This window comes from Molossus molossus, unplaced genomic scaffold (assembly GCF_014108415.1).
Source record: "Molossus molossus isolate mMolMol1 unplaced genomic scaffold, mMolMol1.p scaffold_m16_p_4, whole genome shotgun sequence".
NCBI classification, from domain to species: Eukaryota; Metazoa; Chordata; class Mammalia; order Chiroptera; family Molossidae; genus Molossus; species Molossus molossus.
This window is the reverse complement of record NW_023425377.1, coordinates 49,423,332-49,477,097: the sequence shown is the minus strand read 5'-3', so window position 1 is coordinate 49,477,097 and position 53,766 is coordinate 49,423,332. Positions and strand designations below refer to the sequence as shown.

General features: G+C 40.9%; 1 non-coding gene and 2 pseudogenes across 1 annotated transcript; 2 read left to right on the top strand and 1 right to left on the bottom strand.

Moving 5' to 3' along the window:
* Positions 1–7,826: 7,826 nt before the first annotated feature.
* On the top strand, positions 7,827–8,017 carry LOC118616732. Its single transcript, XR_004956699.1, has one exon. It is a non-coding gene; the product is annotated as a U2 spliceosomal RNA (small nuclear RNA).
* Positions 8,018–24,470: 16,453 nt separating this feature from the next.
* LOC118643767 lies at positions 24,471–41,743 on the bottom strand (annotated as a pseudogene).
* Positions 41,744–49,540: 7,797 nt separating this feature from the next.
* On the top strand, positions 49,541–50,493 carry LOC118643766 (annotated as a pseudogene).
* Positions 50,494–53,766: the final 3,273 nt, after the last annotated feature.

Sequence of the window (53,766 nt, the reverse complement as noted above, 5' to 3'; positions counted from 1 at the left end):
TTTGGAAAAGATTTTTTAGATAAAGGTCCAGAACCATGTCATTGTATCTGTAACTGCTGCTGCCCCTCTGAGATAGTCTCCAAACCTCACTTGGAGGGTGAACTTGGAGAAGAGCTAATCAGTGAGACCTGGGAGCCCCCCTAAAACTGGGAAACAGAGAAGCAACAGGTGAGCTGAGCAGCATGGGGGGTGAGGGTGGGGGCTAGTTGGAGTCCTCATTGGGCCTGAAGCTAGTTTCAGAAGGGTGAAGCCAAACAAGTTGGGACCCAGCTCTCATCTGCCTTCTGCTAAGCTGGGAGCTCACCTCATTGTAAGGCCAGGTATTTTTTAGAGTTTGTCGGGTGACACTGGCTTGTGAAAGAATTCACAAATAAGAGAAGAGAGATAGCAAGGAAATTTATTTTACTTTCCAAGGGAGGAAAGAACCAGTGTATTGATAGGCAATACAGGGCCGGGAAGAAAGAGCAGCTTGCATTTTTAAAGAGCAAGCAGTTGCCCTGGCCGGTTTTGCTCAGTGGTTAGAGCATCAGCCCACAAACCAAAGAGTCACGGGTTTGATTCCGGCCAAGGGCACATACCTCGGTTGTGGTTTGTCCCTGGTAGGGGTCTTGCGGGAGGCAACCAATTGATGTGTCTCTCTCACATTGATGTCTCTCTCTCTCACCTTTTCCTTCCTTCCACTCTATCTAAGCATAGGTAGAAAAAATATCCTCGGGGAGAATTAAAATAAAATAAAGAGCAAGCAAATGCTGTTGCTAAGCAACAAAGAAAGAAAGGGATTTGTGTTAAGATGGTCAGATACTGGGAATACACTTGAAAAGTAACATTTTGTTTGTTTTTCAGGAGACAGCCAGACATAGGTACTGAACATGTGTCTTAGCAGTATTTTTCCCATGTCTACAAAACAAGCTTAGAACAAAATTTATAAAGAGTTCAAAAGGTAGAGCCCTGTTTGAAGGGGCAGGGGATGGGGAGGAATTCTTGGTAACCAGCCTGAAGCTGTTAATACAGTGGGGGAGGGGAGTTCAGCCTTGAGTGCAGCCTAATCTTGTCTCACTATTTGTTTTTTTAAATCCTCACCTGAGGACAACTTTGCATTTATCTTCAGATAGAGCTGGAGGGAGAGAAGGAGAAAGAGAAAGAGAAACATTGTTGTGAGAGAGACACATCGACTGGTTGCCACCCGCACAACCCCAACCGAGTCAGGGACAAACCGCAACTGAGGTACATGCTGCAACTGAGGTACCCAATAGCAGGAACTGAACCAGGGACTCTCTGGTCTGTGGGTCAACGCTCTAAATGCTGAGCCAAACTGGCCGGGGCTTGGCCCACTATTTAAACTGAGGTGCTGTTTGAATCAGAAGAACCGACAATCTCGAGGTTTAATTACCAGGTTCTTTTCATAAATTGTGAAAAAGAGACCCGGGTTCGGTTCCCGCTAAGGGCACGTACATCGGTTGCAGTTTGTCCCCGGCCCTGGTCGGTTGTGCGGGTGGCAGCCACTCGATGTGTTCCTTTCGTGTCGATGTTTCTCTCTCTCTCTCTGTTCCTCTCTCTCCCCCCCACTCTACCTGAACAAAAAAAAAATGGAAAAATGTCCTCTGGTGAGGATAAAAAAAAAAAAAAAGCAATAACAAGGAAAAGGAAATGTCCGAGAGCCTGGGAACTGGCACCAGGCAAACTGCTCAGCCGTTACCTCGCTTACCCAACCTAAACTCCCTCCCTGTTTCAGGAACTGTTTGCCCCAAACTCATAGATCAACTCCTGTCCCATTCTCCTGTCCTAGTCCAGGAACTGTTCGCTCCGGGACAATAGACTCACATTCCAGGGGCCCCCATGCGTAGCCCCTCAGGACCTAACCTAACAACAAGTTCCCGCTGCCACAGGCGCAGATATAAAAATCACAAACCCCAGTATCGGGCGCGGCTTCTCGGACTCGACCCCCCGAGTCTGTGAACCCGCCCGGGGTGTACCCAATAAAGCCTGATTTCTGCTTATTCGGCTGTTTGGCTCTCTGGTTTCTTCCCACCTCCCACCGGCGGCACCTGACTACCTTACAGGAAAGGCCTGTATTCTGTCATTAGAGTACTTATCTGTCTTTTTTAAAAAATATGTTTTTATTGATTTTTACAGAGAGAGGGAAAGAGTGATAGAAACATCGATGTGAGAGAGAAACATTGATTAGCCACCTCCTGAACACCCTCTACTGGGAATCAAGCCCACAGCCCAGGCATGTGCCCTGACCAGAAATTGAACCAGGGCCTCTCATTCCTGGGAGGACACTCAATCCACTGAGCCACACTGGCCAGGCATGTCTTTTTAAACTGTCACCTTCTTGCGGAACAAATTGCTATTAGTAAGTCTCAGAAGCAAGAGAAGAAACCAATAGAATTAAAACTTAGCAAGGTTGGTGCAAGAAAATGGGTTGTTTAAGTGGAATTAAATCCCTTTGTCGGCATTTCTGGGAGTGAACCTGAGATGCAGTAAAAAAAGAGCTGACACTTCAGGTTTCTGCTCTGCAATGTAAAGAGCTAGGAAGTATCACTCTCATCCTTACAACAAGAAAACAACTGAGTAAACTAAAAAACAATGACTTTTCTTAGATGTATCAGAGAATTAAAGTCACAGGGCAAACTGTTGCCTTAAAAAATGAAGACAGAGATGGATACAGAGAATCAACTTACCAGGATCAGAAGCCCAGGAGGAGAAGCCTGCTGGTGGAGCCAGTACCTGTAAGAACATAAACTGGAATTAACCAACTGCTGGAGACAGAGTATCAACTAGCTTGAGAGTTCAAAACTCCAGGGGGACCAGTTTTAGTGTGTCCCCACACTTTCTTGAGTTTTACCTACAAGAGCCCAGTAAGGCTCTTCCTGTGAAGATAGGAAGAAAATCCTCTCATGCTTCCAGTAGGGGCATAGGGAAAACAACCACTTTGAAATACATCACAGCACCATGTCCTTCCTCTAGCTCCCTGGAACAAAGGCCAGCACTCAAGGAAAACTACTTGATCTAACCTGGAAAGGGCACTTAGCCATCTCCAGCCCCCTTAACCTTTATTTCAAATATAAAGGGGAGGGGACTGAGAAACACCTGTGAAGGGCACAGGTCCAAAGGAGATTGAGACCTCATCATAGTACCATTGAATGTTCCCCTTCCTTAACACCTACCACCACAGCAACAGAAACCCTGTACCATAACAGAGGATTGTAGTTTTTTTTAAAAAAAGAACTTCAAGGCTCAGACTCTGTTTAAGAAGGACTTTCTATGACTTTGGAGATGGTGGTGGAGTGAATGGAAGGTACACAGACCATCTCCCAGGACCACACTGGAATTACAACCAAAACAAAGACAAAACATCAGGAAAATCCAACTAAAGAGCAGCTGAAAGAGAGCCACTACAAGCAGGGATAGAGAGGATGCCAAATTGAGCCTGGTAGGAACTGGGGAAGACACGTAAGAGTGAGCTGGGAGCCCACAGACAAGAACGAGGGTGGTATTAGCAGTGTGTGCTTCATACTAAGAAAGTGGGGGTTTTAAAAAGCACCAAATCAGCTACAGCCACTCACTTTGGACTCCAGCAGAGAGAGGGAAGAGTGGACTGGAAGTGAGTGGAAAAAATCTGGGGCTCCTGGCTCAAGAGAGAACTGAGAGCTGAACAGGAGGGCACTGGGAGTCTTGTACTGAATCACTCCCTCACAGGACAGTAATCGTGTTACTCAAAGAGCCCCATCCCAGAGCCCCAGTAAGAAGCAATAGCCCCTCCTGCAGAAAGTCAACACCACCAGTCCAAGCCAAAAAAATGCAAATTGAGGTGCATTCACATTTAAAGTCTGATAATGAGCAAGTGCCCTACCCTCTGGAAATCCTTTTTTTAAATTTAGCTGCAGGGCTACTAATCAAGGCTCATCAAGTCACTGAGTCCAATAGCCTCCATGTAGAAAGCTAGAGAAAAACTGAGCCTTTCCTTGGCTTGCAAATCTACCCAGGTAAGTAAGAATTGACAGTGGTGTTTAATGTGGGTCCTCCCACACTCCTCCCAGTAGAAGGAGTCACAACCAGCAGAACACCAACACCCACAGGGAAAATTTGGCAGGCTCCAAAACCCACTGAGCCAAAATGGTAAAACAAAAAAACAAAGTTCAAATAAAAAATAAAAAAAAAGATAATTCAAACCAAAAAGCAAAAATAATTTAAAAAAAAGAAGACAGACTAAGAGAACTGTGGGGCAATATGAAGTGCAACAACATCTGCATCATAAGAGTGCCAGAAAAAGAAGAAACTGAGCAAGGATTAGAGTATATATTTGAAGAAATAGTGACAGAAAACTTTCCTAACTTGGTGAAGAAAAAAAGTTCAAGAAGCATAGAGAGCACCAAGCAAGAAGATCCCAAAGAGGCACATAATAATTAAAATGCCAAAAATCAAAGACAAAGAGTGATTCCTAAAGGTAGCAAGATATAAGCAACAGGTTACCTACAAAGCAATTCCCATTAGGCTGTCAGCCAACTTCTCAAAGAAACACTGCAAGCCAGAAGGGAATGGCATGAAGTAATCCAGGTAATGAAAAACAAGGATCTGGATCCAAGACTACTCTATCCAGCAAGGCTATCATTTAAAGTAGAAGGGGACTGAACAGAAGATGGCAGCATAGGTAAACGCCGTACTTGCCTCCTCTCACAGCCACATCAAAATTACAACTAAACTACATACAACCATCATTCAGAACTGCCTGACACCGTGTTAAATGGAAGTTCTACAGCTACAAAATTAAAGAAGCAGAAGCAATCAGACTGAGTCTGGTAGGAGAGGCGGAGGTGCAGACAGTCTGGTCCTTCACCCACGTGTGGTGGATAAAAATCAGGATACCTCAGTTGGGAAGGTCCTCACTGAAAAGTGAGGGGTCCCCATCCCACACCAGGCACTCAGCTCAGGGTTTTAGTGCCCAGAAGAGAAATCCCCATAACTTAGGGCTGGAAAACCCAACGGGAACTGAGGCAGAGGGAGGCTGAGGCTGCTGGAGCCCCAGGCAGTTCCTCTAAAAGAACTGCACATGGACTTACTCAGACATGCTCCCTGTAAGCTTGGAGGGGAGGCAGCTTGAGGAGCACCAGAGGCATACAGGGAAGAGCTGAGCTGTTTGGCCTCGGGACAAGGGCTGGAGAAGTGGCTCTCTCCTGGACAGAAGTGCTGGCAGAGGCTGATGTTCCTTTGGTGACTTCCCTGGAGCGGCAGACAGCTGCTATATCTGAACTCCAGAAACCTGTTTGCGCCACCCTGGTGATTCCCTAAGGCCCTACCCCAACCAACTTTTGGGCCCACCCAAGCTATTTCCAAAGGCTTTACCATAGGATTGGCCTGTCTTGAATCCTGCTTCAGAGTTTCCTAAAATCTCCCAAACAAGCAGCATCTGGTCTCAGGGAGCCCCATACTTCTTTCTCATAAGGTGGCCCCAGGCCTGGCACTAGAAGCAGCAAGCCTTGGATCACAGCTCAGCTTTACCTGGGTACTTCCAAGCCCAGCACAAGAAGCAGCCATCAGCAGATCACTTTGTAGCTTAAGCCTGGTAGCCCCAGATAGAACACAGGCAGTAGCTGATGTTGCCCTAGAGCCAGCACATCCAATGAACAGCTCCAGACCACATCAAAACACCACCACCTAACCACCTTTACTAGTGACACGCCCAATGAGTAGACTCAGTGGGTACCAGAGCCCTGATGAAGTAAATCTTGCTCTATGTGGTGGGCCCCTACACAGCTGACCTTCCAAGGTAGACAGAGGCCAGTGGTCAGTGGGCACAGCCAGTCCTTGCAGCTGATCACCCTGAGTAAGTCCCTTCCATTGATGTGCCAACAGCAATCAAGACTCAATTACAACAGAAAGGTGAACAATCCACACTAGGGGTGCACCTCAAGGACCCAGCTGTGGTGATCAGGGAGGCTGTGCCACTGGATCCTACAGGACACATACAACAATAGGCCACCCTATGAAGCCTAGAAAACATAACAATTCTACCTAATACATAGAAACAATCACAAGGAAGCAGCCAAAATAAGGGAACAAAGAAACATGTTCCAAATGAAAGAAAAGAACAAAAATCCAGGAAGAGAATTAAACAAAATGGAGATAAGCAATTAATCAGATGCAGAGTTCAGAAAACAGGTTATAAGTTTGCTCAAGAAACTTGGTGAGACATTTAAGGAACTTAGTGTCAAGGAAATTAAGCAGACCTCCAAGGAACTTAGTGAGAATATCAACAACATAAAAAAGGACCAAACATGAAAAATTCACTAACTAAAATAAAGAATAATTTACAGGGAATCAATAGTAGAGTAGGTAAAGCCAAGAAGCAAACCATTGATTTGGAATATAAGGAAGCAAAAAACACCCAATCAGAACAGCAAAAAGAAAAAAGAATTTAAAAAAAAGGGGGGGGGGTAGTGTAAGGAGTCTCTGGGACAACTTCAGGTGTGCCAACATTTGCATCATAAGAGTGCCAGAAGGAGAAGAGATAGAACAAGAAATTGAAAACCAATTTGAAACAATAATGACAGAAAACTTTCCTAACTAGGTGAAGAAAACAGACATACAAGTCCAGGAAGCACAGAGAGTCCCAAACAAGATTAACCCAAACACGACTACACCAAGACACATCATCATCAAAATTCCAAAGGTTAAATACAAAGAGAGAATCTTAAAAGCAGTGAGAGAAAAGCAGTCTGTAACCTACAATGGAGCTCCCATAAGACTGTAAGCCAATTGCCCAAAAGAAACTTTGCAGGACAGAAAGGAGTGGCAAGAGATATTCAAGGTGATGGAAAGCAACGACCTACAACCAAGACTACTGTATCCTGGAAAGCTATCATTTAGAATTGATGGACATATCAATAGTTTCCCAAACAAGAAAAAGCTAATGGAGTTCATCACCACTAAACCAGTATTATATGAAATGTTGAAGGGTATTCTTGAAGGAGAACAAAAAAATGGCAAATAATACATATCTATCAAGAATTGAATCTAAAAAAAAAAAAAAAAAAAAAAAAAATGAGCAAGCAGAACAGAAACAGACTCATAGATACTGAGAACTTTTTGTTGTTTGCCAGATGGGTGGGGGGTGAAAAAGATGAAGGAATTAAGAAGTAAAAATTGGTTGTTAGACTGATGAACCTCAAAGGGAAGGAGGGATGGAGGATGGGATGAGATAAACCAAAGAACTTCTATGCATATATGTATAAGCAATGGACACCGACAATAGTGTGGGGAAGGCTGGGGGCGGGGGGACTAGGAAGGAGGGGGGTAAAGGGGGAAGAAAAGGGAACATCTGTAATACATTCAACAATAAAGATGGGGAAAATAAAGAGCTTCCCAGACAAAGAAAAAGGGCTAAAAGAGTATATTAGCACCAAACCAGCACTGCAAGAAATGTTAAAAGGACTGCTGCAATAAGCAGAAGAAATAGGAAGAGAAACATAACCAGAATAAACAAAAATTGCAATCAATAACTACAGATCAATAAAAACCTTAAATGTAAATTGATTAAATGCTTTGATCAAAGGACTTAGAGTAGGTGAATGGATAAAAAAGCATGACTCATATATATGTTGTTTACAAGTGACCCACTTCACAACAAAAGACTCACATAGGTTGAAAGTGAAGGGATAAAAAAAATTTTTCAAGCAAATGGAAATGAAAAAAAAGCTGGGGTAGCAATACTCATATCTGATAAAAATAAACCTAAAAATGAAGGCTATACCTAGAGACAAAGGCATAATATTGATAGGATCTATCCAACAGAAGGATATAACCTTGGTAAAAATATATGCGCTATCACTTCTCAGCCTTTTGGCTAAGATCAAGTGTAGTATCTGTTCTTATCAGTTTAATATCTGATACGTCCTCTATCCGAGGACAATATATTAAATGGATTTTTGGAGCAGGGAGATGGAATAGGAGCTTGCTCCATCCACTCCACCCATCGACCCGGTATTGTAGTACCTCCGGGAACGGTACACCAAAAAAAAAAAAATATATATATATATATATATATATATGTATATGTATATGTATATGTATATGTATATGTATATGTATATATATATGCACTAAACATAGGAGCACCAAAACACATTAAAAGACTTCTGGAGGATTTCATAGGAGAAATCAACAGCATTATAATCATAGGAGGGGGACTTCAACACCCCTCTGACATCACTAATGGATTTTCTAGACAAAAATTAACAAGAAAACAGAGTATATAAATGATGCACAATATCAAATTGATTTAATAGATATATAAAGAGAATCACACCCCAAAACTGCAGAATTCACATTCTTCTCAAGTGCACGAGACATTCTCAAAGATTGACCACATGTTATGACACAAACTAAGTCTCTACAAGTTCAAGAAGATTGAAATCATATCAAACGTCTTCTCAGATCACAATGGCATGAAACTAGAAATGAATTACAACAAAAACATTCAAACACATGGAGGCTAAATAGCATGTTATTAAAATGAATGGGTTACCAAGAATATCAAGGCATAAATTAAAAACTATCTGGAAACCAATGAAAGTGAACACATAAGAACACAAAATCTATGAGATGCTGTGAAAGCAGTCCTGAGAGGGAAGTTCATAGCACTACAGGCCTACCTCAAGAAACAAGAAAAATTCCTAATTGACTTTCTAACCCTACAACTTAAAGAACTAGAAAGTAAACAAACAAACAAAAACCAGAGCAAGTAGAAGGAAAGAAATAGTAAGGGTCACAGCAGAAATAAACTAAAAACCCCATTAAAAGATCAATGAAACAAAGAGGTGGTACTTTGAAAAGATAAACAAGATTGATGGACACTTACCCAGACTCACCAAGAAACAAAGAGAGAGTATCCACATAAACAATATCAGAAACAAAAGAGGAGAAGTAACAACTGACACCACAGAAATACAAAGGATCATTAAATACTATTATGAAAAATTATATGCTAACAAGTTGGACAATCTAGGTGAAAAGAACAAATTTTTTTTTTTATGTCTTTTTTTTTTTTTTATGAATTTTTATTTATTTTTTTGTTACAGATATTTTACCTTTTTACCCCATTGGCACCCCCCACCCCACCCCCTCCACCCTGTCCCCGGCTTAGTTGTCCATGTCCATTGGTCATGCATACATGCATATAAGTTCTGTGGTTTATCTCTTCCCACCCCCCCACCCCCCATCCCCTCTTCTGAGGGATGTCAGTCTGTGCCCTACTTCCATGTGTCTGGGTCTACTGTATTCCTCAGACTGTTATGTTCATTATATTCCGTATATAAGTGAGATCATGTGGTATTTGTCTTTTTCTGCTTGGCTTCTTTCACTTAGGATAATACTTTCCAGGTCCCTCCATGTCGTCTCAAAGGATAAGAGATCTTTCTTTCTTACCGCTGCATAGTACTCCATTGTGTATATGTACCACAGCTTTTTGATCCATTCGTCTACTGGTGGACACTTGGGCTGTTTCCAGATCTTAGCTATTGTAAATAGTGCTGCTATGAACATGGGGGTACATATATTCTTCCTGATTGGTGTTTCAGGCTTCTTAGGGTATATTCCCAGCAGTGGGATCACTGGGTCAAATGGAAGTTCAATTTTTAATTTTTGAGGTAGCACCATATTGTTTTCCATAGTGGCTGCACCAGTCTGCATTCCCACCAGCAGTGTATTAGAGTTCCCTTTTCTCCACACCCTCGCCAACACTTGTTGTTTGATGATTTGTTGATGGCGGCCATTCTGACAGGTGTGAGGTGATACCTCATTGTTGTTTTAATTTGCATCTCTCGGATGATTAGTGATGTTGAGCATTTCTTCATATGTCTCTTGGCCATTTGTATGTCCTGTTTGGAGAGGTGTCTATTCAGCTCCTCTGCCCATTTTTTAATTGGGTTCTTTGTCTTCCTTTTGTGGAGTTGTGTGAGCTCTCTGTATATATTGGAAATTAACCCCTTATCTGATACATCATTGGCAATGATGTTCTCCCATACAGTGGGTTGCCTTTCCATTTTGATGATCGTTTCTTTTGCTGTGCAGAAGCTTTTTAGTTTGATGTAGTCCCATGTGTTCATTTTCTCCTTTATTTCTGTTGCCTTAGGTGATGTATCAGTGAAAATTCTGCTCCGTATGATGTCCGAAATTTTGTTGCCTACATTTTCTTCTAGAATTTTTATGGATTCACGGGTCACATTTAAGTCTTTTATCCATTTTGAGTTTATTTTTGTGTATGGTGTAAGTTGATGGTCGAGTTTCATTTTTTTGCATGTAGCTGTCCAATTTTCCCAACACCATTTATTAAAGAGGCTGTCTTTACTCCACTGTATGCTCTTGCCACCTTTGTCAAATATTAATTGAGCGTATTGCCTTGGGTCCATTTCTGGGTTTTCAGTTCTGTTCCACTGGTCTATATGCCTGTTCTTGTGCCAGTACCAGGCTGTTTTGGTTACAGTCGCTTTGTAGTATAACCTGATATCTGGTAATGTGATCCCTCCAACTTTGTTCTTCTTTTTCAAGATTGCTGTGGCTATTCGGGGTCTTTTTTGGTTCCATATGAACTTTTGAAGTATTTGTTCTAGTTCTATGAAATATGTCGTTGGTATTTTGATGGGGATTGCATTGAATCTATAGATTGCTTTGGGTAGTATGGACATTTTAATTATGTTAATTCTTCCAATCCATGAACAGGGTATGTTCTTCCACTTTTTATATCTTCCTCTATTTCTTTTTTCAATGACCTGTAGTTTTCTGCAAATAGGTCCTTTACTTCTTTGGTTAAGTTTATTCCTAGGTATCGTAATTTTTTTGGAGCGATGGTAAATGGGATTGTTTTTTCAGTTTCTCTTTCTGTGAGTTCATCATTGATGTACAAGAATGCCGTCGATTTCTTGACGTTAATTTTGTATCCTGCTACTTTGCCAAATTCATTTATTAAGTCTAATAGATTTTTGATGGAGTCTTTAGGGTTTTCTATGTACAATATCATGTCATCTGCAAATAATGACAGTTTCACTTCCTCCTTTCCAATTTGGATCCCTTTTATTTTTTCTTCATGTCTGATTGCTGTGGCTAAGACTTCCAGTGAAAAGAACAAATTTTTAGAAACTCACAGCTTCCCAAAACTAAACCAGGGATAGATAGAAAACTTAAACGGACCAATAACAATTAAGGAAATTGAAGATGTAATCAAGAAACACCAAGCAAATAAAACCGCAGGCCTGGATTGATTCATGGGGAAGTTTTACTGAACATTCCAAGATCTAACACCCATTCTCCTCAAACTATTCCAAAAATTCCAAGAAGAAGGAAAAACTCCAAACTTGCTTTATGAGGCCAGCATAATTCTAATTCCAAAACTAGATAAAGACACTACAAAGGAAAAAAAAACGTTTTGAGGTAACACCATAGTGTTTTCCACAGTGGAAAAATTGAACTGCCATTTGACCCAGTGATTCCACTTCTAGGAATATACCCTAAGAAACCTGAAACACCAATCAGAAAAAATACATGTACTCCTATGTTCATAGCAGCACTATTTACAATAGCTAAGATCTGGAAACAACCCAAGTGTCCATCAGTAGATGAGTGGATTAAAAAGCTGTAGTACATGTGCACAATGGAATACTATGCAGCTGTAAGAAAGATCTCTTGTCCTTTGAGATGGCATGGAAGGACCTGGAGAGTATTATGCTAAGTGAAACAAGCCAAGCAGAGAAAGACAAATATCATATGATCTCACTTATTTGTGGAATATAATGAACTAAACAAACTTCTGAATAAAATTAACTCAAAGGACATAGAGGTGGGGTACAGACTGATAAGCCTCAGAGGTGGGGGCTTTGTGCGGGAAGAGATAAACCAAAGAACTTACATGCATGTATGCATAATCAATGAACATAAACAACAAAGCTGAGGATGGAGCGGGGGGAAGGGGAGGACGATGTCAATGGGGGAAAAATGAGAAACATGTAACAAAAACAAATTAATAAATAAAATTTTTTTTTAAAAAACCAACAACAAAAAATTACAGGCCAATATTCTTGGTGAACATCGATGCCAAAATCCTTAGCAAAATGTTAGCAAATCAAATCCAGCAATACATAAAAAAAATTATTTACCATGACCAAATGGGATTTATCCTAGGGATGCAAAAATATACAATATTTGCAAATCAATAAATTGATACACCACAAACAAAATGAAACATAAAAACCACATGATCATATCTATAGATGCTGAAAAAGCATTTAACAAAATCCAGCACCCATTTGTAATAAAAATGCTCAGCAATGTGGGAATAAGGGATCATATCTTGACATAATAAAGGCCACATATGAAAAAAACCTACAGCCAACATCATACTCAATGGGCAAAAACTAAAACATTTTCTTTATGAAAAGGAACAAGACAGAGATGCCCTCTTTCAGCACTCTTATTAACATAGCACTGGAAGTCTTAGCCACTACAATTAGACAAGAAGAAAAAATTTAAAAGATCCAAATTGGAAAGGAGGAAGTAAAATTGTCATTATTTGAAGATGACATCATATTGTCCATAGAAAACCCTAAAGACTCTATCAAATATCTTTTAGAGCTAAGATATGAATTTTACAAAGTAGCAGGATACAAAATTAATATCAATAAATCTATGGCATTCTTACACACCAAGAATGAATTCATAAAAAAAAGAAACAAAAAAAATCTCATTTAACATTGCAGGAAAAAAAAAAAAGTAAGATACCTACCTAGGAATAAACTTAACAAAAGAAGAAAAGGACCTGTTTTCAGAAAACTATAAAATTTTGAAAGAAAAATACAGAAAGATATAAAATAAAAATTGGAAGCATACACCTTATTCATGGATTGGAATAACCAACATAATTAAAATGTTCATACTACAGAAAGCAATCTATAGATTCAATGAAATCCCCATTAAAATACCAATGACATATTTCACAGAACTAAAACAAATACTCCAAAAGTTTATATGGAACCAAAAAAGACTCCAAATAGCCACAGCAATCTTGAAAAAATAGAAAAAAGTAGGAGGGATCACAATACTGGATACTGGGTTATACTACAAATCCATTGTAATCAAAACACCCTGGTACTGGCACAAGGACAGACATATAGATCAATGGAACAAAACAGAGAACCCAGAAATGAACCCAAGACATTATGATCAATTAATATTTGACAAAGATGGCAGAAGCATACAGTGGAGTAAAGACAGCCTATTTAATAAATGGTGCTACATGCAAAAAAATAAAGCTATACCACCAACTTATACCATATACAAGAATAAACTCAAAATGGATAAAATATTTAAATGTACTCATGAATATATAAAAATCCTAGAAGAAAATATAGGCAAAAAAATTTCAGACGTCATACGCAGCAGAATTTTTACCAATACAACACCTAAGGCAAGAGAAACAAAGGAGAAAATGAACACATGGGACTACATCAAACTAAAAAGCTTCTGCACAGCAAAAGAAACAACCATAAAAATGGAAAGGAAACCCACTACATGGGAGAGCATAATTGTCAACGATACATCAGATAAGGAGTTAATTTCCAAAATATATAGAATCCTCATACAACTCAACTAAAGGAAGACAGATAAACCAATTAAAATGGGCAGAAGACTTAAACCGATACCTCTCCTGACAGGACATACAGAAGGCCAAGAAACAAAAGAAAAAATGCTCAAAGTCACTAATCATCAGAGAGATGGAAATTAAAATGACAATGAGATATCACCTCACACCTGTCAGAATGGCTGCCATCAACAAATCATCAAATCATCAAACAACAAGTGCTGATGAGGGTGTGGAGTAAAGTGGACTCTAGTACACTGCTGGTGGGAATGCAGACTGGGCCAGTCACTATGGAAATCAATACAGTGTTACCTCCAAAAAGTAAAAATTGAACTGCCATTTGAATTTGACCCAGTGATCCCACTTCTAGGAATATATCCTAAGAAGCCTGAAACACCAATCAGAAAAAATATATGTACCCCTATGTTCATAGCAGCACTGTTCACAATTGTTAGGATCTGGAAACAGCCCAAATGTCCATCAATAGATGAGTGGATTAAAAAGCTGTGGTACATATACGCAATGAAATACTACACAACTATAAGAAAGAAAAATCTCTTTTCATTTTAGACAACATGGAGGGCCTAGAGAGTAACATACTAAGTGAAATAAGCCAATCAGAGAAAGCAAATATCACATGATCTCTCTTATTTGTGGAATATAATGAACAAAACAGCCTGATGAACAGAATGGACCCGGAGACACGGATGTGGGGTACAGACTGACAAATCTCAGAAGAAGAGGGAGAAGGGGGGAGCGAAGAGATAGACCATAGAACTTAAATGCATGCATGTGTAAACAATGGACATAGACAACAATACTGGGGGTGTGGGCGGGATGGGTAGGAAGGTATCAGTGGGGAAAAAGGAGAAACTTCTTTAACAAAAATAAATTAATAAAAAAGTGTTCTTGCTATTTTTCCTTAAGATTTTACTTTTTAATTTAATTTTAATATTTTTTATTAATTTATTTTAGTTGCAGATGTTTCTCTTTTTTTTCTCCATTTACATCCTCCTCCCCATTCTTGCCCCCTTGCCTCATCCCCAGCTTTGTTGTCTATTTCCATCGGTTATGCATACATGCATATAAGTTCTGTGGTTTATCTCTTCCCTCCCCCCACCCTTTTTTTCTGAGGATTTTCAGTCTGCACCCTACTTCTAAGTCTGTGGGTCTATTTTGCTCATCAGTTTGTTTTGTTTATTATATTCCACAAATAAGTGAGATCATGTGATATTTGTCTTTCTCTGCTTGGCTTGTTTTGCTTAGGATAATACTTTCCAGGTCTCTCCATGTCCTCTCAAAGGATAAGAGATCTTTCTTTCTTACAGCTGCATAGTACTCCTTTGTGTATATGTACCACCACTTTTTTATCCATTCGTCTACTGATGGACATTTAGACTGTTTTCAGATCTTAGCTATTGTAAATAGTGCTGCTATGAACATGTGGGTACATATATTCTTTCTGATTGGTGTTTCAGACTTCTTAGGGTATATTCCTAGAAGTGGGGTCACTGGGTCAAGTGGAAGTTCAATTTTTAATTTTTTGAGGTAACACCATAGTGTTTTCCATAGTGGCTGCACCAGTCAGCATTCCCACCAGCAGTGTACTAGAGTCTCCTTTTCTCCACATCCTCGCCAACACTTGTTTTTTGATGATTTGATGGCAGCCATTCTGACAGGTGTGCAGTGATACCTCATTGTTGTTTTAATTTGCATCTCTCTGATGATTAGTGTTGAGCATTTCCTCATATGTCTCTTAGCCATTTGTATGTTCTGTTTGGAGAGGTGTCTCTTTAGGTCCTCCACCCATTTTTTAATTGGGTTCTTTGTCTTATTTCATTGAGTTGTATGAGTACTCTATGCATTTTGGAAATTAAACCCTTATCTGATGTATCGTTGGCAATGATGCTCTCTCATATAGAGGGTTCTCTTTCTATTTTGATGGTTGTTTCTTTTGCTGTGCAGAAGCTTTTTAGTTTGATGTAGTCCCATGTGTTCATTTTTTCCTTTGTTTCTCTTGCCTTAGGTGTTGTATCGGTGAAAATTCTGCTGCGTATGATGTCTGAAATTTTGTTGCCTGCATTTTTTTTCTAGAATTTTTATAGATTCATGAGTCCCAGTTAAGTATTTAATCCATTTTGAGTTTATTCTTGTGTATCATGTAAGTTGGTGGTATACCTTCAGGGTTTTTTTTTGTTGGTTTTTTTTTTTGCATGTAGCTGTCCAAGTTTCTCAACACCATTTGTTGAAGAGGCTGTCTTGACTCCACTGTATGCTCTTGCCACCTTTGTCAAATATCAATTGAGCATATTGTCTTGTGTCAATTTCTGGGTTCTCTGTTTTGTTCCATTGATCTACAGTCTGTTCTTGTACCAGTACCCGGCTGTTTTGATTACAGTGGCTTAGTAGTATAACCTGATATCTGGTATTGTGATCCCTCCTACTTTGTTCTTCTTTTTCAAGATTGCTGTGGCTATTTGCAGTCTTTTTTTGTTTGTTAGTTTCATATAAAATTTTGCAGTATTTGTTCTAGTTCTGTGAAGTATATCATCAGTATTTTGATAGAGATTTCATTGAATCTATAGATTATTTTTGGTAGTATGGATATTTTAATTATGTTAATTTTTTCAATCCATTAACATAATATATACTTCCACTTTTTTATATCTTTCTTTCTTTTTTTTAATCCTCACCCGAGGACATTTTTTTCCATTTTTTTGTTCGGATAGAGTGGGAGGGAGAAAGAGGAAGAGAGAGTAAGAGAGAAACATTGACATGAAAGGGACACATCGAGTGGCTGCCACCTGCATGACCAACCAGGGCTGGGGTCAAACTGCAACTGAGGTACATGCCCTTATCAGGAACTGAACCCAGGTCTCTCTGGACCGCAGGCTGATGCTCTAACCACTGAGAAAAACCGGCCAGTACTTTATTATTATTTTTAATGACCTGTAGTTTTCTCTGAAGAGATTTTTTACTTCTTTAGTTAAATTTATTCCTAGGTATCTTAAATTTTTTTTTGCCTCAATGGCAAATGGAATTATTTTTTTAGTTTCTCATTCTATGGTTTTTATCTTTCATTTTGTTTACGTGATGTATCATATTTATTGATTTGCAAATATTGTACCAGCCTTAAATTTCTGGAATGAATCCCACTTGGACATAGTGAATGATATTTTTGATGTATTGCTGGATCTGTTTTGCTAGAACTTTGTTCAGGATTTTGGCATCTGTGTTCACCAGGAATATTGGCCTGTAGTTTTCTTTCTTTGTAGAGTCTTTGTCCAGTTTTGTAATTAGGATTATGCTGGCCTCGTAGAATGAGTTTGGAAGTCTCCTGTCTAATTAGATTTTTTGGAATAGTTTGAGAAAAATGGGTGTTAGTTCTTCTTTGAATGTTCAGTAAAACTCCACCATGAAGCATATCTGGGCCTGGGCTTTTGTTTGCTGGGAATTTCTTAATTACATCTTCAATTTTCTTTGTTGTTATTGGTCTGTTCAAGTTTTCTATCTCTTTCCAGTTCACTTTTGGGAGACTGCATGTTTCTACAAATTTGTCCATTTTACCTACATTGTCCAATTTGTTGGTGTATAATTGTTCATAGTATGTTTTGATGATCCTTTTTATTTCTGTTGTGTCAGGTGTTACTTCTCCTCTTTCATTTCTGATTTTGTTTATTGGGTCCTCTCTCTCTCTCTCTCTCTCTTTTTTCCCCCCTTGGTAAATGGCTAAATATCCATTGCTCTTGTTTATATTTTCAAAGAAACAGCTTTTTGTTTCATTGATCTTTTGGATTGTTTTTTGTTTTGTTCTGTTTTTGTCTCTATGTCATTTATTTCTGCTTTGACCTTTACTATTTCTTTCCTTCTACTTACTCTGGGTTTTTATTTTTGTTTACTTTCTAGTTCTTTATGTTGTAGGGTGAGAAAGTCAATTAGGAATTTTTCTTGTTTCTTGAGGTAGGCCTATAGTGCTATGAATTTCCCTCTCCGGACTGCTTTCGCTGTGTCCCATAGATTTTGTGTTGCTGTGTGTTTGTTTTCATTAGTTTCCAGGAAGTTTTTAATTTCTTTCTTGATCTTGTTGGTAACCCATTCATAATAATGTGCTATTGAGCTTCCAGTTGTTTGAATGTTTTTGTGTATTTTTGTTGTAATTGAGTTCTAGTTTCATGCTATTGTGATCCAAGAAGATGCATGATATTATTTCAATCTTCTTGAATCTGCAGAGACTTACTTTGTGTCCTAACATGTCTGTCTTTGAGAAGAACCCATGTTCACTTAAGAAGAATGTATATTTTGTAGCTTTTGGGTGAAATGTTCTGTAAATATCAATTAAGTCCAACTGATCTAGTTCGTCATTTAAGGACTCTATGTACTTGTTAATTTTTTGTCTGGAATATCTATCCAGTGGTTTCAGTGGGGTGTTAATGTCTCCCACTTTCTCTCACTTTGTTTCTTCTTCTTACAGCAGACCCTTCAATATTTCTTGCAGTGCTGGTTTGGTAATAGTAAATTCCTTTAGCTTTCCTTTTATCTGTGAAGCTCCTTATTTCTCCTTCAATCTTGAATGATAGCCTTGATGGATAGAATATTCTTGGATTCAGACCCTTCACTTTCATTACTTTATACATTTCATGCCACTCCCTTTGGCTGGCAGTGTTTCTATTGAGAAATCAGCTGTCAGTTTAATGGTAGCTCCCTTGTAGGTAACTTTCTGTTTCTTTCTTGCTTCCTTTAAGATTCTTTCTTTGTCTTTAATGTTTGCCATTTTTATTATGATGTATCTAGCTGTGGGTCTTTGGGGGTTCATCTTGCTTGGGACTCTCTGTGTTTCCTGGACTTGTGTGACTTTTTCCTTCACCAGTTTAGAAAAGTTTTTTGGTCATTATTTCCTCAAACAGGTTCTCTATTTCTTTCTTTGATTCTTCTTCTGGTACTTCTATGATGTGAATGTTGTTACATTTTGTATTGTCCCACAGCTCCCTTAAACTCTCCTCCTGCTTTTTAATTTTTTTCCCCATTTGCTGCTCTATTTTGGTATTTTTTTCTACCTTGTTTTCTAAGTTGCTGATTCAGTATTTAACTTCTTCTAATCTACTATTGAACCCTTCTAAGGTATTTTTCTTAATAGTTATGTCATTCTTTATTTCCTCTTGATTTTTATGCATAGCTTCTACCTTTTTTTTTTTTTAAAGCTGAAGTAGTTCCCAGTGAGTTCTTCATAATTCTTATTAAGTTGCTTGTAGTTCTCACCAAATTGTTTGAGCACCCTTAAAATTATTGTTTTGAAATCTTTATGTGACAAGTTTCTTTCTTCCAGTTCCTGTATTTCCTTTTCTGGTGATTCCTCTTTTTTTTGGGGGGGGGGGGTGAGGGGTATTGTTTCTTTTTCTCACCATTTTAGCAATCTGGTAGTTCTAAACCCAGTGAGGGATGTTGAAGTGTGTAGGTGTGTATCAACTAAGGCTGCTGTTCCTCCCAGACATGCCTGCTGTGGGTCCTGGAAGACTGACACCTGGTGACTGGTATTGGTCTGTTGTGCAGGTTTCAGCTCCCTGAGACTTGCTGCTACTTGGGCTGGAGCACTGCTCCTGATCAGCCTCTGCTGATGCTGCTGGAGATGCATTTCAGCTGCCGTTATGTGCTGTTACTCCTGCCTGGGGTGCGTGGGTCCAGCTGGTGCACTGCTGAGGTGCGTGGGTCCCACTATTATGCTTCTGGGGTTCATGGGTCCCACTGGTACTCTGAAGGAATGTGTGGGTCCAGCTGGTGTGCTTCTGGGGTTTGTGGGTCCCATTGGTATTCTTCTGGGGTTCATGGGGTCCTGCTGGTATGCTTGTGGAGTGTGTGGTTTCCACTGGTGTACTTATGGGGTTCATAGGTCCTGCTGGTATGCTTCTGGGGTGCATGGGTTTCGCTGGCGTGCTGCTGTGGTACCCTGCTGCCTGGTGGGGCTCAGTTCCTGATTAGTCGCTGCTGAGGGTGAGTGTCAGCTCCCGGTTTGCATTGTTACTGCTGCTGCTGTTGCCAGGGGGTGCTCTCAGGTCCCAAACCTTTACTGTTGTTGGGGGCTAAAGATGCTCCACTCCTGGGACTTTGCTGCTGCTGGCGGGAGGGGCCTCCACTCCAAATCTGCTGCTGCAGTTGTCAGAGGCAGGTCTCAGCTGCCCAGGCCCTGTTGCTTGGGCTGGGGTACCGCTCCTGATCAGCCTCTGCTGATACCGCTGCTGTGTACTGGGATGGGTTTCAGCTGCTGATCTGAGCTGCTAATGCCTGTTTGGGGTTGGGCTCTACTCATGCCCAGTCACTGTTGCTGTAGGGGAAAGGTGCTGGGCTCCCAAGCTAGCAGTAGTGCTGCTGGAATGTGTCTCAACTCCCAAGCCTTAGGGAGCTACCGTGAGCCTGGGAGAACCGCAGCTACTCTTGGGGGTGGGGCTCCACTCCCACTCAGTCACTACTTCTGTAGGAGAAGGTGCTGGGCTCTGGTCAGGTTTCTGCTGGGTAAGATGGTGCTTGGTTCCTGACCGGTTTTGGCTACTGCAGCAGGCACCTCCATAGCGCCGCTACTGTGCACTGACCATGTTGACACAGCATGGTCCACTGGACTGATGGTGCAAGGTGCTCTTGTGGACTCAGGTTGCTCGGCCCTAGCTGCTCCCTGCTTCCTCCTCCCAGGGTAGACCAGGGATCTTCAAAAATGGCAAAGCCTTGGGATGCAAGGAGAAGCTCACTGACGCCCTGGTTACCATGGTAGCCGGCTGCTCCCATCCACAGCACAGAAACCTTCTGCCTCACATCTCTGCACTGCTCAAGGTTGGTCATTCACACTAGCATTCACTCACACTCTCTCTCACACTCACACTCTCACACTCACTCACACTCTCACCCACTCACCCTTGCTCCAGTCCTGCCCATTGTCATCTTTTTCCAACATTTTACATTTTAATACTTGTATTTAAAGTACAATTGCAGGAAGGCCTGAAACTTTTTAGATTGCAAAAATGTAGTCAGCTAACAGTCTGAGGAATGGGGTAGTCCCAGAGACGTGGAAGTGGGGTACAGACTGACAATCCCCAGAAGAGGAGGTGGTGGGGGAAAAATAAACCACAGAACTTATATGCATGTATGCATGAACAATGGACATGGACAAGAAAGCTGGGGACAGGGCGGGGAGGGGGGAATCAGTGGGGGTAAAGGAGAAACATCTGTCACAAAAATAAATTAATTATTTAAAAAAATGTAGTCAGCAAAAATTTTCAGAAAGGCACAGAAAGGAGAAACTTTATTCAGTTGGACAATTTGAAAACTGAGTAGACACAGCCTCCAGTGGAAACCAAAAGTGTACTCCACCAAGACAAAGGAGACTCTTTTATTACAGAGAAAGTTCCTGCCCAAGTTCACAATTTGGTTCGTGTTATGCAAATAAGGTTTCCAAATCATGGAGTTCTGATTTGTTGCTATAGATGCAAATGAGGATATAATTTGTGCAGTTCTTACTGTATGGGGTAGGTCTCAGTCCATTGGTAGAAAGACAGAACGAAGAACTTCTTTATAATGTTGACTCAGTTGGCATTAAACAGACAGGGGCATAGTACAAAAGGCTGAAAGCTCAGTAATGCAGAACATCTGAGAGGCCACTATCAGCAATGGATATTAGACTCAAGTTATGAATATGGGCCCAAATGGAATCTGAGAAATCCATTTGGTAGATATATTTCTTCTTGAGGTTCATACTTAATAACATAAAATACATGGAAATAGAGTTTGTGTTATGGTAATTAGTAATTAGTTCCAGGAAATGTTGGAGTTACTTTGCTTGTTGTTATGATATACAGATAAATTAAGTGAAGCCCAGAAGCAGAAGTTACTTTGCCCAAGGTTACACAGCTTCTACATGCCAGACTTTAGCTTCTTGTACCATGTTTAAGTGAACATATAAATCAGTTCTGAATCAGTTCCCACTCCTCACTCACAATTAAAAAGAAATCTATTCCTGTCAGTCCTAGGGAGAGTGTAACTTCATTCCATGAAAATAATGGCACTCAATGGGGGAAAGATTTACTGTGAGGCTAATCACTATCATCTGTTACCCCAACATCTTCCAGCCAAATGTTTTTAGATTTCCCAGCTCACAGTCTTGCCCCCACCAGCCAGAGGGGCCCAATGACTACAGAGAGCCTACCTTGCAGAAGAAAGGTCAGACCAAGAGAAACAACCCCAGAGGTAGGCATGCCTGCATGCCCCATTCCAGCACCTTCTTCAGTGCCCTCATTACCTCCCTGTTCCTCAAGCTGTAAGTGAGTGAATTGAGCATTGATGTGAGGATGGTGTAGAAGATGGAGGTGGCATGATCTCTTGCTCGTGTCTAGCAGAGACCTTCTGCAGTTAACTAAACATGGCTCTCCCATATTAGAGGCCCACCAGATGGGAGGTAAAAGTGGCCAGATGCTTCTGCTTTTCCTTGGTGGAGGACATTCTAATCACAGCTTTGAGGGCCCAGATGTAGAAAGATACAATAACCCCAAGGGGCAACAGCAATATGACCATACAGCAAGTGTAGATGAGTTTCTGGAAGAGCAAGGCATGAGTGCAAGAAAGACACAGCAGCGGGGGAGACCTCACAGAAGTGGTCCACCTCAAAAAGTCACAGTAGGGAAAGCTGAAGAACATACCTACATGGATCACACTGTTGGCCACCCCTCCAGGACCCCAAGGTCAGGAGAGAGCAGGCCTTCTCGTTAGTGAGCACTGGGTACTGAATTAGCTGGCAGACTGCCTTGTACACATTACAGACCATGGCCAACAAAAGGAAGCACTCAGCTCCTCTTGCTGTGACCACCACCCTGAAAGATGGTTGGCTGCCATCCAGTATACCACTGTGCCCATAATGATCAGGACCATGATTGAGAGCTGGCTGAGTGAAAAGTGCATCAGGATGTACAGGTGCCTGTCAACCTGGATGAGCAGAAGAAAGAGGATGTTGCCAGCCAGGGCAGCAGCAGAGGCTGGAAGGATGGGGGGGAAATGGAGAAAATCACATGGTGAGTGGCTGAACAGGCCCAAAAGGATGAAGTCCTTTTGATAGTGAGGTGTGGTTCCAGAGCTCCATGGCTATGACCCTGAGAACAAACAAATGAGCAAACAAATAAACAGAGCAACTTATTTGGCATCTCCATTATATTAAAAAAAAAAAATAACCATCTTCTGTTTTTTTTTAAAAGACAGAACTCAACCCTTTAGCACTATCCATCCTTTCCTCCTGCAGTGAAAATCCATTTTCTTTTAGATGCCCTCTCATGGTTACCAAGCAGGACTTGATACTTACTTCTCTTAAAACATGAGGGAGCAGATCCCCAAGGAGGGGACCAGAGAAGGCAAGGGAGAATGATGAAGTTTTAAGTGGCATGTGAATAGTTGTAGATTTAGGAAAAGGGGACATAAACTTAAGAGGGAAAGTGAGTATTGGGCAACTGGGGGATGAGAGAGAGAGAGAGAGAGAGGGAGAGAGAAGGGAAAGGAGTTGACAGGTATAAGGACAGATATAGATTTAAAACAAGAGGTTTACCCTCCCCCCTTTTTTTGTAGAGCATTTACATTAGAAAATTTCTAAGCTCTTTGTCTCTGAAATATACGTAAACATTTTAACAGCTAAATAAGTTCTTGCCAGCTTTCTGACCCAAGAATGTCTTTCTTAAGGAACTGGGATCTTTGAAATGTAATCAGCAAGGAAGATGGAACCTGGCTCTGTGGGAGGATAGGAGCGTGAACTCAGTAGTTACCTAGTACCAAGTCGCAGAACCTCGTTTTGTCATACAATGTGAGAAGTTAAAACCAATTATCCAAAGATGGTCACCCCAATTACCAGGGGAAACTAGATGAACTACATGTGACAAACAATGCTGTCAAGTTCTCTGAGTTGAGGACTAGTTATTGTTTACCTTGAAAACATGGATGTAATGGGGAGTTACAGTCTGGTTACAAAAGGGTGAGATTTCTTCTGTATTTGCAATCTCTTAACAGATTACTTGTGATACACATCACACAATGCTTAATCAAAAATAACTGTTGTCTTTCTTTTCTACCTTTGTGAAGAGGTTTTTTTGGGTTGGGAGATATTTGAGTGGGGTGGAGAGTGGGGATTATTTTTGCTTCCTTTTAATGTAAACAGAACACATGAACACATAAAAATCCCAGCATGACACAAAGGAATACACACAGACTTATATATAGATATTTACAGACCCTTGCAAATCAAAAGGGAAAATGGCACCTCTGGTTAAGGGAAGCTTCTCTTCCTATCCCAACCCTGTTCAAAACTAAAGTGCTGAGGGAGCTGCAGGAGCCTCTGCAATTGCTTCTGGATGAAATTTAGCAGAAAGTTGGAACGATATGAAATACCCCAAGCAAAACCAGGATTCAGACTTTCTGGCCCTGACCCTGGCCCTAATCCTCAGCCCTCTTCCTTGGCAAGCTGATGTGCCAAGGACTTGCATGACTCAAGAAGAGTCAGCATGACCCCTGAAATTCAGATGCAATTGGTTCCCAGCCTGCTCCAGCTTTTTCCTGCCTTGGGTTGAATGGGAAATGATCTGCAACCAACTACAAAAGAGAAGGGCAAGGAGTAGTGAAGAGAGGATCCCAAGCAGAGATGACTGACTGCTCCCAGGCAGGACGCTGAGGATCAACCAGAGGCCAAGCCCATTGCTGTCGGGGGAGGGCATAGAGGGACTCTGCTGCCACCTGAAGGGGTATGGGTTCACTGCAGTGAACCAGGACAGGTCCTGGGGAACCTTAACATTGCCTTCTTTCCTCCTGAGTCCTCTTCCCAGGAGGCTCACTACAGTAGCTCTTCCTAGGAAATGGTCTTGCACAAAACCTCCATTTCTAACTAGAGATTTTAGTTTATCTGGAAGTCCTCAGGGAGGTCCACCACTGGCCCAGGACACTCTGCAGGAAGTTGGAGTTGCTGTAAGCCCAGTCATAGTGCCAGGCATTGAAGCATTTGATATTGCCACTGAGAGCACACTCCTCTGCCTGGATGTCCCAAGGTTGGGCATACAGATCATTGCTGTAGGCCCAGTTGTTGTTCAGCCAGTGCTACACCTTCTGGTAGACAGAAGAAATCATCTTCATATTGCTCTTTTACCACTACTACCTCATGTACTTGCTCTGTACATAAAGCTGCATCATGGCCTGTTTCACCTTTAAGGCCTGCTTTAGGATGGGGGCGGACTTCAATAGCACCATAACAACAGCATCATCCTCCTTGAATGCTTTCATTTGGTCAACTTGTTCAAGATCTGAGGGAGATTGATACAAGAAAATAGGTTCCTCCAACAAAGCTGATTATTGTCACATACTTTCAGTTATCTCTGGCAGCTCATGCACCACACAGTGAGTGAGGGTAATCCAGTGAGTGACAGAAATGCTGTTCTTGGCAGTGATGTAGGTCATGATGTTTTGACTGAAGAACTTTAGAATCAAAAGAATACAGTTAGCAAATACCAGGTGCTGGGCCATGTATTCAAACTGGTAGATGAGATTCAACTGAAAGTGCTTGAACAGCAGCAGCAGCAGCAGCAGCAGCAGCAGCAGCAGGACAGTGAAAAATGTTCTTAACAATGACTTCTTTGTGGTGGTTCATAGCCACCCTTGGCTTCATGCTCCACAACACTGTGGTGGGCATCTCCTCAGGCAGGACATCTGTTAAGATGTTGATTGATTCTGTTTTGCCTTTTCAGGTGGGAGCTCCAGTCAGCAGGACATTCAGTAGTATAACCATGTACTGGTACAGGGTTTCTATGTGGACATGCTTGACTTCCTCTTCTCCCTCCAAAAGAGGAGAGTGATGGTGCTCTTCCTCCATATGTACTTGGATCTCTGCAATTGACTTAAATTTGAGTTGTTTCCAAGTCATGGTGTTCGTGTGACTGCCTAGAGTGTAACCTGTATATTTGCTGTAGCTGGACTTGAGGAATATTTGAATGTCTTTCTCTTTGAACTTGGGTGCCCATAGGAGCCCTTTGGGGCAGGTAAGCCTGTTAGTCTGAGGGTGCTATAGTAGGGGAGCATCATCTCTTCTAGCTCAAGAGGAAACATCTCCCCCTCTAGACCACTGTTGTCATCATTCTCCTCTTCCTCTTCTTGAGAGTTATTAGCCTTGTAGAGACCCTGCTTATTGAGGGCATCCAAGTTGTCCTGTTTTATCAGAGCCTTGTGCTCCTACTGGCCCCATTTCTGCTGTTGCTTGATCAGGTCAGAGGCAGACACTGGTGAAGAGGTGGCCCTCATGTTGTGGATCATTTTGATGTTGTCTTCAGGCAGTGAGGACAGGTAGGGGAGACCTAGGATGGTGTACTTCTTGGACTTCATGCTCTGCAGCTCCTCAGTGCTGTCCAGCCTGTGCAATACTGTCTTCCAAAGCAGAAAGAAATTTCTTCATGGGGAAGTGAGGAGCATGGCCACTGCAAAATTTGCTCACCATTCCAAACAGCATGGTGAAAAATAACTCATTGTTGTAAAATGGGGAACTCAACTCATCCCTGAAGGTCTGTTGCATCGTCCTCCATTTGGCCTTATCACTCCAGGTAAATGTTCTCCACATTCAGGTATATGATGTTGAGCAGGACTCTCAGGTCTGTGTTGTCAGCTAAGGAGATGGCCACCATCCTCACCTCACTGCTGCAGGAAGTACTGTTGTCTAATTCCATGTTCAGAAGCTCCACCAAAAAATGGAACATGCCCACCTCCAGGTACAGAAAAATATTGTAGCACATCCAGGACTGCACCTCCACACCTAAGCTGGACTCACCAAAGGTACCTTGGGCAATGTAGAGAATTGCTTGAGCCACCTTGAGTCTTTCTCCCTGGCAGTGACTTCCAGGCTGTCCAGGAGCCTCATGGCATGGGTACGGTGCTGGTTAGTTCAGCTTGGTCCACTTCTTGTCTGTCACATGGATCCAGAAGTCCTTCTCAAAGCATTTTTAATTAATCAGGAATTCTGGCCTTTCTGTATAGCTGTAAAACTCCAAGAGCTCTGCAGCCCACTTGTTTGTGTCAGCAGACTCAAACTCCAGATCTGGAGACAGAATAGCCCTCTGAGTCTTTGAGCTGGCTGTGTTGAATTCTCGAGCTTTGCCCCTGGGACAGAAGATCACTGCCAGACTGTAGTATCCTGGGTTGCAGCTGCAAGGTTGCCAGTGGTTGAGGTGGCTGCAGCTGAGGCTGTTTGATGTTCATGATCAGTGGGCCAGGATGGCTGCCAACTATATCTTGGTTATTCCCTTAATGTTGCTTTTAATTAAATTTCCCCAATACAAACAGGCACTACAACAGAGGTAAATGGCAATGTCTAATGCATCACGAAAACTTTAGAACTTTAGAAATGCCTCTCTGGACATATCCCAACCACCCACCCCATATTCCTATGTGGACTATGGTGGTAAGAGGACAGATGCTGGAACATGCCTGTCTCCCAGGTGTACTTCTGTCACCTCGCATAGTCCCTCGCCTGGGTGGGTACTAAACTGTAGAACCAGTGAATGTTCCAAAACACATTTACTGACTTTACAAAGCAGGTCAGTATTCACTTCACAAATGGTGGGCTTCTGTGTGTGTTGGGAGGGTTGCTTTGGGAATATGTGGCTTCTGTCTTGTGTGGTATCAAAGTTAAAATTCAATAATTTTAAAAATAAAAACTGGAAAGACTGTCAAACAGAGACAAAGGCTATTGGAATAATTTATGATAGAAGGATAATTATGGACAGAAAGAAAGAAGGAAGAGATAGGTGTTTTATGGTCAGGATGGAAGTTTTCAGTCATGTTTATGTCTCTGTAACATCTGAGAAAATGTGTGTGTGTGTGTGTGTGTGTGTGTGTGTGTGTGTGTGTGTGTATGTGTGTTTTAATGGAGATGAACCCTGACTGGTGTGGCTCAGTTGGTTGGAGTGTTGTCCCATGTACTGAAGGGTCACGGGTTCAGTTCCTGGTCAGGGCACATACTCAGGTTGTGGGGTTGTTCCCTAGTCAGGACACATATGGGAGGAAACCAATCGATGTTTCTCTCTCACATCAATCTTTCTCTCTCTCATTCTCTCCTTTTCCCTTCTTCTCTCTCTATAATCAATTTTTTAAAATCCTTGGATAAGAATTGAAAATAAAAAAGGGATGCTTTTGTCCCAGGTCTGAGTTATTAGGTCTAGAAGGGCCCTTGTCATATAGGGATTTTTAAAACCTTCCTCATGCCCTCATTGGTGTGATCAGTTGGTTGGAGCATCGTCCTGTATACCAAAAAGGTGGTGGGTTTGATTCCCAGTCAGGGCACATACCTGGGATACGGGTTCCATCCCTGGTCAGGATGCATAAAGGAAGCAACCAATTGATGTGGGTTTTTTTTTCTCTCTCTCTCTCTGTCCCTTCCTCTCTCTAAAATCAATACAAAATAAATAAATAAAATTTTCCAGGAATAAAGAATAAGAGGCAAGGTAATCCAAGATGGCTGCAGGGTGAATGAAATTTACACTTACCTCCTTCCAGAACAAAACTGGAATTACAACTATAATATAGAGTAATCAACTGAATAACCAACTGAAAACTAGCTGAACAGAAGTCTTATAACCAAGGACTTAGAGAAAAAGCCACATTGAAACTGGTAGGAAGGACAGAGCTGTAAAAAGGGAGAAATATCTCAGCTGCAAAGGGTTCTCCCTGAGGAGTGTGGGGTCCCAACATCATTCTGGGACCCCATCCCAGAGCATAAGAGCCTGGAAAAGGTTCCCACATAAAATGTAGTTGTAAAAATCAGTAGGGATTCTGTCTGTCAGGGAGAGATGGGAATCTGCTAGACATAGAGGCATCCTGTTAAAGGATGAATACACAAAATCCCCTTCACAGCTATTCACCCTGTGCTCTGGCGGAGGGAAAGTGGAATGGTAGAGTCATGTGAAGAGATACTGGGGTTTGTGCCTCTGGGGAGAGAGCTAAAGGGACAGCTGCCAGGATCCCTGTGCTGAGTCTCTCTCCTACACCACAAATGTCATCTTTCATGGGTGGAGCACTCCCCTCCTTATGGCATGAGCCTAGGGGAATGCAATAGCCCCACCCTCTGGACTTCCTGTTGCCATACCCTGCAAAGTTTGTGCCCTGCAGAAGAGTCAGCTGGCTGGGAGGGGTTGTAATGGTCTGGGAAGACTTAGGGGTGTCAGTGACTGATTTAGGTTACTTTGGGGTGAGGGCCACTCCCCAACACTTTCCCATGAATCTGACCAACGCCTTTCCTTCACAGAAGATCTGCTAACTCCACTCTCCAGGCTCCTGGCAGCCCTGCCTCCCAACTCCTGGTAGCCCTACTCTGCTGAGGAGGTCTGGGCAGAATCCTAGACAGAGTTGTGTGCCTCTGGGTCAGGGGCCACTCCCTCAACCTTACCCCAGTCCTAACCAGTGCTTCTCTTTCATAAGAGATCCAATAGCCCCACCATCCTGACTCCCTACTCCCAGCAGCCTCACCCTACTGAGTTTTGGGCTCCTGGCAGAATCTAGGACAGACTGAGTTGTTTGACTCCAGAATGGGGACCATTTTTCCCTTTCATGCCTGGCTGACACAGAGCCTTCCCTTCACATGGCCAAATCTTGGTTTGTTTGGAACTGCTAAATTCTGCTAGCCTCATTCCGATGACTCCCTGATACCCAGTCCCACCACAAAGGTTTTCGGGCACCCAGCATGGGACAGCTAGACTTCGTATACTATGGAATTTTGCTGAGTGGCCTCAGACTCAAAACTGTCACTGAGTTTGAACCTGTATTAATCTGGTGAACACCACTTGCCTCTACCTGGTGACTCATTGAGAACCTACCTTATGCAACTCAAGACCACCAGAGGCTCTTTCACTGATTAAGACTATCAGGCAGCCAGCAGGCACAGGCAGGAAGAGGAAAATCTTGGAGTACCTTGGGCTTTTTGCTGACCTGTCCTCAGGCTTGGTGCTGGTAAAAGCCAGCTTTGGTGCACATGTTGGTCATTCTCCTGCACAACAAGGCACAGAAGAGGCAGCCATAAACTGTGGATTGATTTGTAGCTATAAACATGTTGCTGAGGGCCAGTTACAAGCAGCATCTGACATTTACCTGCATCAGAGTCCCTCCCAAAAGGCCTCAGAACAGACACACCCAGAAGCCAGCTTTAGACAACATCAGAGCAGGATTTAATTAGCTTCATAAGAGACAAATCCAAAGGGAGACACTGCTGATTTTGCTTCATGTGGACAGCACCTGTATTGCAGCTCAAACACTGTGGTCTGGGTTGTTTCTCACAGTCAACCAGCCTGAAGGTTGACCCAATGCAAGAATGCATTAATAGCAATCAAAATTCAATTACAACCAGATAGCTCACATAACCTACATAAGGGACATTCCTGGAGCACCCATATCAGGATATCAAGGAAACTGTGCCACTGGGCCCCAGAGGACTCCTACTACATAAGGCCACCTTACCAAGACTGAGAGACATAGCAAAACTACCTAATACATTCAAACAACAACAAAGACTAAATGCAAAGACTAAAAAACATGTCCTCAATTAAAGAACAAGAGAAATCTCCCAAAACACAGCTAAATAAAATGGAGGAAAACATTTAACCAAATACAGACTTCAAAAAAACACAAAAATAGTAATGAGAATACTCAAGAAACTTAGTGAGAAATTTATTTATTTATTTATTTATTATTTTTAAATTTGTTGGGGTGATATTGGTTAATAGCATCATATAAGTTTCAGGTGTAGATTTCTGTATATTGTGTGCCCACCACCCAATGGAGAACTTTAAAAGCATGAAAAGGGACATAGAAACCATGAAAAAGAACCAATCAGAAATAAAAAATACAATACCTGAAATAAAGAATACTCCAAGAGGAATAAACAGTAGGTTGGATAAAGTAGAGAATTGAATATGTGACTTGGAAGACAAGGTAGTAGGAAACACCCAATAAGAGCAGTAAAAAAGAGAGAAAAAACATTTTAAATGAGATTAACTTAATATACCTTTGGGACAACATGAAGTATAAGAACATTTGAAGAAACAATGACTGAAAACTTCCCTAGCCTGATAAAAGAAAAAGACACATAAGTCCAGGAAGCAAAGAGAGTCCCCAATAAGATGAAGTCAAAGAGGCCCTCACCAAGACACATCATATTTTAAATGTCAAAGGTTAAAGACGAGAGACTCTTAAAAGCCCCAAGAGAAAGACAGTTATCTACAAGGGAGCTCCCATAAGACTGTCAGCTGATTTCTCAACAGAAACATTTCAGGCCAGAAGGGATTGGCATAAAATATTTAAAGTGATGAAACGCAAGGACCTACAAAATTTAAGAAAAAATAAAGAGTTTCTAAGACAAAAAACAACAACTAAAGAAGTTAATTACCACCAAAACAGTATTATGGGAAATGCTTAGGTGTCTTTTCTTTCTTGCTTGCTTGCTTTCTTGCTTTCTTTCTTTCTTGTTTTAGAAAGAGGAAGGGAGAGGGAGAGAGAGTCAAAAACATTGATGAGAGAGAACATCGATTAGTCACCTCCTGCATGCCTCCTACTAGGGATTTGATCCATAACCCAGGCATGTGCACTGACCGGGAATCAGTCCAGCAACCTCTTGGTGCATGGGTCAATGTTCAACCACTGAGCCACACCAGGCAGACAAGGGGTCTTCTTGAAAAAGAGGAAGAAAAAGAAGGATGATGAGAAGAAGATGGAGGGAAAGAGGGAGGAGAGAAAGAGGAAAAGAAGAAGAGAAAAAGAAACAGGAACACAGTTATGCAGAATAAAATAGCAATAAATACATACCTATCAATAATCACTTTAAATGTAAATGGCTTGAATCCTTCAATCAAAAGACATAGAATGGCTAAATAGATTTAAAAAACAATACCCATATATATGCTGCCTAAAAAGACCCATCTCAGAACAAAAGAGACACACAGACCAAAAGTGTAGGGATGAAAAAACATATTACATACAAAAGGAAGTTTTTTAACAGCTTATATCTGATAAAATAGACTTTAAAATAAAGGCTACAAGACAAAGAAGGATACTATATAATGATAAAGGAAGCATTTGAAAAAGAGGATATAACTCTTGTAAAAATTTATGTACCCAACATAGGAGCCCCAAATATACAAAAGAAATCTAGGACATAGAGGAAACAATCAAAAGAAATACAGTCATAGTAGAAAATTTTAACACCACATTGACAACAATAGATAGATTTTCCAGAAAGAAAATAAACAAGAAAACAGCAGCCTTAAATGACACACTAGATAAGATGGATACAATTTATATCTTTAGAGCATTTTACCCCAAAGCAGCAGAATATACATACTTTTCAAATGCACATATAACATTTTATAAGATAACCCCATGTTAGGGCACAAATTAAGTGTCATTAAATTTAAGAAGAGATTAAAATTTTTTCTGTAGGAGGAAATGGCAGTGAAGTGAATGCAGCGACACAGACCATCTCCCAGGACCAAACTGGATTTACAACGAAAATAAAGGCAAATCGTCAGGAAGGGGCAACAGAATGACACCTTGGAGGAACACATAAGCAGAAATACCAATCAATCCTGGTAGGCTTGCAAGTACGCAAGAGGGGCCGGGAGCCCACGGTCCGCAGTGGCCTGGGCGGGGACCATGGAACTCAGCAGGAAGTTACTGCTATCACCTCCCTTACGACTCTGCATGGGAAATCTGTTGCCTGCTAAGTCCTCGGCTGGTGCCGCACAGACTCGCGGGGACCAGGGGACTCAGTGGGACAATGCTACCAAGGCTGAGTCCCGTGAACTCTGCGTGCTAAGCCCTCGGCTGGTGCCGCACAGACTCGCAGGGACCAGGGGACTGTGCTGGACGCTACTGCCACCTCTGCAGTGTCCCGCTACCACGGCTCAGTCCTGGGGTTTCTTCTGAGTGCAACGCCCTTGGCTGGAGCCCCAGCTGTGCCTCACTTGGCTGGAAGCAGCGCCCTCGGGTTAAAAGTCACAGGTGGCTCCACGACACAGAGTCCGGACAGAGGCTATATTGGCAGCAGCCACTCATCTTGGGCTCCGGCAGAGGGAAGGCAGACTGGCCTGGAACTGTGTGGGGACACTCGGGTTTTGGAGGGTGCTAAGAGGTTTCCCTAGGTGCAGCCACGCAGAACTCTGGTCATTTTACTCCTTCCCAGGGCCCTGGGGAGAGGCAGAGTCCCCTCCCTCACAGATTCAACCCCACCTGGTGGCCATTGAAATGCTAATTGAGACCCATTAACAACCAGCAGCTGCCTCACTCTCAGGAAATCCTCTTACACTGAGCACCTGAGGGAGTTTTTCAGGCAACTCAGAAACCAAGGGTCTGCAGGGGACCTCTACTAATAGCCTCCAGGCAAAAAAGCTAGAGGATAACTACCATTCCCTGGGCTAGCAACACTAACCAGAAAAGCTAAGACTTGACGGTGGTGTTTAAAGTGGGTCCTCCCTGGCGCATCCAAACCCAAGAGAGGGAGCCACAAACAGCAGAACACCAACACCCACTGGGAAAATGTGGCAGACTCCAAAGCCCTCTGTGATAGCCAAAATGGTGAAAAACAGAAACAAAAGCCAAATGAAAGAACAAGAGACCTCTATGGAAGATGAGATAAATGAGGTGCAGTTAAGCAAGTTAACAGAACTAGAATTTAGAGCCATGATGTTGCGGAAGCTCAACAGCATGTGTAAGGACATGAGCACCATGAGTAAAGACATAGAAATGTTAAAAATCAACCAGTTGGAAATTAAAAACCAACAGGAAGAAATGAAGAATGACATATCAGAAATGAAAAACACATTGGAAGGTCTAAACAGCAGAGTAGAGGAAGCTGAGGACTGGATTAGTGAATTAGAAGACAGGCTAGAAGAAATCAACCAATCAGAAAACCAAAAGGAAAAAAAACGATTAAAAAACATGAAGACAGCTTAAGAGAACTGTGGGACAACTGGAAACGTAATAATATTCGCATCATAGGAGTCCCTGAAGAAGAAGAAAATAAGCAAGGGTTAGAGAATATATTCAAAGAAATAGTGACAGAAAACTTCCCTAATTTGGTGAAGGAAGAAGGCATTCAAGTTCAAGAAGCACAGAGAGCCCCAAGTAAAAAGAACCCAAACAGGCCCACACCAAGACACATAGTAATCAAACTGCCAAAAATTAAAGACAAAGAGAGAATCCTAAAAGTAGCAAGAGATAAGCAACAGGTTACCTGCAAAGGAAACCCCATAAGGCTCTCAGCTGACTTATCACAAGTAAAACTACAGGCCAGTAGGGAATAGCATGAAGTAATCAAGGTCAAGAAAAACAAGGATCTGAATTCAAGATTACTCTACCCAGCAAGGCTATCATTCAAAAAAGAAGAAAGAAAACTACAGGCCAATATCCCTGATGAACATAGATGCCAAAATCCTGAACAAAATACTAGCAAATCGGATCCAGCAATACTCCAAAAAAATTATCCACCATGACCAAGTGGGATTCATCCCGGTGATGCAAGGCTGGTACAATATTCGCAAATCAATAAATGTGATACACCACATAAATAAAATGAAGAAGAAGAACCACATGATAATATCAATAGATGCTGAAAAATCCTTCGACAAAATCCAGCATCCATTTCTGATAAAAACGGTCAGCAGTGTGGGAATAGAGGGATCATATCTCGACATAATAAAGGCCATATATGAAAGACCTACAGCCAACATCATACTCAATGGGCAAAAACTAAAAGCATTTCCCTTAAGAACAGGAACAAGGCAAGGATGCTCACTTTCGCCACTTCTATTTAACAGAGTACTGGATGTCTTAGCCACAGCAAACAGAAAGGAAGAAAAAATAAAATGGATCCAAATTGGAAAGGAGGAAGTGAAATTGTCATTATTTCCAGATGACATGATACTATACATAGAAAACCCCAAAGACTCCATCAAAAGTTTACTAGACTTAATAGAGGAATTTGGCAAAGTAGCAGGATACAAAATTAACGTCAAGAAATTGATGGAATTCTTATACACCAATGATGAACTCACAGAAAAAGAAACTAGGAAAACAATCCCATTTACCATTGCGGCAAAAAAATTAAGATACCTAGGAATAAACTTAACCAGAGAAATAAAGGACCTATTCACAGAAAACTACATGTCATTGAAAAAAGAAATAGAGGAAGAAATAAAAAAGTGGAAGCACATACCCTGTTCATGGATTGGGAGAATTAACATCATTAAAATGTCCATATTACCCAAAGCAATATATAGATTCAACGCAATCCCCATCAAAATACCAACGGCATACTTCACAGAATTAGAACAATTATTTCAAAAGTTCTAATGGAACCAAAAAAGGCCTCGAATAGCCACAGCAATCTTGAAAAGGAAGAACAAAGTTGGAGGGATCACAATACCAGATATCAGGTTATACTACAAAGCCACTGTAATCAAAACAGCCTGGTACTAGCACAAGAACAGGCATATAGACCAGGGGAACAGAACAGAGAACCCAGAAATGGACCCAAGGCAATATGCTCAATTAATATTTGACAAAGGTGACAAGAGCATACAGTGGAGTAAGGACAGCCTCTTTGATAAATGGTGTTGAGAAAATTGGACAGCTACTTGCAGAAAAATAAAACTAGACCATCAACTTACACCCTACAGGAGAATAAACTCAAAATGGATAAAAGACTTAAATGTAACTCATGAATCCATAAAAATCCTAGAAGAGACTGTAGGCAAAAAAATTTCAGACATCATACGCAGCAGAATTTTTACTGACACATCACCTAAGGCAATAGAAATAAAGGAGAAAATGAACACATGGGACTACATCAAACTCAAAATCTTATGCACAGCAAAAGATACAGTCATCAAAATAGAAAGGCTACCCACAGTATTGGAGAGCATAATTGCCAATGATATATCAGATAAGGGGTTAATTTCCAATACATATAGAGTGCTCATACAACTCCACAAAAGGAAGACAAAGAACCCAATTAAAGAATGGGCAGAGGAACTAAATAGACACCTCTCCAAACAGGACATACAAATGGCTAAGAAACATATGAAGAAATGTTCATCATCGCTTATCATCAGAGAGATGCAAATTAAAACAACAATGAGGTATCACCTCACACCTGTCAGAATGGCTGCCATCAACAAATCATCAAACAACAAGTGTTGGCGAGGGTGTGGAGAAAAGGGGACTCTAGTACACTGCTGGTGGGAATGCAGACTGGTGCAACCACTATGGAAAACAATATGGTGTTACCTCAAAAAATTATAAATTGAACTTCCGTTTGACCCAGTGATCCCACTTCTAGGAATATACCCTAAGAAGTCTGAAACACCAATCAGAAAGAATATATGTACCCCCGTGTTTGTAGCAGCACTATTTACCATAGCTAAGATCTGGAAACAGCCCAAGTGTCCATCAGTAGATGAATGGATGAAAAAGCTGTGGTACACATACACAATGGAGTACTATGCAGCTGTAACAAAGAAAGATCTCTTATCCTTTGAGATGACATAGAGGAACCTTGAAAGTGTCATCCTAAGTGAAACAGGCCAAACAGAGAAAGACAAGTATCATATGATCTCACTTATTTGTGGAATATAATGAACATAACAGTCTGAGGTATATGGTAGTCCCAGAGACATGGAAGTGTGGTACAGACTGACAATCCCCAGCAGAGGGTGTGGTGGGGGAGAGATAAACCACAGAACTTATATGCATGTATGCATGAACAATGGACATGAACAACAAAGCTGGGCAGAGGGTGGGGAGGGAGAGGGAGGGGGGAATCAGTGGGGGGGGGGGGAGGAGAAACATCTGTACCAATAATAAATTCCTTAATTAAATAAAAATAAATAAATAAATAAATAAGCAGCCACACTGAGTCTGGTAGGAGGGGTGGAGGCAGATAGGCTGGGCCCACACCCACGTGTGCCAGATAAAAGTCAAGAGGATACCTAGACTGGGAAGGTCCTCCCTGAGGACTGAGGGGTGCCCATCCCACATCGGGTGCCCCACTCAGGGTTGCAGTGCCAGGAAGAAAATTCCCCATAACTTCTAGCTGGAAAAACAAGCAGGAACTGAGGCTCAGGGTGGAAGCGAAGTCCCCATAACTTCTTGCTGGAAAAACAAGCAGGAACTGAGGCTCAGGGTGGCTGAGGCTGCTAGGGCCCCAGGCAGCACCTCTTAAAGGCCCTGTGCACAAACTTACTGGACTCACTTCCTCTAAGCTTGGAGAAGAGGCAGCTCGAGGGGCGCCAGAGACATACAGGGGAGAACTGAGCTGTTTGGCACTGGAGCGAGGGCTGGACAGGGGGCTTTCTGCAGGACAAACATGTTTCAGAGGCCTTTGTTCCTTTGGTGAGCCCTTCCCTGGGGCAGCAGACAGCCGCCATATCTGGGACTCCAGCAACCTGGCTCACACTGGTTGCCCCGCCCTGGTGATTCCCTGAGGTCCCACCCCACCCAACTTTCAGGCCCACCCAGGTTGTTGCCACTTGCTTAACCATAGGATTGGTCTGTCTTGAATCCTGCTTCAGATTTTCCTAAATTTTTTCAAGCAAGCAGCATCTGGTCTCAGCTATACTTCTAGAAGTATACTTTTAGAAGTAGAAATATTTCTAAAATCTAAATAGAACCACAAAATACCCTGAATAGCAAACCAATCATGAGAAAAAAAGACAAAGCCAGCAGTATTACACTCCCTGACTTTAAACTGTACTACAAAGCCACCATAATCAAACAGGGTGGTATTGGCAGAAAAACAGACATACAGACCAATGAAACAAAATGAAAACATACCTTTCATTAAGTAATACATAGAAACAAACACAGGGAGGCAGCCAAAATGAGCAGACAAAGAAACAGGTCCCAAATGAAAGAACAGAACAAAACTCCAGGAAAAGAACTAAGCGAAATGGAGATAAGCAACCTAACAGAGCTGAGTTCAAAATACTGCTTATAAGGATGCTCAATAAACTTAGTGAGAACCTCAGTGAACTTAGTGAGGGCCTCAAGAGCATAAAAAAGGACCCGTCAGAAATGAAGGATGCACAGTCAGAAATAAAGGAAGCACTAAATTAAATAAAGGATAATTTACACAGATTCAATAGTAGAGTAGGTAAAGCCAAGAAGCAAACCATTGATTTGGAATATAAGGAAGCAAAAAACACCCAATCAGAACAGCAAGAAGAAAAAAGAATACAAAAAAATGAGGATAGTGTAAGGAGCTTCTGGAACAACTTCAAGCGTGCCAACATTTGCATCTTGGGAGTGTCAGAAGGAGAAGAGAGAGAACAAGAAATCAAAAACCTATTTGAAACAATAATGGCAGAAAACTTCCCTAACTTGAAGGAAACAGACCAGTCCAGGAAGCACAGAGAGTTCCAAACAAGATGAACCCCAAGAGGCCCACACCAAGACACATCATCTTCAAAATGCAAAAGGTTCAAGACAAAGACAGAATCTTAAAAGCAGCAAGAGAAGAGCAGTTAGTTACCTACAAGGGAATTCCCATAAGACTGTCAGCTTATTTCTCAAAAGAAACTTTGCAGGCCAGAAGGGAGTGGCAAGCAATATTCAGAGTGATGAAAAGCAAGAACCACACCAAGATTACTTTATCCTGCAAAGCTGTCATTTATAATCGATGGCCATATAAAGAGTTTCCCAGACAAGAAAAAGTTAAAGGAGTTCATCACCACCAAACCATTATTACATAAAATGTTGAAGGGTCTTTTTGAAGAAAAAGATAAAATATATGAACAAGCAAAATGGCAGTGAATACATATCTATCGACAGTTGAATATACAAACAAAATGAACAGGCAGAACAGAAACAATTTCATAGATACAGAGAACATTTCATTGGTTGCCAGATGGGAGGGAGGATTGGTGAATGGGTGAAAAAGGTGAAGGGATTAAGAAGTACAAATTGGTTGCTAGACTGACAAACCTCAAAGAGAAGGGGGTTGGGGAGTAGGAAGAAATAAACCAAAGAACTTACATGCATAACGAATGGACACAGACACAGTGTGGGAAAAGACAGGAGGGCGGTGGAAGTGGGGAGGACAGGGTCAATGGGGGAAAAATGAGCAACATCTGTAATACATTCAACAATAACGATAAAGAAAAAAGAAAGAACGAAATTGAAGAAGACACCAATAAATGGTAGCCTATACTGTGCTCATGGATTGGAAGTACTGATGTCATTAAAATGTTCATACTACCAACAACAATCTACAGATTCATTGCAATCCCTATCAAAATACCAATGGCATTCTTTTTAGAACTAAAACAAATAACCCTAAAGTTTATATGAAACTGCTAAGGACAATGAATCTTTTTTACTTTTCAACCACATTTTAAATTCAGTACCATTCAAATGTACATGAAAATGTCCATAAAACCATGCACTTTAATTTCTCCACTGCCCCAAACACCCACACGGCCCCATGCTTTATTATCTCAACATTATTGACTATATTCTTCATTCTGAAATCCAGGTCTTTGCTGCTAGGAATAGCCAAAGCAATGTTGAGAAAGAATAACAAAGTTGGAGGTACATGCCCCCTGATTGCAAACTATACTAAAAACTTATAAGAAGAACAGTATGTTACTGACACAAAAACAGACACATAGATCACTGGGACAGAATAGAAAGCCCAGAAATGAACCTTCTTTATATGGTCAATTAATCAACATAGGAGACAAAAATATACAATGGAGAGATGACAGTCTGCTCAACAAGTGGTATTGAGAAAACTGGAAAGATTCATGAAAAAGAAAAAGAAAAGAAATGTAACTGGACCACTTTTTTATACCATGTACAAAAATAAACTCAAATGGTTTAAAAACTTAAATGTAAAACCTGAAACCATAGAACTCCTAGAAAAAAAACATAGGTAGTAAACTATTTGACATCCATCTTACTGATATCTCTATGGATATGTCTCATTGAGTAAGCAAAATAAAAGCAAAAATAAACAATGGGACTTCATCAAACTAAAAAGCTCTGTACAGTCCAGCTGGTGTGAGTCAGTGGTTGAGCATTGACCCACGCACCAAGAGGTCACTGGTTCAATTTCTGGTCAGGACACATGCCCAGGTTGTGGGCCCAATCTTTAGTGGGAAGCATGCAGGAGGCAACCAATCGATGTTCTCTCTCATCAATGTTTCTATCTCTCTCTCTCTCCCTCTCACTTCTTCTCTCTGTAAAATCAATAAAGAAAAAAAATAATAATAAAGTTTCTGTACAGCTCTGGCAGGATTGCTCAGTTGATTGAAGCATTGTCCTGTGCAACAAAAAGCTGTAGGTTTGATTCCCAGTGAGGGTGTGTATTAAAGGCAATCAATCAATGTTTCTCTCTCATATCTTTCCCTTTCTATCTCTAACTCTATCTTTCCCTTTCTAAAGCAATAAAAAATAGATATCCTTGGGTGAGGATTAAAAAAGAAAAAGATTCTGCACAGCTAAGGAAACCATCAATGAAACAAAAAGACAACCTACTGAATGGAAGAAGATACTCACAAATGATATATTCAATAAAAGGTCGATGTCCAAAATATTTAAGGAACTCATACACCTTAGTAACAAAAAGATAAACAATCTGCAATAAATAAGTACATATCAATAATAATCTTAAATGTAAATGGATTGAATTCTCCAATCAAAAGACACAGAGTGGCTGATTGGATAAGAAAGCATGACTCATATATATGTTGTTTATAAGAGACCCACCTCACAACAAAAGACTCACATAGGTTGAAAATGAAGGGATGGAAAAAAATCTTCCAAGCAAACAAAAAGAAAAAAAAGGCTGGGGTAACAATATTCATATCTGATAAAATAGATTTCAAAATGAAGACCATAACTGAAGACAAAGAAGACAACTACATAATATTTAAAAGATCTATACAACAGGAAGATATAACCTTGGTAAACATATATGCACCCAATATAGGAGCACCAAAATACATTAAAAATCTTCTGGAGGACTTCAAAGAAGAAATCGACAGCAATACAATCATAGCAGGGGACTTCAAAACCCTACTGACATCACTAGATGAATCCTCTAGACAAAAAATTAACAAGGAAACAGATTCTAAATGATGCACCAGATCAAATGGATTTAATAGATATCTATAGAGAATTACACCCAAAACTGCAGAATTCACATTCTTCTCAAGTGCACACAGGACATTCTCAAAGATAGACCACATGTTAGGGCACAAATTAAGTCTCTACAAGTTCAAGAATATTAAAATTATATCAAGCATCTTCTCAGATCACAATGGCATGAAACTAGAAATCAACTACAACGAAAACACGCAAAGACATTTGAACACATGGAGATTAAATAGCACGTTATTAAACAATAAATGGGTTATTGAGGAGATCAAAGCATAAATTAAAAACTTCCTGGAAACCAATGAAAATGAACACACAACAACACAAAATTTATGGGATGCAGTGAAAGCAATCCTGAGAGGGAAGTTCCTAGCACTACAGGCCTACCTTAAGAAACAAGAAATTTCTAATTGACTATATAACCTCACAACTTAAAAAACTAGAAAGCAAACAAAAAGAAAACCCCAGAGCAAGTAGAAGGAATGAAATAGTAAAGACCAGAGCAGAAATAAACCACATGGACACCAAAAAATAATTCAAAAAATAAATGAAAATGGCGGCGGGCAGGACCTGAGTGAGAGTGAGTATGTGAGAGAGTGAGAGAGTATGAGAGAGAGAGTGAGTGAATTCGAGTGTAGACAACCAAACTTGAGCAGTGCAGAGACGAGGGGCAGAAGGTCCCTGTGCTGTGGGTGGAAAGCACAGTAAGCAGAAAATCGGTGAGCTTTTTCCTGCACCAGCCGGGCAATCCCTGGTCTTCCCTGGGAGGAGAAAGGGGGGAGTGGTTAGATCCCAGCCACCTGAGTCCACCAGAGTGACTTGCACCATCCGTCCAGTGGACCCAGCTGCGTCAATGCAGATCAGTGCACAGTAGCGCACTATCAAGGTGGCTGCTGCAGTAGCCACACCAAGCAGGGAGCTGAGCACCATCCCCCACAGCAAAGCCTGATCAGAGCCCAGCACCTTCCCACACAGCAGCAGTGACTAGTAGAAGTGGAGCCGCACCCCCAACAGCCCCAGAGGCTCAGGGAGGCTCAAGAGCTGAGACACACCCCCAGCAGCACTAGGGCCAGCTTAGGAGCTCAGCACCTACCTCCACAGCAAGAGCAACTGGGCAATAGTGGAGCCCCAACCCCAACAGTCAGAAGCAGCTCAGATTGGCAGCTGAGACCCCAGTGGCATCAGCAGAGGCTGATCAGGAGCGGCGCCCCAGCCCAAGAACCAGGGCTTGGGTAGCCAAGACCTGCCCCTGACAACTGCAGCAGTGGATTTGGAGTGGAGCCCCTCCCCCCACAAGCAGCAAAGTTCCAGGAGCGAGCACCCTCAGCCCCCAAGAGCAGCAAAAGATTGGGACCTGAGAGCACCCACTGGCAACAGCAGCAGCAGTAGTAGTGTAAACAGGGAGCTGACATGTGCCCCCAGCAGTGACTGATCAGGAACTGAACCCCACCAGGCAGCAATGTACCCCAGAAGACCACCAGCAGGACCCACTCACTTCAGCAGCATACCCTCAGGACCCACCCACTCCAGAAGTGCACCAGCTGGACTCATGACCCCAGGCAGCAGCAGCACAGATTGGCAGGTGAAACCCATCCCCAGCAGTATCAGCAGAGGCTGATCAGGAGTGGTGCCCTTGCCCAAGCAGCAGCAAGACTCAGGGAGCCAAGACCTGCTAGACAAACCAATACAAGCTGCCAGTTGTGAATCCTCCAGGACCCACCTCAGGCAAGAGGCGCCATATACCAAAACAGTCTGGGAGGAACAACAGCCTTCTTTAATACACACCAACCTGCCTTCACTCTCCAATATCCCTCAATGGGCCTAGAACTACCAGTTGCTAAAGTGGTGAGAAAAACAAACAACACCCAAATAAAAGAAAAAGAGGAATCACCAGAAAAGGAACTATAGAAAATGGAAGAAAGCAACCTGTCAGACAAAGAATTCAAAGAAGTGATTTTAAGGGTGCTAAAACAATTTGGTGAGAACTACAAGCAACTTCATAAGTTATGAAGAGCTCAGTGGGAACTACTTCAGCTTAAAAAAGAGGTAGAAACTACGAATAAAACTCAAGAGGAAATTAAGAATGATATAGCTGTTATAAAAAATACTTTAGAAGGGTTCAATAGTAGAGTAGAAGAAGCTGAAGACCAAATCAGTGACTTTGAAGACAAGGTAGAATAAAACACCCAAATAGAGCAGCAAATGGGGAAAAAAATTAAAAAGCAGGAGGAGAGTTTAAGGAAGTTATGGTACAATACAAAATGTAACAATATTTGCATTATAGGAGTACTGGAAAAAGAAGAATCAGAGAAAGGAATAGAAAACCTTTTTGAAGAAATGACGGAAAACTTCCCTAAACTGGCGAAGGAAAAAGTCACACAAGTCCAAGAAACTCAGAGAGTCCCAAACAAGATGAACACCAAAAGACCCACAACTAGACACATCATAATAAAAATGGCAAACATTAAAGACAAAGCAAGAATCTTAAGGGAAGCAAGAGAAAAACAGAAAGTTACCTACAAGGAAGCTCCCATTAGATTGCCTGCTGATTTCTCAATAGAAACACTGCAGGCCAGCCTGGCCGGTGTGGCTCAGTGGTTGAACGTCAACCCATGCACCAAAAGGTCACCAGTTCTATTCCCAGTCAGGGCACATGCCCAGGTTGTGGGCCCAATCCCCAGTGGGGAGGCATGCAGGAGGCAACCAATCACTGTTTCTATCTCTCTCTAAGATAAATAAGAAAAAATTTTTTAAAAATACACTGCAGACTAGAAGAGAGTGGCTTAAAGTGTACAAAGTTATGCAAAGCAAGGGTCTGAATCCAAGACTACTCTATTCAGCAAGGCTATCATTCAAAATTGAAGGTGAAATAAAGAGCTTTACAGATAAAAAATAAAATAAAAAACTAAAGGAATTTACCAGCACTGCAAGAAATGCTAAAGAATAAGAAACAGAGAGAGAGAGAAAGGAACACAGGCATAAAATAAAAATGGCAACTAATAACTATCAATACTGACCTTAAATGTAAATGGCTTAAATACCCCAATCAAAAGACATAGGGTAGCTGATTGGATAAGAAAATACAACCCATACATATGCTCTCTAGAAGAGACCCACCTCACAACAAATGACTGATACAGGATGAAAGTGAAGGGATTTAAAACATGTTCCACCCTGGCCGGTTTGGCTCAGCAGTTAGAGCATCAGCCTGCAGTTCAGAGAGACCCAGGTTTGGTTCCTGCTAAGGGCACGTACCTTGGTTGCAGTTTGTCCCTGGCCCTGATTGAGTCATGTGGGTGGCAGCCACTAGATGTGTTCCTTTCACATCGATGTTTCTCTCTCTCTCTCTCTCTCTCTCTCTCTCTCCCCCTCCCTCCCTCTCTCCCTCCCACTCTATCTGAACAAAAAATGGAAAAGTCCTCGGGTGAGGATAAAAAAAAAAAAATTTCCAAGCAAATGGAAATTTTAAAAAAGCTGGTGTAGCAATACTTATATCTGACAAGATAGACTTCAAAACAGGGGCCACATGCCCTGGCCGGTTTGGCTCAGCGGTTAAAGCATCGGCCTGCGGTCCAGAGAGACCGGGGTTTGGTTCCTGCTAAGGGCACGTACCTCGGTTGCAGTTTGTCCCCGGCCCTGGTTGGGTTGTGTGGGTGGCAGCCACTCGATGTGTCCCTTTCATGTCGATGTTTCTCTCTCTCTCTCCCTCCTGCTCTGTCTGAACAAAAAATGGAAAAATGTCCTCGGGTGAGGATGAAAAAAAAAAAAAAAACAGGGACCACAATAAGAGACAAAGAAGGTCACCACATAATATTGAAAGGATCAATCCACTGAGAGGATATAACCCTAGTAAACATAACAGTTTGAGGACAATCCCCTAAGGAGTGGGGAGCTGAGAGAGGGATGAACAACAGAATTTATATGCATGTAGGCATGAACAGTGGACATGGACAACAATCGGGGGAAGGGGCAGGGAGGGAAGGGGGAGGGGGGAAACACTGGGGGAAAAAAGGAGAATCATTTGTAACAAAAATTAATCAATAAAAAAAAAAACATATTCCCATCAAATATGGGAGCACCAAAATATATTTTAAAACTTTTGGAGGACTTCAAGGAAGAGATCCATAGCAATACATTCATAGTGGGTGACATTAACACCCCACTGACACCACTGGATAGATCTTCTAAACAAAAAATTAACAGGGACACATAGTCCTTAAATGACCAACTCGATCAGCTGAACTTAATGGATATTTACAGAGCATTTCACCCCAAAGTTTCAAAATATACATTCTTCTCAAGTGCACATGGGACATTCTCAAAAAAAGATCACATATTAGGACACAAAGTAAGTCTCAACAAATTCAAGAAGATTGAAATCATATCAAGCATCTTCTCAGATCACAATAGCATGAAACTAGAATTCAATTACAACAAAAACATTTAAACACTTGGAGGCTAAATAGCATGTTATTAAACAACAAATGGGTTACCAAAAAGATCAAGGAAGAAATTTAAAAATTCCTGGAAACCAATGATAACAAACACACAACAACACAAAATCTATGGAACGTAGCCATAGCAGTCCTGAGAGGGAAGTCCATAGCACTCCAGGCTTACCTCAAGAAAAAAGAAAAATTCCTAGTTGATGCTCTAACCCTACATCTTAAAGAACTAAAAAGTAAACAAAAAGAAAAGCCCAAGCAAATAAAAAGAAAAAAATAGTAAAGGTCAGAGAAAAAATAAATGACAGAGACTAAAAAAAAAATTCAAAACATCAATAAAACAAAAAGTTACTTATTTGAAAACATAGACAAGATTGATGGACCTTTAGCTAGACTCACCAAGAAACAAAAATAAAAGAACCGAATAAACAAAATCAGAAATGAAAGAAAAGAAGTAATAACTTACACCACAGAAATAAAAAGGAACATCAAAACATAAATTCCATTTACCATCACTGCAAAAAATAAGACACCTAGGAATAAACTTAACCAAATAAGTAAAGGACCTCTTCACAGGAAACCACAGGTCATTGAAAAAAGAAATAGAGGAAGATATAAAAAAGTGGAAGCACATACCTTGTTCATAGATTAGAAGAATTAGCATTAATAAAATGCCCATACTACCCAAAGCAATCTATAGATTCAATGCAATCCCCATCAAAATACCACTGACATACTTCATGGAACTAGAACAAATATTCCAAAAGTTTATATGGAACCAAAATAGATCTCAAATAGCCACAGCAATCTTGAAAAAGAACAAAGTAGGAGGGATCACAATACCGAATATCAGGTTATACTACAAAGCCTTGTAACTCAAAACAGCCTGGTACTGGCACAAGAACAGGCAGATAGATCAATGGAACAGAATAGAGAACCCAGAAATTGACCCAAGACATTATGCTCAATTAGTATTTGACAAAGGTGGCAAGAGCATACATTTCAGTAAAGACTCTTTATTAAATGGTGCTGGGAAAGTTGGACAGCTACCTGCAAAATAATAAAACTAGATCACAAACTTACACCATACACAAGAATAAACTCAAAATAGATAAAATACTTGAATGTGACTCATGAATTCATAAAAATCTTAGAAGAAAATGTAGGCAACATAATTTCAGACATCAAATGCAGTAGAATTTTCACTGATACAACACCTAAGGCAAGAGAAACAAAGAAAAAAAATGAACACATGGGACTACATCAAACTAAAAAGCTTCTGCAGAGCAAAAGAAACAACCATCAAAATGGAAAGAGATCCCACTATATGGAAGAGCATAATTGCCAGTGATACATCAGATAAAGGGTTAATTTCTAAAATATATAGAGTACTCACACAACAAAAGGAAGACAAAGAATACAATTTTCAAATGAACAGAGGACCTAAATAGACACATCTCCAAAAAGGACATACAAATGGCATACAAACAAATGAAAAAATGTTCAATGTCACTAATCATCAGAGAGATGCAAATTAAAACAACTATGAAGTATCACCTCACACCTGCCAGAATGGCTGCTATCAACAAATCATCAAACAACAAGTGCTGGCAAGGGTATGGAGAAAAGGCGACTCTAATACACTGCTGGTGAGAATGCAGACTGGTGTAGCCACTGTGAAAAATAATATGGTGTTTCTTCAAAAAATTAAAAATTGATCTGCATTTGACCCAGTGATCCCACTTCTAGGAATATACCCTAAGAAGCTTGAAACACCAGTCAGAAAAAATATATGTACCCCTATGTTCGTTCATAACAGCACTATTTACAATTACTGTCATCTGGAAACAGCCCAAGTGTCCATCAGTAGATGAGTAGATAAAAAATCTGTGGTACATATACACAATGGAATACTATGCAGCTATAAGAAAGAAAGATCTCTTATCCTTTGAGATGACATAGAATGACCGAGAGAGCATTATGCTAAGCAAAATAAGCCAATCAGAGAAAGACATATACCACATGATCTCACTTATTTGTGGAATATAATGAACAAAACAAGCTGATGAACAAAATAGACCCAGAGACATAGAAAGAAGTCCGGTTTAGACTGACAGACCTCAGAGAAGGGGGTTGGGGGAGGATGGATGAGACAAACCAAAGAACTTATATGCATGTATACATAACCAATGGACATAGACAACAATGCTGGGAGGGTAGAGGGATTGATGGGGAGGAGGGTGTCGGGGTGGAGAGATAAACATCTGTTACAAAAATAAATTAATAAAAATTGAAAAAAAAGGATAAACAATCCAATAAAAAATTGGGTGAGGACATGAAGAGACATTTCTAAAATAATAATAATAATAATAATAATAATAATATAGATGGCCAACAGACATATGAAAGGATGCTCATCATTAATCATCAGGGAAATTAAAATCAAAACTATAATGAGATATAACCTCACACCTGTCAGAATGGCTACTATAAAAAAGTCAACAAATACCAATTTGGCAAGGATATGGAGAAAAGGAAACCCTCAGACGCACTGTTGATGGGACTGAAAATTGGTGTGGCCACTAAAGAAAACAATATTGAGATTCCGCACAAAACTAAAAATAGAACTGTGACCCAGAAATTCCACTTCTGGTTATTTATCTGAAGAAAACAACAACACTAATTCACAAAGACACATGCAGCCTTATGTTCATTGCAGCATTATTTACAGTAGCCTAAATATGGAAGCAATCTAGGTGTTCATTGAGAGATGAATGATGAAGATGTGAGATATATATATATGTGTGTGTGTGTGTGTGTGTGTGTGCGCGCGCGCGCGCATGTGAAACACAATAGAATATTGCTCAGCAATAAAAAGAATTAAATCCTGCCATTTGAAAAATGATAGATGGGTCTGAAACCAAATATGAAAAGGTCCAGCTGCCTGCCAATACCAGAGTCAAATAGGTTGAATCTCTTTGGTGTGTTTATTAATCAGATAGCTGGCAATTTGAGAGAGTGGCAGGTGTAACACCCTGAAAAGACCACTCTGACATTTCATTTCAAACAAATTCTTACATGGAGTTAGGGGGTTAGAGGGTGGGAAAAGTCTAAAGATCGTGAGTTCCCAGAGTCTGCCTTCTATCATTGTCCTTGCAAAAACTAGTCCCAGAAAGATTAGCCTGGAACACTATCTCCCTTCAGATAGGTCCTCCTTGATCTATGCTTAAAATATATTTTCTTTTGAGTGATAGGCTCTTCTGGGCTCTAGGGCTGCCTAATCTCCAGGGCCTATTCTTCCTCTTGCAATATATCCTACAGTTTCCCAGGATCTGTAAGAAAATCTCTTCTTTATAGCAAGTAACTATTAAACAACTGTGATTATGTGCCCTTCCCTTATCAGACCTAGAGGGTATTATGCTAAGTGAAATAAGATAGGCAAGAAAGACAGATACTGCATGATTTCATTTATATGTGGAATTCAAAATGAAACAAACAGAATGAAAGAAAACAGTCTCATAGAAACAAAGAACAAAATGATGATTGCCAGAGGGAAGGATGGGTGAAAAATATAAAGGGGGAATATAATTGAGTAATAGTGTGATAAGTTGGCACAGTTACAGGTGGTTACTAGACTTAGTGTGGTGAACACATCATAAGGTATATAAATGTTGAGTCACTATATTGTACACCTGAAACTAATTTAACATTGTATACCGACAGTAATTTAATAAGAAAGAAAATATAAATGAGCTCCACATGTATACTACACCAAAATTTAAGAGCTGAAACTATAAAACTTGTAGAAAAAGCATAGGATTTAATATGTGACCTTTGACTCAGTAGATATTTCTTAAATATAAAACAACAAAAATTAAATACAAAGAAAATTACCAATAGGCTGGACTTCATCAAATTAAAAACATTTGCTCCTTAAAAGAAATTGTTATGAAAATGGAAAGGTAAGCCATAGATGGAAAGAATATATTTGCAAAACTTATATATGATAAAAGGCTTATAACTAGAATATATAAAGGACTCATAACAACACTTAGAAAAAATAGAAGACAACCAGCCCAAATAAAAAATATGCAAAATATAAGAACAGACACCTTTACAAAAAGATATATAGGTAGAAAATAAGCATATGAAAGTATGCTCAACATCATGAATTGTTAAGAAATGTAGAGCTAAACTGAGGTCACAGGGAGGCAGCCTGGCATCCTAGCGAGTACCTGTGCTGAGCCAGGTGGAACTGAGCTGAAGCTGGGCATGTGGGAAGATGCTAAGGTCCTGGCCTTGTGCTGGTCCCACAGGTCCCAGGAAGGGGGAGTACCAGGTACTCTCCATCCAAAGCCACATGGTCTGCTGCAGGCAACCCAGTAGCCACATTACTGCTGCAGGTTTTGGGGTTTGAGATCCTTGTTGTAAACTATCAGTTTTCAAACCACACAGGCTACTCACACTAGAAGGGTGATATCAAATGAACATAATGAGCTTAACAAGGTCTGAAGTTGAATAACTCAAATAAATATGACCATGTGCTCATGGGGTATATGAGGGACAAGTCCTTCCTGGCCTTGTTGGTGGACATCATGTGGGAGCAGAAGCACAGAACTTTGGCTGACCAGTGATGGGTGACAGTTGGAATGGTGAAGGCTCTGTGTATGTTCCAGAGGTTCTTCTTCCTGTTTATAAAGAAAAAGTTGTGCCGGCTATAGACATTATAATTCCCAATCAGTTGGGGGCTGAGTTACTGAGTGACAGAAAGACCCACAGCCAGGATAAAGGGTTAGCAGTGATAGACAAGTTGCACTTGATGGGCCCCCTACATCAACACCATGGTTATCACTAGCTCCAACCTGCCCTCCCTGTGGGATAGCGACTCTCTGATTTTGCTGGAGAGCTAGGGGATCCAAGCACCTTGACTGCTCTGTGATGATGGAGCACATCTGCATGAACATGCACAAGGTGGATACCATCTTTGAGGGCACTGGGGACCTCTCCGTCACCATGCTCTAGGCTTGGACACACAAGCACCCCAACAATCTCAAGGTAGCCTGTGAGAAGACTGTGTCAGCTATGTACCATATTCTGCAGTAGACCATCAAGTGTGCAAAAGGCCAGTTGGGAAGAGGACAAAAGCCCAGCCCAGACCAAGTAAAGGTGAGGAGGGTCCAGAGCAAAAGGAACGTCTAAAAAGGAGAGATTGTTGTCAAGGCCATGGTGCTGTGAGGACCTCATGATCCCACCTCCCAACACACAGCATGTGGGTGTCTTCATATTCATCCTTGTGAAAAATGTAACATCTGCCTTAGAGCTGTGACCAAACTCGATTTTTTTCTTTCATGAATATCCAGCATCAATTGGTCTCAAGTTTGAAAAATGTGCCAGAAATTTGTAATTTGGAAACCCGTTCCCTTCCCCCCACCCTACTCCTATCCCTAAGGCTCCTGGGCCTCCCTGAAAAACCAGCTCTGTGGTCATCCTCCCAAGTTGTCCTTCCCAGCTTGGAGCAAGGAGGAGCTACATGGTGGGTAGGGCCACTATCCTGGAGAGTCACATGTGCTCCCAGTGTTGACTATCCTCAATCCACATGGGCTAGGTCTAGGCGGGCCTGTGTCTGTGCAGCACTGAGAACCAGTTCAGTGTTGATAATCATTTGCATCCCCCAAAATTATGCCAAATACCTTTATTGTCATTCTGATCTTTCCCTCTTAGTTCTTGCTTCAAGATTTTTAAAAGTTTATCTTTATTGTAGAAAGTATTACAGATGTACCCTCTTTTTCCCCCATTGTCCCAGTCCGCCCCCCTCCTACTCCTCCCATACTGCCCCAGGCCTTCACCACACTATAGTCTGTGTCCATGGGTTATACATATATGCATATAGGTCTTGTTTTGTTTTGTTTTTTTTCATTAGTATTTTGACATTTTAACTGCAAGGCAAATACAATTCCTTAATTCCCCTTACAAAGACAATGCATTTTTCATGAAAGTTCCATGATTATTTTAATTAAAAACTCTTTCTTTTGAAAGTTAAAATAACTTCAGCCTAAAATTATTTCTTTAAATACATTAACTCATCAGAGCAAAAATGTAATACTAGCCTGGGTCTACATTACAAATAATGTTTAATGTACCTTTGATGATTTATAATGGATTTTCTAATTAACCAGTATTGCCAAATACTTGGTACAGCATACACATACAGTGATACCTCGGTTCTCGAACATAATTCGTTCCAGGAGGACGGTCGAGAACGAAATTGTTCGAGAACCGAAGCAATGAAACCCAATAGGAAATAATGGAAACTGGATTAATTCGTTCCAAGCCCCAGAAAATGCCTATTTACTGGCCTAATTTGTATATAATATGTAGAAAAACATAAGTCTCAACAAGAAATAAAAGTGTACAGTATGTCTAAGGGTTAAATTCAGTGTAAAGCGTGACTCTCTCCACAAAGCGTGACTCTCTCTCTGCACTCACACTGATGACGCAAGCAAGGCGCGCTGGGCCGAATGAACGCCATTCGGCTCAACTCGGCTCATCTCGGAAGTTCGAGTTCCAAATATTTGTTCAAATTCCAAGACAAAAGTTTCTCGAATCTCCTGGTCGAATACCGATTTGGTCGAAATCCGAGGCGTTCGAGAACCGAGGTATCACTGTATCATTAACAAGATGAAGAAAACTGAAGCTTAATTCCATTTTATAGGTACATAAACTTGGGTCAACCATCTTCTGCCAATCAATCTTGACCTAAAGTCAGAACTCTTGTTATCATGAGAAAGTAAGGTCATTCATGTTTCATTGGTAAAAATTTGGATCTCACAGGTCTTGGCCTAGAGAATTATTCCTAGATGTACTATCAACTAACTGTGTCACACCAGGCAAGTAAACTACTGTTTATTATATTAGCTTCCTAGTTCTGATACTTTTTTTTCTTTTGCAATTTTTATTATTTTTGTTACAGAGGTATCTCCTTTTCTCCCCCTACACACCCTCCTCCCAATCCTGCCCTCCCCCTAGCATTATTGTCTATGTCCATTGGTTATACATACATATATATAAGTTCCTTTGTTTATCTCATCTGCGCCCCCACCCCCACCCCTCATCCTCTGAAGTTTGTCCATCTGAGCCATACTCCTTTCTATATCTCTGGGTCTATTTTTGTTCATCATCTTTTTTTGTCCCTTATACTCCACAAATAAGTGAGATCATGTTGTATTTGTCTTTCTCTGATTGGCTTATTTCACTTAGCACAATTCTCTTCAGGTACCTCCATGTCGTCTCAAAGGATAAGAGACCTTTCTTTCTTACAGCTGCATAGTGTTTTGTTGTGTAAATGTACCACAGCTTTTTTACCTACTCATCTATTGATGGACATTTGTGCTGTTTCCAGATCTTAGTGATTGTAAATAGTGCTTCTATGAACAGAGGGGTAGATATATCTTTCTGATTGGCATTTCAGGCTTCTTAGGATATATTCCTAGAAGTGAAATCACTGGGTCAAATGGCAGTTTAATTTTTAATTTTTTGAGATAACACCATATTGATTTCCATAGTGGTTGCACCAGTCTGCATTCCCACCAACAGTGTACTAAATGAAGAAAACTGAAGCTTAATTCCATTTTATAAGTACTTGCCAGCACTTGTTGTTTGATGATTTGTTGATGGCAGCCATTCTGGCAGGTGTGAGGTGATACCTCATAGTCATGTTAATTTGCATCTCTCGGACGATTAGTGATGTTGAACATTTTTTCATATGTCTCTTGGACATTTGTATGTCCTTTTTGGAGGGCTCTATATTTAGGTCCTCTGCCCTTTTTTTTTTTTTTGAGGATATATTTTCCATTTATCTTTAGGTAGAGGGGAGAGGGATGGGGGAAGAAGGGAAGAGAGAGAAACATCGATGTGAGAGAGACACATCAATTGGTTGCTTCCCGCACGACCCGGACCAGGGCCATGGACAAACAACAACCAAGGTACATGCCTGTAACCAGAATCAAACCCGCGACTCTTTTGTCCACGGGCCAACGCTCTAACCACTAGGCAAAACTGGCTAGGGCATCTGCCCATTTTTTTTAATTCAGTTCTTTGTCTTCCTTTTGTTGAGTTGTATGAGCACTCTATATATTTTGGAAATTAACCCCTTATATGATGTGTTGTTGGCAATTATGCTCTCCCATGTAGTGGGTTCCCTTTCCATTTTGATGCTTTTTTTTTTTTGCTGTGCAGAAGCCTTTTAGTTTGATGTAGTCCCATGTACTAATTTTTTCCTTTATTTCTCTTGCCTTAGGCATTGTATCAGTAAAAATTCTGCTGTGTGTGATGTCTGAAATTTTGTTGCCTACATTTTCTTCTAGGATTTTTATGAATTCACAAGTCACATTTAAGTCTTTTATCCATTTTGAGTTTATTCTTGTGTATGGTGATCTAGTTTCTTTCTTTCTTTTTTTTTTCCCCCCGCAGGTAGCTGTCCAATTTTCCCAGCACCATTTAATAATGAGG